Here is a 72,089-nt window from a genome sequence, read left to right as displayed (position 1 = left end):
AAACATGACATTGGTGAGGTCTACCAGATGGCCAAGAGAGTTATATTCTAATTTATTTCTTACAGTAGCCCTGAGATTACAGTCACAAAAACAGAGACCCAGAGAAGCAAAGTAACTTCCTCAAAGTCATGCAAGTGACACAAATCTAATTGTATTATTATAATTATTAATTATAATAATTATTATAATTTATAATATATTTCAATATATTTATAGTAATAAATATATAACATTTATAATATACTTTTTAAATATTTATTATAATAAATATATAATATTTATTATATTATAATAATATTATTATATTGCTGAATTATATTATTCAGCAATAATAATACTTATTACTCTCTCGGAATAATCTGTTTATTTTCAGCTCTGACTTGAGTAGAACATGAAAAATTGGAAAGAAAACAATGAAAATTATACAATAAAAAGATTATAAATCTAGATATAATTCTAAAGATTAAAGAAGCAGTACAATGTAGGCATATATATGTATACATATATACAATTGAAAGATAGAGATAGAAAGATAAAAAGGTAGGGATAGATGAAAGAATGCAAATACATGATTTGCTGCTGTTTTGAAAAATATTTGGGTTTATTTTTCAGGCCACAGTGAGCAGTTCTCCTCCACATTTAATAACAGAAACAAGCTACCTGGAAGTCATGGAATCTCTTTGCCGGTAAGCTCCTGAAGACTTACTTTGACAGCACACTATTTAGAAGAGGTTATGTGACATGTGTCTAGATATAAAAAATAACTTTATATTTAAAAATGTTTATTTGATATTTATATATATTGCAAAATGATCACCACAATAAGTCTAGCTAACATCCGTCACCACACATAGTTACAAAAAAATGTCTTTTCTTCAGATGAGGACTTTTAAGATTTTAGCAATTTTCAAATATGCAGTTCAATATTATTAACTATAGTGATCCTGCTGTACATTACATCCCCAGGACTTATGTATTTTATAGCTGGAAGTTTGTACCTTTTGATCCCCTTCACCCATTTTGCCCACCTCCCAACCCCTTACCTCTGGCAACCACCAGTCTGTTCTCTGTATCTATGAACTGGGTTTTTGTTTTGTTTTTTTAAAATAATAACTTTAAATGGTTCCTTCCACCTCAGTGTTTCCATGATTTGTGAAAAACAACACATTTTAACGACTACAACAAATGTTTTATTCCCACGAAAGACATGGGACCACTGTATTTTTAATTTTATGCCTCGGAACGTCTCTGATGTTTTCTGTGAGCTGAATTTTTATTAAATTAGCAACAGTAAATTTTGTATGAAAACAGAACATCAAATTATGATAAAAGCCAAACATTGATATTGAAAGAATATGTCCTCATTTCCTCAGAAGTCAGAGGAAGTATTTATATTCTTTCATAATCAAGAGAAGATTGCAAAGAAGTTTCTTAATTATAAAGCAATACAGAATCAGGTAATCTTGGATTTATTTAAATGACATAATGGTACGGTTTCAACTCCTGCAAGGAGGCATTGTTACTAAGCCAAAAATGAGTATTTAAACACAAAATGTGAGATTAACTTAGTCATGGCTTCCCATGTCCTACTGACTAGTATTGATAATAAGATTGTATGGTCCTAACTAGGAGGAGAAACATAGACACACACACACACACACACACACACACACACACACACATATGCACACATATGCATACATATTTGCCTCCAGTAACTATGTAGCTTGGTATAGCTGAAGCAGTGTCTTTCCATCATCCAACCCATGGACCAGACACTAATGCTCAGTGGTACTGCAGAAACAAAGTTTCTATACATACATATATATATATATATGTATATATATATACACACAATACAAGGAGTCTACTCTGTAGATGTATGATTAAAAAGAAAAGAATCACATAAATTTTCCACCTAAATTTCTTTAGGTAGGACACAATGAAGAGGCCTTGCTTGACCAAACTCTTAATTATTCTCATCCAGGGCTGACACCCACAACTTTTGATTAGTAAAAACATGTGAAATAAGAAATGGAGCTATTAGTCAAAGGTACAAAGTTTCGGTTGTAACTGATGAATAAGTCCTAGAGACTAATGTACAGCATAGAGCCTATACTTAAAAATACTGTATTGTATACTTAAAATTTTGCTAAGAGGGTAAGTCTTATGTCAAGTGTTCTTGTCACACACACAAAATCACAGTAACAAACAAAAGGGTAGGAGGAAACTTTTAAAGGTGATAAATAGGTTTATGGTATAGATTGTGGTAATGGTTTCATAGGTTTATACTTATCTCCAAACTCTTCAAGTTGCATACATTAATTATGTACAACTTTTTGTATGTCAAAAAAATTTTAATGTTTAATAAACCCTTAGTCTAATAAGTTTTGACAATATTTTTCTTCATCTTCCCTTTTCCTCTCAACTGTTATAAACTGCTATGGATTCTTCTTCAGAAGATATTTTATGGCTGCTAATGTTTGAAATCTAAGTTGATTTTCTAACTAGCCACTCTTTCTATACACATTTTCTTGAACCCTGGAACTGTCCTCTTTGTGCTGGTCTTTGAATATTCGTTTGAATTGCAAACCAACAACAAAGGCATATGCTGTCAGGATGATCCAAGACCTTCTCTATGCAACACTCTCCCAGGGCCTCCAGAGCAAGCCAATGCATGCTATTGCCACCTTTGCCAGCTCTAGCTAGGGAAGGATATCTCCACTGAAAGAACAAGTCAGGAGGTGTTATTGAATATTTTGATAGGAAACTGTGAGCTGTGAGGCAAAGAAAACCTGCTAGTTTGCATAAAATGAAAACTTACTACTGGAGGACCTAAGAGAAAATTTTTAAATTTCATTCCATCTGTTAGTCAATCAAAAATAATTGTATATTATATTTTAATGACTAACAAAAGATAAACTTGAAATTTTTGTTTTGTTTTGTTTTTCAATTGTGTGTTTTAAGTTAATGGTTAAGAGTTCAGGCTTTAGAGACAAAGTACTTGAGTTCAAATCCCAGCTTCACTACTTACTAGTTGTGTGTCTTTGGCAAGTTACTTCACCTCTTTGCACCTTTCTGGACTATTGTTATAGAGATAATAACATTCCCTACCTCATGAGGTTTCTGTAAAGAAGTTACAAGAATGCACTTGGGACACAGCACTCATAAAGATTTGAAATAAAAATAATTATTACTATTTTTTCAATCTTTAAAATGAACTCAAAAAGTTGAGTGGTGACATACAAAACTACTGAAACCATACAAACTCAAAACATCTATATTATCTGATCCTAAGTCCTGTTTTACGGATGCTCAAACAGGCTGAAAAGTAATCTGTCCAGGGCTTCCCTGGTGGCGCAGTGGTTAGGAATCCGCCTGCCAATGCAGGGGACACAGGTTCGAGCCCTGGTCCGGGAAGATCCCACATGCCACGGAGCAACTAAGCCCGTGGGCGACAACTACTGAAGCCCGCGCGCCCTAGAGCCCGTGCTCCGCAACAGGAGAAGCCACCACAATGAGAAGCCCGTGCACCGCAACGAAGAGTAGCCCCCGCTTGCCGCAACTAGAGAAAGCCCGCGTGCAGCAACAAAGACCCAATGCAGCCAAAAATAAATGAATAAATAAATAAAATTTGAAAAGAAAAGTAACTTGTCCATCAAAGGTAGAGTTAGGAATTAACTAGGCCAATTCTCTTCTTGTGATTCCAAACTGCCACTGTAATATTTCTTTTTCACTAATCTTTTGCCTTAACCACAGAGCTTGTCCTGTCTACTCTACTCTGCACTGGAAATTCCTCTGAATACACAAGCAAATAGAGATGAATTCATTCAAATCAAACTGTGACTTGTAGCCAAACGAATGAGAATTTGACCAGGTGGCTGCAATATTTCAGTTGAGCTCCCTTGGAAAAGGACAGAATGGGAGGCTTTTTTACCCTAAGAGTTCTAACTATGTCATTTCCACCAAGTAAAATAGGGCAGCTAGGTGGCTTTGGGCAAAAAAAATCGTTACTTCCAAATTAGCATAAAAGGAATGGTGCTACTGACCCAACCTCCAGTAGGATACGCATGTTAGGGAATGCTGGTAGAACAGTAATTACTGTGCAAAGAAAACGACCACACTTTACATCCAGTTTCTATAGGATTTATGGTGCCAGGTGAAAAGAAGTTTTATTTACAAAAGCTAGTTGACCCAACATAAAATAGAAGGAAGTTCAATTGTCTTTACCTTTGCATATTTTATTACCTTATTTCTAGAATAGGATATGTTTAATGTTTTCATAATCACTACTTCCTACTTCCTTTAAAAATCTGACCATAACTAGTTGATAAGTTTTTTGTTTGATAAATTAATTCACAGCAAAGTATAAATCACAGAAAATGATTTATTCTCCTCCTTGGAGTATATACCTTTAATACTTAAATATCTGCAGACTCAAAAAACAAAGCGAAACTTCATTATCATTAGGTCATAGGTCAGGAGGTGGAGTGTTTAGTGCACAGACACTTTCCTGTCAAATCACATATGTGGCACCTATCTGTCCATATAGGACCACGGAGCATACCCGAGATTCAGGTTTCACATTCTGACCAATTGACCTAATGCATCTAGTCTCTAAGAAATAAAAGTAAATAAAATGTTCCATAGAAATTCCATCATCTTTTTATTCCTGAAGCCTCGAATAAAAATTGTCCTCTGATTAAAAAAATTTTTTTTTGGTTTTAGATGGCTTATTCATACTTCTAAAGTGAAAATCCGAGTTATAAAGAACAATAAACGATACTCTATGGACTTGAGATTCCAATTACTGAAAATTCCAAGGTCCAAACAATGGAAACTCACAATGGCACTTTTATGAACCATAAAACAATTCTTCCATATGACCCTTCACATGGATTTTTCTTTGTTCAACAGGTTTTCCCTGTAATACTGCTCTGCTTAACTTGTTGAGTTGTCATAAATTTACTGATTACTTCAGATGAATGTCCTAATCCTAAAGTTAAGCAAGAAGTATAAGGATACACTCTCTTCTTCTTTCATACCCACAGGAGAGTTAGTCACAAGAAGTCTTTGTTGGCTGACTTGCCTTTATTGTAGCTGATTCTGCATGAAATGGGTGTGACTCTCTCCAAAGGTATGAATCATTCAGACATTGTTTCAGTAGAAGTTAAGAGAGGTCCGCCTAAAAAAATGTTATAGCAAATTAGCAGACAATTCCCTTGTAAAATAAGAGGTCTGCTTTCAAGGCATATAGTAATGTTCATAATAAACACTATGATTTTTAAAAAATCTTTAACCACAAATGTCCTCAGACCAGCTGGTAAGTGTTACTGTGATCGTTAAAACTAAAATATCAGGAGCAATTTTTTTCCCACTGCCTTTTTTGTATCAAAGTTTTGCTTAACTGGTTTGATAATGTTTGAACATATTTCTGTCTAATAAAATCTCTGAATGGGAACTAGAGGAGGTGATGAAACTCAAACTAGGTCCACCGCAAAAAAAAAAAAAAAAAAAAGTACAGTTCAAGCAAAACGGGTTTAAGAACACTTTCCTGAAATGCTCACATACCAGGGACATTTTGATTTTCTTTCTTATGATATCTGAAAGACTGCTTCAACTCTCCAATTTCCTGAGTGTGTACAGATGTAACTGAGTTAATTAAATTATTATATATCATATTAAAAGATTTTCAATTGCTTATGCTATAAAAGCAAAGTTACATAGAAATAATTTGCATTCGTAATATCAAATTTGGGATTCAAGAATAACAATATCATAACTTTTGCTCAGCAGGGTAGTAGTTCCCAATATTTCATCTGTGTAACATGTGTGACAAATGACATTCACAAGCTCACACCCTCCCATGGACAAGTTCACCCTCAGGCTCCATTTGCCTCCCCCGCTGGAATCAACCCTTTCTCCACCCAAGGGGGATGTCAAAAATGCAAGTAAGTAACATCATTACTGAATAACTTTAAATGTGCTCTAATGATTTTAACAAGGAAATGAATCACAAATTTCAGAACTTGATAATTAATAAGTTACTGCATCGACTTGCATGGTACAAAAGTTTTTTAAAAACCACCAACAACGTTAGTTTTGAAAGTAAATTAAAATCAGTTAATTTCTTTGAATCCTTGTTTTTTCTTTAACATGGAAATTGTTATTTATTTTTGAAATTTTGCTTCTCTCTACTACAGTATTTATAATTATCAATCAGATCATTTTGAAAAGGTCTTTAAAGCCAGTATTTTACTTCCACCTTTGCTCTCCAAAGCCATTGCATCGCTTCTATTTCACTTTTTCTTGATATGCAAGAATGTCACTTGTCTACGTGCAAATGAATGAAGTAACTGCCGAGAAACCAGTATTCTTTTCTGTCTTCTGAGGGGTTTTTTGGTGGATCTCCCTAGGCTCATTAGTCACATTTGGGTCAGCATGATGGTTTCTGTCTGACACTCTCAGTAAACACTCTTGTGCTGCCCTGTCACAAGTCCTGTCACACAGTCCAGGACTGCTATTAGCAACCAAACTCTCCTCCTCTCTTCCCCAGCCACTGCTACTTCCCTTATCTTTCCAAGAATTCCTATAAACAAACCCTAGGGTGAAATCAAAGCTAGAGATTTATTCTGAAATTTTTTTCAGAAAACGTAGGTGGAGAGATAAAATCAACATTGTCAAGTGGCACACTCTTGTAATGAATGCTAACTTTGTTCACCTCCAGAGGGAAAAGGGATTTTCCATATTGTTTATGGTTTCTGGTTTCGCACTTTGTTCCCCCTATAAGGAAGGGAGTCTTGAAAAAGAGGACGAACACAGAAATGTTCTCCAATGGCCTCTAAACTCCTCAAACTTTACAGTGTTCGGGAAGCCTTAGCAGGCCCATCTGCGATAAAACTGTGAGGTAGGGGGATTTTGTCCGCAGTGAAGCAGTCCTCCCAGCACACCCACACCTCAGTTTGGGGAAATTTACTCATGTCTTTCCAGGAATATAATGCTCTCTTCTCTTTTCCCCTTTACCCTCATTTTACACACACACACACACACACACACACACACACACACACTTATCCTCCAAAATAACCTTGAAAATATTGGGTTGGCCAAAAGGTTTGCTCGGTTTTTTCTGTAAGATGGCTCTAGTAGCACTTAGTTGTCTTTAACTTCATTGAAACAATTTTGTTAGATTGTATGTGACAGCTGTCATGTCAGCGTGCATTTAAAAAAACACTTGTGCTCGCTTTGGCAGCACATATACTAAAATTGGAACGATACAAGAAGATTAGCATGGCCCCTGCGCAAGGATGACACTCAAATTCGTGAAGCGTTCCATATTTTTTGATTCACTTTGTTATACGGCAGAAACTAACACACCATTGTAAAGCAATTATACTCCAATAAAGACGTTAAAAAAATAAAAAATAAAAGACTTATCAAAGTTGGTGAATTTTTGTGTAGCCATTTTATTATTGAAGGTGGAAGAAAAAAAGCAACAATTTTGGCATATTATGCTTTATTATTTCAAGAAAGATAAAAACGCAATCAAAACGCAAAAAAAAAGATTTGTGCAGTATATGGAGAAGGTGCTGTGACTGATCGAATGTGTCAAAAGTGGTTTGCGAAGTTTTGAGCTGGAGATTTCTCACTGGACGATGCTCTACCATTGGGTAGACCAGTTGAAGTTGATAGCGATCAAATCAAGACATTGAGAAAATCAACGTTATACCACGCGGGAGATAGCCAACATACTCAAAATATCCGAATCAAGCACTGAAAATCATTTGCACCAGCTTGGTTATGTTCATCGCTTTGATGTTTGGGTTCCACGTAAGTTAAGCGAAAAAACCTTCTCGACCATATTTCCACATGTGATTCTCTACGGAAAAGTGGATACTGTACAATAATGTGGAACAGAAGAGATCGTGGGGCAAGTGAAATAAACCACCACCAACCACACCAAAGGCCGGTCTTCATCCAAAGAAGGTGATGTTGTGTGTACGGTGGGATTGGAAAGAAGTCCTCTATTATGAGCTCCTTCCGGAAAACCAAAAGATTAGTTCCAACAAGTACTGCTCCCAGTTACACCAACTGAAAGCAGCACTCATTGAAAAGCGTCTAGAATTAGTCAACAGAAAACGCATAATCTTCCATCAGGGTAACTCAAGACCACATGCTTCTTTGATGACCGGCAAAAACTGTTACAACTTGGCCGGGAAGTTCTGATTCATCCGCCATATTCACCAGATTTCACCTTCGGATTTCCATTTATTTCAGTCTTTACAAACTTCTCTTATTGGAAAAAATTTCAATTCCCTAGAAGGCTGTAAAAAGCACCTGGAACAGTTCTTTGCTCAAAAAGATAAAAAGTTTTGGGAAGATGGAATTATGAAGTTGCCTGAAAAATGGCAGAAGGGTGAATACGTTGTTCAATAAAGTTCTTGGTGAAAATGAAAAACGTGTTTTATTTTTACTTAAAAACCAAAGGCACTTTTTGGCCAGCCCAATATATTCACTATTCTTTCAGTCACATGTTCCACTAGTATATACTGAAGACCTACAATGGATCAGGCACTGTTTAGGTGCTGAATACATAGCAGTTCATAGAGAAAAACCCCAGCCCTCATGAAGTTTACATTCTAATGAATGGTGACAGATAATAAATAAGTAAATATACAGTCTTTTAAATTTTGATGTGCCAAGAAGAAAAATGAAGTGGGAAAGGGCGATGGGGAGCCCTGGGGGTGGGAGCAATTATAATTTTTATATGGGTGGTCAGAGAAGATCTCACTGATAAGGTAATATTTGAGGGGAAAAAAGTGAAGAGTAAGTAAACCTTGTACATGTCTGGAGCAGAACCTTCTCAGGAAAAGGAACAGAGAGTACAAGGGCCCTGAGGTGGAGCATGCTTGGTGTATCTGTGGCGTCATGTTATGATGTAAATAACTGATAAGAGATTAGCATGCCACCCTCCCAGGAACATGCATGTATCAGCCAAGAGAACCTTCAGCTAAAGGCTTTCAGACCTTAGTCAGTAGGAGGGAGAGGCAGTCTGATGGGCCATGAAGACCTTGCTGAGGTTTTCTAGACGATCGTTGCTTTGTACACACCTCAGTGCAGCATTATTATAGTCTCATCACCTTGTAAAACTAGTGCATGATTTATTTCGAAAAAAAAATCTCTGACGATGTTGGTTCAGCACTCTACTTAGACCCAAGGATAGACAATTTTGTTTTCTTTGCTGAGCCAAATCTCATTTTGCAACTGTAGTGTCTTCCTCTAATTCTCTGGCCTGTGAACACTGTGGACAATTTCCTTAAGTCACTTTGGTTCGGCACTTTGCATCTGAGGAGTCAGTCCTCATCTACTGACTCACGAGGAGGAGCCTCTGGGCAACAGCTCAGCTAGAGCCTGTGACTCACCGCGCGCGGCTCTCTTATCAGGCAGGGTGCTGGCGGTGACTGTTCACCAAGGATGAGCTGGTTTCTTTGCGCTAGACCACGGGGCTGGCAGTCTACTGGGCTTGATTATTACTCTGCAAGTTCTAGCTCAGAAAGGCAGCAAAGCTTTTCCCACCCTGCTGTTAGAGGCCCCACCCCCCAAATCAGCCAGTGCTCCTCTCTTACTGCCTAAAGCAGAGGCAGCTCTTGGTCCAGCTAACTGGAGAATCCATGAAAATTTCAACATCCTGACACCTAGAGTCTGTGATGTCCCTCTTGCCTTGGCCTCTGTGGAAAAAGACCATGACTCCTTCTCCAGGGCAAAGGGGAAGGACGATCCTCTCCCATTTCTCCACCCCTAGTGTAATACACTCTCTTCTCAACCTGACCCTGAACTCCTCCAGCTTTGCCTTGTCCATGTCCTTCCTGCCACACTCAACTCCGGAGATACTATATCCCAGATACTTTGACCTCTTAATTATCAGCCAGGCCACTGTGAAACTCTGACTCACACCCACCATCCGCTACTCCTCTCCAGCTCCTGGGCTGCAGTATCGATGGGGGAAACAAACACCCACCAACACACGTGCATGTGTGTATGTGCACATGTATGCATGTGCATCTCACACACACACACACACACGCACACACACACAATCCCAGACCAACATTTTCTGACCAGATCCACTATTAATCCATCCAGAGTGGATATTTCAAACACCTTCCCCCTATAACTCCCCTTTTCCACTTGTAATTAGTTCCTTCCATGTGGGCTTGGTTCAACAAATCTTTTTTTTTTTTTTTTTTCCCTTAAGGTAAAGTAGTTTTATCTTTTTTTTAAATTTAATTTAATCAATTTATTTTTTATACAGCAGGTTCTTATTAGTTATCTATTTTATACATATTAGTGTATATATGTCAATCCCAATCTCCCAATTCATCATACCACCACCCCATCTCACCCCACTTTCCCCCCTTGGTGTCCGTACGTTTGTTCTCTGCATGTATCTAACAAATCTTTATTGATCATCTAATATGTACTGGACACGAGGGCCTGGGCCCACTATGAATATGATATGGCCTCTGCTCTTAAAGAAGTAACAATCTTGAGAAAGGAAAACAATCGAAGCAGCAGACAGGAATGAACTAACCATAAACCACAGTGACTGCTGCTATGCAGGTTGTGTGAGTCACTTTGAACACAGCCACAGAGAATGAAAGGAAAGTTAAGTACAGGAATTGGAGAGAATGCAAAAAGGAGAACTGAGGATGACTGTCAGGTTCCTGGCTTGGGTGGCCAAGTTGACAAGGCATATGAGGAAGTAGCAAGCTTGAGCTGGAGAGGTACAGAGGGATAGGGAAATCTTTTTTGTCAGTATGCTGAATTTGATATCCCTACAAAATTATTATGGTAGTTTGATGTCCCTATGAAATGTCCAAATGGTAATGTCCCATGTTCGAAGCTCAGAAGAGAAAGTTGTGATGGATCTGCACAATGGGAGTGGCTGCAGAGTCATGCTAGGTACCAAGTAAGAAGAAAAGATAGAAAGGAAAGAACTCAAAAGGCATAAACACTTAAACAGGTTGGCAGAGAATAAGAAATGTATTGAGAAAGAATAGTTGAAAAGAAAGAAAATTAGGTGACTCTTTCTGCCTCCTAAATCTACCTGCAAATGTGTTCTCATTTCAAACTACTTGCTAGACTTTTCTCATTGGATATTGCTCTAATATCTCAAATTCAATTTTCACACACACAAAAAAGCCTTTACTTCTCACTTTCCTGTTTGTGTCAACAGTATGAAAAAAAAAATGCTTTTTTCTCAGATAAATCTGAAACCCCTGACTCTTCACCAACAGCCTTTATGCTTTGAGTTACTCTGTCCTGACAGGTTCAATGTCTCCTTCACAATTATTCATCCTTTAAGAATCAGCTCACCACACCACTCCACCCCAACCTCATGGTCCAAAGCATGAGTTAGGTACTCTCTTCCCTATGTTCGCTTTATACCATGCAAATAGTTCTACCACTGCACTTATAACAGTTTATATGTTAGGTATAGCTCTACTATTTCATAAGCATCTATTTTTGTTTCTTGGACTACTTATCTTTGTATTGACAATAAAATGCAAATTATATGTTTGGTGAACAGAGACAAACTAAATGTTGAATAAATGAACAAATGAGTGGAACTAAACCAGAAAATAAACTCCTCCTCTTTTCGCCCTTCTCCCTTTACCTAGATATATGTCATAGTTTTTCCTGTATCCACATACCCTTTATTTTTTTCATTTTTTAAATTGAGATGTAGTTTATGTACAATATTTTACAAGTTACAGGTGTGCCATGTAGTGATTCCCAATTTTAAAGGTTATTCTCCATTTATAGTTCTTATAAAATATTGGCTATATTCCCTGTTCCACATACCCTTTATTAATCAACATTCTATGAGAAAGCCTCTTGACCATCATAACCAGTTTTTGTTGGTCTTTGTGAAACCTTTTCTTTTTACATTTTTGTTTTAGATAATACTAAGAGACGATTCTAATAAGCTAATCACCTGTGTGTACATGTGAAACAAAGTATGCTGGGAAACAAAACCCAGATAGATATTTTGAATGTATCTAGATGCTAAAGCTAATTATTTGCACCAAGTACGTTTTTTAACTGATGCATTATAAGTACGTGTCTTAAAAGTACATTTACCATAATGTTCAACTAATTTAGGCGGAAAAAACCTGCAAGCTAAACCTTTCACATCTTGTTAACACTTCAATTTATTTTAAAGCAATCAGCACGTCATTGGGAATGGCATTTGTTCTTGTGCAAAGAGATTTATGAAATAGATTGACTCTCATGCCAGCAGAAAAAAGTCAGGACCTAGAGAACTAGCTGTGTATGATCTGACTTCCAACAAGTCCCTTCAACTCACTGAGTCATAAGTTTCAGAATTTTTAAAGAGGAACTCATTCAAGAATGACATACTATGGCATTGGATTGTACACGTATTGACATCTTCTCTCAAAGTCTTACAATAAATGTCTTATAGAGGAATACTTTCCTGAAACTACCTTTGACAGCCTCCAGGAGAGAGTAAATAATCCAACAGAAATAAAATTTGCATTAGCTTTTCTCATTCTGGAAGCTACAATTATCTTCATTACTAAACAGAGATCAAACGCTAGATAAGGAAGCATAAATACTTGCCTATAGGAGTCAGTTGCAAGAGCACTAATTTTAGGTAGGACTTATGTATAGTTTCCAGGGATGATCTGTGAGTGTTTTGGTAAAGCCTGCCTTGTTTAATTAGTAACTTTCCCAGCAGTGATGGGGAATGAGAATTATCACCAAGGGTGCTACCACCCTCACCTAACTCAAGAGAAAGGAGTGGAAACTAGAAGACATTCTTCCCTCCTGACTCAGCTACGTAACCAACGTTTATTGAGAGTCCATGATGGTACTCAGCACTGTTCTAGTCACTGGAAACAGTGGGAAACTAAGCAGACACTCCTCCTAGATACTTAGTCCTCAGTTTAGCCACTGATACTTAAGGAACACTATGAGAAAAGTCACTCTGCATTTACTCCCTAAAGAGAGGAAGATGTGGTTCTCAACTCAAAGAGGGAGTGGTCCCTGGCAGCTTAGGAAGAAAGGGACTAAGGCAGAGATGGCCATTGTACTGGAACTGGAAAAGGGGCAAGATTAGAACTGGGGAAAGAAGGGTAGGAGATACTGGGGGAGGGAGAGGAAGGCACTTTTAACCACAAAAGGAACTCCGCTATTTTGGCCAACTCTGATGCCAAATGTCTCGTTCTAGTAGCAAATCAACCCTTTATACTTTTATAGGCTCTTCCAATACTTCATTGTCAATAATTAGCCTTTCTTAGAAGTTTCCTAATCTGTTGCTGATTCTAGAGTTTCTGTTTTTACAAGAAGAATCCAACTTAATATTTACACTTGCAAAAATAATTGCAACACCACTGTTTGTTGAACCCGGATGTGCTAGACACTACAGAACGCATCATATAGACTTTCTGATTTAATCTTCACAACAGTCCTATTTGTTGGATGCCATTAATCCCATTTGACAGATCTGGAAACTGAGGCACAGAGAGGTTGTCCAGGTCACAAAGCTAAGTAACTATTGCAGAGAGGATTCTGACCTCTAGTGACGCTTTGTGTAAGAGATTCTGTAAATCATATCGAAGCGTATATGTTTCCCTGAACCCCTCTAGAGTTTTCTCCCAGTCGAGGCTAGTTAACAAGGGGTCGAAGAACTGTCCGTTTGGATCATGTGTGATTCTTCTAATAACCGCTTCTCCCTGAGCCAGACAAGCGGCAAACCTGTGGGAAGCGCTGAAGGGGCCAGGGGAAGAGGTGAGAAGCCTTCGCGGAGATAACCACCTGAAATCCTGCTCCAGAACCTTCGCTCCCGGACAGCGGGCCCCACGCACCCGGCCGCGGTGAGGACGCGGGTCCGAGCGTCACTCGTCTTTCTCCTCCGCGCCACCTGGGCCTCGCGCACAGTTACAAAGCGCTGGACCTTCCGGCGGCCTCGGGCTGCAGGGCCGGCTCACTGGCCGCCGCGGGCCTCGGCTGCAGAGCCGGGCCACCCTCCGGCGACGAGCGGGGCGGGGAGGGGAGGACGGAGGGGCGGGGCCTGCCACTCCAAGTCCCCAAGCCGGGGACGTCACGGCTCCAGGTGCGTGTGCGGCGGGGGGCGGGAGTCCACCGTGCGCCTCCCTCCTCCACGCAGGTCCCACCTCAGCGCGAGCAGCTCGGCCGGCCTCCGGGCTCCCGGCTCCGGGCTCCATTTTCTCGCGGAGGCCACACCTGGAACCGCGCCTTTGGGCAGGGCCGCGCGGCCGCCGCGGGGGAGGGGACCCTCGGGGCGGGGGCGCCGGGGAGGAGCGGGCGCGCGCGCGCGCGCGCGGGGACGCGGGGAGCCGGCGGCGCCGAGGGGTGCTGGCGGCCCGAGACGGAGGCTGCGACGCGATGGCGCTGGGCGCGGGGGGCGCGCTGCTGCTTCTCCTGGTAAGTGCGGGGAGCAGGGGCGCGGAGCCTCGGGCGGGCCTGGGCAGCTGCGGGCGCCCGGCCCGCGCCCCGACCTGCCCGCTTCCGCCGGGCAGGGATCGGCCCGCCCGGCGCTCCCTCTTTGTGCCCCGAGGTGGGAAAGGGCCGAGCAGGCGGCGGCGAACGCTGACCCTGCGGCTCCACTGGGAAGGAGCGGGCGTGGGAAGCTGGCTGAAGTTCCGTTTTTCTTGCCGCCACGCACAAGCCCTGGCGCGTTTCTGTATCTGCGATCCGCGGGTGTAGTGAGCCCTGGAGCCGGGGACACCTTTCCTGGAGGTCGAGGGCTTTGTCCGGAGTCTCCTCAGACGGCAACATGGAGGCGGCGGGGGCAGCGGCCGCGCCTCCTTCCCGGGGCTCCCGCCACCTGGGCGCGGCAGTGACCTGGGGCAACACCTGTATTCCTAGACTGCAGGAAAGGGCCCCAAATAGTTTCTTTAATGTATTTTACAAAGTGTAATTTTTTGGTTAAAGCCACGTTACTCTTGAAATCACCCACATATAGTCTGAACTTAAAGTTCTCAAAGTTGGTGTTTTAAAACAGTCGCCTAGTACTAAAGGTAATGAACATATGTAATAGTTTTAAGATTTTTTTCATTTTAAAAGATTACAGAAAATCGATAGGCAGCGCCACGGTCAAACGGGATTTTCAGAGGTTCTTAAAGGAACTGGCAAACAGTGTTCCGTCTCTCGATCTGCATTTCTTATGCCTGGCTTCTGCATTCAGATGGGTTTTTAAATATGTTTGTTTTGTTTGTTAAAGGAATTGTGCATAATTAAGAAATGTATCTACTTTGTAAGGGTTTGCTAGATGGGTTTTGATAAAGTGACAGTTATCCTATTCATATAGGTGTGCATTCACCTTCCAGAGACTTAACAAATGTATGTTCAGAGAGATTAGGTACAAAATCATACTGCTTTCTTATATAATGGTGAAAATAAAAACTACAAGTACATTCTCTGTATTGAAGCCGCTAACTTCCAAAAGATTGCCTTCTCTCTATCCCAGAATTACAATGAAAGAGGGAAAATATTTTTTTTCCTGTATATATATATATATATATATCTCACACAGGAAGAAACATGACTAATGAAATCTAGGGATTTCAGTGAACTCTCACTTGCGTGCTGTTTAGGACCTGCGGACCTTTGGCACACCAGTTAATTTTCATGCTTTTTATCCATTTCATTTTGCCTAAGTCATTGAGGTAATTTTCAATTCAAGTTTATTTTGTTAATAAAACTTTTCAAAGATAATTTGTGGTTTCCTTTTTGGCCTCCAGAGTAGCAAAGCAACTAGTTCCCTCATCATGGTACTTCCTGACTAAGGAGATTACAAAACTAGCATAGCACCTAGCTTAGTTTGGGGGTTAAATATTAAATCCTAGAAAAGAAATTGCCTTTGTTCTCAAATGATATAACAAGCAGGCCAATTCAAGTACATTTACAGAGAAATAGGTATATAATTTAGGCATATTTTTTACTTTAGCAATTCAGTATTTTTACTTTATTGAGCAGTGATTGCTCCTTTAAAAAGTGATTATAACTAACTGAATAAGCAAAATTCTTGGACACTTCTTTGTATTTTCTGCAATACTTTGCATGATATAAATTTGAGTATGTTTATTTTTGGTCAAAGAACAGTGGGCAGCTCAGCATTTTGCCCCTCATGTGTTTGAAGTTGGAAGTATAGATTTTAGTGAAGAATATTTGAAAGCAGCTATGCTGACAGAAGTACTTCTCCAGGACACAGCTCATTTATAGAAGGTAATAGAAATTGTAGTGCGTATGGGTCAGAGTTCAGTTGTAGGTCACAGAATTCACTCTAGCTAGTTAAAGCAGGAAGATATTTATTTCAGGGCATTGTGTTGATTGCATCCGTGTGGCAAGGACTGGAAACACTCCATTTTGAGCTGTCAGTAATGACTTCAAAGCCATCCAGCAGAGCCTAAGCACTTAGGGAGCTGCTGCCTCTCCTGTGATCAGGAACCAACACCGCCACCCGGCAGTGTGGAAACGGCCATGATCCGGGTGCTACTTTTGCTGCCAGCTCCAGAACCATGCCACGTTTGCTAGGATGCATACCAACGAAATGTGCCAGGACTCTGCGTCTTGGTACCCATGAATCTCGTATGGAATCTACTAGATGAACACCAGAGCCCAGAGTAAGATAGCTGCAAAAACCCAGCTCCATCCACATCTATGCTGGCCAGCAAGAACAGCAGACACATAGCTTCTGCTTCACTTCCTTCTTTCACATCTCATGTAGATGCTGGTTGTTGAACCTAAATCACATTCAGAACCTTAGCTGCTGGGAGTCTATGATACGTGGTCTCTAGGTTTCCTCTGAAGTTCAGGGAGATAAACCAGAAGCGAGATGTTGAGTGGCACCCACATAGCTATCACACAGATAGAGCCCAACTCTATCAAAATGGGAAATAGAGGTAATATTGTAAATAAAGTCAGAGAACCTTTCCTCACCAAGAGTTCTTTACCTGGGATTTACCGACTCCCAAATGGTCCATAGATAGAATTCAGAAGGTCCTTAGACATGGCTGGGAATAAATTACGTACCTGTTCTCACTAATGTTTAACTGAAATTTAACATTTCTTTAAATTATGTGTAGGAAAGACACTGCAATAGCATAGCAGTACTTGTGACTTTAGACAATAGAAATCACAAATATTTTCACATAATACTATAGGTATCTTAAAATACCATTTTTCTCATCATTAATAGACTTTCTACTATATTTTATTACTTAATGTGTTGATAATGAAGTACATGATATGACTGCATCACAAATTGGTGTTTTTTAAAGAATTCTGCTAACTTTCAATATAATTGAGTTCATTCATAATTCGATGCTTTTTATTTTATAAATTTAAAAACATTATTCTGAGAAGAGGTCCACAGGCTTCAACACCCTGCTAAAGAGGGCACTTGGGGGAGAGATTTTCTGGTGGTTGCCTCAATTTTGCCTTTGACTAATTAAGCTTGTCCTTCAAAATCAAACTACATTTTAAAGATTCAGTGGGAGCAAATTATACTGTGAACGGTTGTGTCTACTAATACGTTAGTTTGTTAGGGCTGCTATAACAAAGTACCAAAAACTGGGTGGCTTAAAACAGAAATTTATTTTCTCACAGTTCTAGATGCCAGAAGTCTGAAATTAAGGTGTGGGCTGAAACCTACAGGTTTCCTTCCTTGCCTCTTTCTGGGGTTGGGCGGTTGACCAGCAATCTCTAGGATTCCTTGCCTTGTCGGTGCACACTCCAGTCCTCTGTCTTCACGTGGCATTCTTCCTATGTCTCTTCATATCGACTTCGTCTGTGCATGTCTGAGTCTGTGTCCAGATTTCCCTTTTTTATAAAAACACTGGTCCTGTTGGATCAGGGCTCACACTAATGACATCAACTTGGTTAAATCTGCAAAGACCCTGTTTCCAAATAAGGTCACATTCGGAGGTACTGGGGGTTAGGACTTCAATATATCTTCTTTTGAGAGACACAGTTCAACCCATAACAAGTAGGTTCAGCTATCTATAAATTATCAACAACTTTGGAGTTATACTTAAGGTTCTAATATGCAAGTGGATAACAGATTTTAGAATAAACTCAAGTATAAGTGAGATGGTAAATATTGACGCTTATAAGAATAATCAGTTATATTCAGGGATTTTAGAAATGTATGATTTCACATTTGTTTTTGTTTCTAAAAAATTAATAGGTAATGGGGAAATGGCAACTCTTAACAGAAGTTTCTTTAATTTTAAACTTAGGGGGAAGTACTTTACAAAAAGACATGAGCATTAATTTCATTTACATTCTCCCTGATCATTAGAAATACCTGATGAGCAAAATTAAAATCTCCAAGGTTAAAGTCCAGAAATGTATATCGCTAGAAACTTCCCAGTTAATCTAATAATTAGACAGGTGTGAGAGAATTACCAATCTAAATTTTGCAAAATAGTTTATTCATGAATGAAGCATACAAATATTTATATGGAAAAGAAATTACACATTGAATAGGGGTTCATATTTTTAAAACCGCCAGATTGCAGTAAAAGTCAGAAAGCTTAACTGAAATTGTAAATGAGCTTTAGATCAATTTTAGCATTTCTCAATCACAGCTTTTTTTCTGTCTTTCATTGTGCCACAGATTTTAACAGCTGATAACACTTTTCAAACATACAGTCCACATATGATGAAAGATTGTTTTCTCAGTTAAGTTTATCTTAAAGTTTCAGATGTATACCACATACGACATTGCACTCTTTTTGTTTACTTCAAATTATTTTAAAATTTATTGAGATTTTTATCATATGCGAAGCTTGATGGTTAGGGTGAAGGAAGCTGGAACGCCAGGATTTGTACCATAGTCTAATGGTAAGATGAATGATGCCCACAAGAAAATAAACTAGGTAGGAACTAACCCCATATGACCACTACTTAGTGATTCCCTGCTCAATTCTAGACCGTGTGCTAGACATTGGGAGACCAGTAAAAAGTCAGATGGGTTCTACCCTCATGGTGCTTACAGTCTAGTAAACAAGTAAATGGCTGAATTCCAAATGGGTGATGGTAAGAAGGGTAATGATAAAAGAACACACGGTGTCATGGAGCCTACAGAAGGAGCCCCTGCATTGAGCATCCCAGCTAAGACCTGAGAATAATTATAAACTGGTGAGATGATATGAAGAGAAAGAGGGGGAAGAATGTTCTAGGTAGAGAGAAGAGCATATGCAAAGGCCTGAAGACAAGGATGCATGGTTCCTTGAAAAAACAGAAAGAGTCCATGTAGCTGGAACACAGTATGCAGAGCAGAACGACATGCTGAAAGATGTCTGCAGCCTTCTTGATACCAAGGGAAGCCACAGAAGGCTTAATTGACAAGTGAGTGTTTTTAGGGAGGTGTTCAAATCATAAAGAAAATGAAAAGATGAATGTTAGCTGAGTTGGTCCGGAAGGGGTGGAGAAAGAAGAGATGGTAGTCAACTGGGTACAATTTTGCCACATTATTTAAAAAAAAAAAAAAACAAAACCTTCCAGAATTTAGGATGCTGTGACCAAAGACGGCAGAAAAGCCCAGACAGTCCTGTGGAGGGAGGGTGCAGCCTGGCTGGAGGGTTGGTTTGGGAACAAGGGTTCTCAAGAAAATGTCAGGGTCGGGGTGTGGTGGGAAGGGTGTGAAAGGGGCGTTTTGATTGTCACAAGGTGCAGGATGCTGCTGGCATTTAGTACTCCAAATGCAGGGTGGCTAAACCTCCAGCAACGAACAGAACCTTCAAGAAAAAACTGGCCACTCAGGAAGACTTTTCCTATCAGAAATGCCAATAGCTCCCCCGCTGAGAAATGGTGATCGGCAAATAGTGAGAGATTCTAATCAGGGATTCATCTTACTTACCTGTCTTTTTAAAATGCAAATATCCTCTCAGTTGATTAAGCCTTGATACATTCATTTATTCAACAAATATTATTGAGCACCTACTCTGTGCCAAACACTTTTCTAGGTCTTACCTCAAAATCGCACCTTCATGGGAATTCCTTTCATCAGTCTAGCAGGTGCCGCCTGGCTGATGGAATGAGAAGGCAGATTTGGGCGGAGACGAGAAGAGAGAGGTCCCATTTCCCCTATTCTAAAATACCTCCATCCCACTACTCTTTCAAGTTCCCTACGATACAAACTAAAAATACACAAATAAGTGGCCCATAAACTCCCTCATGTTGGAGATCCACCCTCCTTACACCCCAAAAGTGCTAACTGGGAAATGGGGCAGGGGGCCTAGCTCAATCGTCATCTTGTTCTAACACTGTCGATCGGCTCTTCTTTCAAATATCTCCTTCCTTTGCTTCCATAGTACTCTGCTGGGGGTCCTTTCACCTCCGGGAGGCTGCGGTGGTTTTCCCACCCGGCACCGGAGGATATGCTGTACTCACATCACCAGGAGGCACAGCAGGTACGTGGGGGAGGCAGAGCGTGGCCGGTAGCAGCGGTGGCTGAGGGGCGCGCCCCTGGGACCGCGCGGTAAGCCCTGCCCCTTGAGCCGCAGCGCCCTGCTCTCGAGCCTGCTGCTTCCTCCTTACGCAGAGCATTTCCCCAGGATTCTAGCTGCGCATTTCTACAGGCTGTGCTCTGAGAAGCGCATCCTTCTAGCTACTCAGACTTAAAATTTTGATACCCTCTGATCCCTTCCCCTATCCTCCACACGCAGGGCACTGCCAAGCACTAACGTCGTCCCCATAAAGACTGTTGCCTCCACCCACCCATCCCGGTGCCATTACCCTATTACGGGTCCTCATCACATCTGCTCTGGCTTATTTAACCTTCAAACTGTCTCCTGCCTCTCGTCGTGGAGCACTGCCAAAAAAATCTCTCCGAAGCTCTGGGGGCATAGTATCCCTCATCAGAAGCTGACCCTTATAGGATCAGTGAAGATCCTTAGCACAACTTTTTGTCCTCATTTTCTTACTCACTACCGACACAAGGTCTAGGTGTCAAATTGCACGCCTTCCTGTTCTTTGCCCTCCCTCTGCAAGTTCTGGCCGGTGCGGTCTTTAAAGCAGATCATTTCCTTCCGCCTCCCGTCTGCTCCCGCACCTAAACCTCTCCGGATTTCTCTAGAAGGAGGTCATTTCTGCCTTTTCTGAGCTCCCCAGAACTGCTTTTGCAGCTGCCCTTCATACAATGAATTTTTTCTACCTCTGTTACAGTAATTTATGTACACTTTATCTCTCCTGCTAAACTTCTTTAGAACAGGATCTACGTACCATTTATCTATACTAGCTCAATGCCTTGGACACAGAAGAATCCTTTAAAAACCTAAAAGCTAATGTATCTTTCTATGTTTGGAAAAAGGTGGAATAATAATCTGAATTTCATTTGTTTAGAAGAAACATTTAACGCTCAGCTAGTGTGGGTGGTTAAGTCTTTGTTTGACCTTTAACACATTCGGCAATTACTAGGTGTGCTTTCGCTATATGCCAAACAGCCTTCTAGATGCTTGTGAGCTGTCCCACTATCATGAAGCCTACAGTGGGGGAAAGGAGAATGTAGGGAAACTAATTTGACATTTTTTGAGCACCCACTGTGTGCCAGTAACTGGATTTACTGAATGTTATTAATGGATGAATCTGGGTAGAATCCAAGTCCCCCGACACCAAATGCCTCTCTGTCAATCCAAAGGCATCACTGTGACCTCCTTTACAAGCAGTTTTCAATAGTTAGTCATATGTAAAGCCTGAACTTCTGGAACTAGATAATTGGTTCAGTTTCATTACAAGATAGAATCATTCTAGAAAGGAAAAAAAGAAGAAATGTAAATTGAAATTTGCCTAATTGCACAGTCCTGCAGAAGTATTCTAAACAACTTTCTAAAACCATTGATTTTTCACTGTTCAATTTTGCCAGTCCACTTATTTGAAGCCAATTGAAAATGCCTGTTTTTCACTTTGGACCTTGGAGTCAATTGTTGGTCAGTTTCTGGTAGTTCCTGCAGTTTGACTTACTGACAGGACAGTGCCATCTAGTGATGAAAAAGGACAATTTGAAGTTCTTGGTTTTCTTAAGCTTCTGTGGGGGGAAGAAATCTGGTTTTCTTCATTCTATTTTTTAGTGTAATTTTCAGGAATATATTGCAGCAAAAGGGTGGAGACAGCCCATTATTTTTGTTTAAGAAATTATGTATTATGTAGATGTATCTGAAAAGATATATTTTACAGATTGACTTGTATTTTGCCTGATTCCAAAAGCATTTGTAGCAATTATAGAAAACACCAATAAAATGGTAAAATATTTCAAAAATGATAAATGCTCAGGATCAGTAAATCTTCAGCTAGAAGAAGAGGTATGAACCAGGAGGAAACACTGTTTAAAGCAGTTTTATTGTAGTTGATTACTACTTGTAAAGTGGAAAATCTTGTGATGGGAATAACTCAGTTGCTGAATTTCCTTATTTGGAATATATTGTTTCACACATCTCTGTAATTAAGGGTTAATTCTCCAGTCTATGAATTATGCAGGCTCTCCTTCCCTTTCCTTTGCTACTCTGTGATTTTACACAATTGTTTTCAAAAGTGGGGTCTCTGGACCAGCAGCATGAGCATTACCCGGAAACTTGTTAGAAATACAGATTTTTATACCCCACCCCAGCCCTACTGAATCAGAAACTCAGAAGTCTTGTGTTTCAACAAGATGATTCACGTGCCACTCAAGTTTGAGAACCACTGTTTATTAACATCCCTATTAGAAAATAATTGGGAATGGAAAAAGAAGATTAAATATGAAAAAGCCCACTTTTAGCTATTTATTAGCAACTCTGATTTTTTTTTTTTAATGTTTTAGGGGCCAAGGAAATTGACTAAATAAAATAATGTTGACTTTTTTGGGTCTTCTGTTTATTTGTCTATGCCAAGTTAAAAATAGGAGCTGTCCATGATTACACAAAAGGCAACTTGAAAGGACAGTTCACAACATGCTCTAACAACTCAAGTGTAGCACAGCATTGCTAACTCTGTATTTTAAAATTCTTGGCACCAGTAAATGTTTCCAAGGAAAATATCTCCCCCTTTAAAGTTAACTTCAATATGACTCACCCCAAATCATATTTATTACATTAAGATTAGCCCAAACATCTGAAGAGCAGGCAAAAGATGATGATCAATTTATAGAATTTATGATCAGTTATAGAATTTATGTCAGACAAAGTATATAATTTTACTATCTAAAATTCAAATTCAGAGTTGAAAAATTAAAGTTCAGAATATTGCTTTTCTTGGTTGTTGAGTTTTTTTAAACAGCAGCCATGAAAACAAATGTATGTTTAAACTAGCTGAGTGAGGCTGCCCTAGGAATTGTACTTATGTATGGGTCATTTATAAGTTGGATTTTTAAGTTGGGAATTTCTAAATATGGTATAATGTTTAGCCATAAAATAAGAAATTTTATAGACCACCTCTCCTCCTTCAAAAAAAAAAGACCAGAGGAAAATAGTATGATAGGTGAAATTCTAACATAAGTCTAACATCAGGTTTATCAGACCTTCTTGTGGATACAGGGTCTACTGAGGACCAGTTCTGTCTATACAATTAGAAAATTCAGGATATGTAATCAGAGGAAATAAACAAGTGGCATCCATGACCTTTATTTTATCTCATTTTGTTTCCTTTAAATTATTTTAGCCAAAGCTGGAAACACTTTAAGAATGGGTTGGGTGTAAGCCAGGGACCTTAAGAGCAATTTCTTATTCTGCCTTCTGTACAATGAAAGGGAGAAACAGAATTTTAAAACATTCTGCGTGGTTGGAAGGGTGGGTAGGAAAGGGAAGTAACAGGTTTTTCTGTGATTGTCAGGGGTGGGCATGAAGTTGACGAGCAACAGCGGGCATGTGTTAGGTCACCTCTATTTGGGTACTGAAGATCATCCGTTGACCACCCTGCTAAAGTAGGCTAAAGTTCTTTCTGGCTGAATGGAAACAATAAGCCATTATAATGCCTCAAAGTTAAAACAATATATATATTTTTTAAATGAACAGCATTTTTTTTTTTAAATTTATTTATTGGGCTGTGTTGGGTCTTCGTTTCTGTGCGAGGGCTTCCTCTAGCTGCGGCAAGCGGGGGCCACTCTTCATCGCGGTGTGCGGGCCTCTCACTATCGTGGCCTCTCTTGTTGTGGAGCACAGGCTCCAGACACGCAAGCTCAGCAGTTGTGGCTCACGGGCCTAGCTGCTCTGCGGCATGTGGGATCTTCCCAGACCAGGGCTCGAACCCATGTCCCTTGCATTAGCAGGCAGATTCTCAACCACTGCGCCACCAGGGAAGCCCCTACAACAATATTTTAAACTACTTTGTACCCCTCTACATCTCATCTTCAGTAAGTTATCTATTGGTCTGAGATATTAAAGTTTAAGGGGTCACCTAACCTTGGACTCATAGAATCACAAAAGAAAGCTTCAAAAGCCTCTACTTCAGGCCGACAGCCTATTAGCCAGGAAGAACTGTCATCAATGACTGTAAGTCCTCCAGGATTCTGTTTGTTAAACTCATCAAGGTGACTTCAGAGCAGGAAGTCTTTTCTAAAGGTGCCGACCTTGGGAACAAAGAGTCATTGATTGATTGTATTTTTTCAGTGATATTTGACCTTCCCTCATGGCTCTGCCAAAAAAAAAAAAAAAAGAAAATTATTTTCTTTCCAGTTACCAAGAAGGCCATTTTTGACAGGATGCATGGGATCTAACGGTAGAAATTTTTTTAAAAATTTTTTCTAAACTTCAGTAAATTGGGAAAGCTTTTGAAGGATTTTTCTGGTTCATCTAAAAACACCACTTCTTTGACTACAGAGACTAGAAGCTTACTTTTCATCTTCAGTCTTAAAGGCATGTCACACATGACATTTTTCTATCACCAAGTTCCTTGTGAGAAAAAAGAATGACAGATTTCATAGTTGGGAGAAACCATAATGGTCACCTTGTCCAGACGTCCTTCCAATGCTTGAAATCCTTTTACAACATCCCCACGGGATGTCACTCAAACTTACAGAACTGAAAATGTTCAAAGGGAAGTGGGAAGGAGTGGGAATGGAGGACAGAAGACAGAGTGTGTCAATTACTCCATTTATATTGTCTGCAATATGCTACCAGTTTGGAAATTTGCATAAATCCATGGTCCTCCAGAACTTGCATGACCTTCTTGACCCTAGCTATTACAGTAACTTGCAATCAGAGAAACATGGTCTAAGTTAGGGTTTCTCAACCTTGGCACTTTGCATTTAGAGCCAGATAATGCTTTGTTGGGGGAGGGGCTGTCCTGTGCATTGTAGGATGTTGAGCAGCTTCTCTGGTCTCTACCCAATACATGCCAGTAGCACTTACTTTCTCCCCCGCCCCCGACACACGCACTCTGGTTTCATAAGCAAAAATGTCTCCACACTTTACCAAATATCCCAGGTGACCACAGGATGTCACAGGAAAGGGGTGGGGGAATTTGTGTGCACAAAATCTCCCCCAACTGAGAACTACTGTCCTAAATTAAGAATGTGTGCTGTGAGATACACATTCCTAAGGAAACATCCAGATCGTTTACTTTAGGAAGGAGTAGTTAAGACCTCAACTATTTCCTTAGTCAAATAAACAAACAGTTCCACAACTGACAAAATGTTGGTACAACTCTCTTGGGTTGTTTGTACCATGAGTGTGGAGCAAATATTTCAGTCTATCATGTCTTTATTAAGTGTCTGTGAAAACAGGCTATTGCAATAGATGCTCTAAAATGCAAACAGCAGAACTATTAGGTAGATTCCAAAAACCCTCAGCTTTAAGGTTCATATCAATTTTGGTAACTTTTTAGTGAAGTGTACTGAATTACTGAATTTTCACAAACCGAACATACCATGTAACCAGCAACGAGATCAAGAAACATAACCGGCACCCTGACACCGTCTTCACTGAATCCCTCCCCTCTACCACCACCACCTTGACCATAGTGCTTTCATTCCCACCTCCTGGTCTGGCTATTCCTTTTGCAGGGCTCCACCTGACTTGCTCCCTCACCCCATTTCGGTCTCTATGCAGATATAACCGCTTCTCAGAGCCTCCCCACAGTCTTAAATCTCTCTACCACCTTGGCCCTGCTTTAATTTTCTTTACAACTTTTATCACACCCTACTTTCGTCTGTCTCCCCAACATGTAAGAATCCAAGAGGACAGGAACATTGCAGGAGCTTGGGAAATTGAAGGCATGGATAAATCCAGATTTCAGAAATTTTAAGATGAGGAAAATGCAAGTCTTAGAAATGAGGAAATACCGTCGTAATGAGTGCCTGCTATGTGCCAGTCATTGCAATAAATACATTTATGTATTATTTCTTTTAATTTGTATAATAACTCTGAAAAATGGTACACGTTAGGCTGCTTTCAAATGTAAGCACCAAAACCCAACCAAAAGGTGAATTAAAAAGAATGTTTAATATCGCATAACAAATGGTCAGGAGATGGGGTGGCTCCAGATTTGACCAATTTCGTAACTCAAAGATGTTATGGTTTCAGTTTGTCTTCTCTGCCATTTTATTAGCTTTCTACTCATGGTCACAGATGGCCATTGCGATTCCAAATGTCACATCCTTGCTCAGCAGTCTCCAGAAGCAGGTAAAAAGAGAGGCTATGCATATGTTTTTCTTCTTATCAGAGAGAAGAATCTTTTTCCAGACTCTCCTGATATCTCATTGGCCAAATTCTCTTACACGTTGTTATAGACTGAATGTTTGTGTCCCCCCAAAATTCATATGGGATAGTGTTTGAAGATGGGACCTTTGGGAGTTAATTAAGTTTAGATGAACCTTTTGCTACTGAAAAATAATTAAAGCACAGCCTCTGGTAACAACAAAGTTAAAAAGCAAAGCTCTATCTTTATTCCCTCCCCTTTAAAGTGGCTGAGGAGACTGGAAACAATTTTATAATGTGTGTGCTACACCTACACACCCAGATCTTGGCTTCTAAATACCATTCAGTATTAGAAATCAGGGCTCCTCGATGAAATGGTTGATTCTAAAGCTAGGACAGGGAAAATACAAGATGAGCCTGGAGCATCTTGTAATACTAGACAGTAAGAAAGAGCTCAAAAAACAAAACATGGGGACATGTCAAAGGGACACAGAATCTAACCATAAAGATCTCTCAACGGCCAAAGCTGGAACTATTTAAACAATAAAATAAATTAAATAGTTTTGGATTATAACCCGCAGAATAAAATCAATATGCATGAGTCCAAGCTGATAAAAATGATTGAATTAATAACCAAATAAATGAGGGAAGAACAGACTTCTTTCTTACTAAAGAACTACTGAGCCCGCGTGCTACAACTACTGAAGCCCGCGTGCCTAGAGCCTGTGCTCTGCAGCAAGAGAAGTCACCACAATGAGAAGCCTGCGTACCACAACGAAGAGTAGACCCCACTTGCCCCACTTGCCACGACTAGAGAAAGCCTGCGCGCAGCAATGAAGACCCAACGCAGCCATAAATAAATTCATTAATTAATTAAAAATTTTTTTTAATAAATAAAAATAAAATGTTAGCTTTGGTGGGAAATGAGTAAAGGCACTCTTGGTACCCTCTTTACAATATTTGTGTAAATCTAAAAATATCCCTGAATTAAAAATTTATTTAAAAAGAAATGTGTGCTGAAACAAATATTGTATGTCAAATGTACTTCAATTTTTTTAAAAAAACATTTAGGGAAATTCTCAAAAATCAAATGCTGCTATAACTAAAGCATTAACAATAGTAAAGTGTAAATGGGATAAAACCCCTTCAGAAGCAATGGGGCAAAGAAAAAGAAAAGTGTGTGCTAGGCAGTTGTTGAAACTGGGTGCTGGCCATGTGGATGCTCATTGTACTGTCTACTCTGCTTTTGTATATACAGTCACCTCTCCGTAACCGCAGGGGGTTGATTACAGGATTCCCCCCCACCCCCACCCAGAAACCAAAATACGTGGATTCTCAAGTTCCTTATGTAAAATGGTGAGGCGCGTCTTACTCCGTATCTGTGGGTTCTGCATCCGCGGGTTCCGCGTTTGCAATATGGAGGGCTGACTATAACTGCAATTTAAAAGTTTTTAAAGGTTAAAAATAAGTAAATTCATGAAATAAAAGATTCTCTGCTTTCAAGATATTAGCAATCAAGAGTGACAAAGTTTCTTGTGTTGAGTACTGAGATAATAATGAATAGGTGGACTTCGTTGTCTGTATCCCTCAACAAACGAATGATATTGCCTATCACAGTTCTACAACTTTGCTACTTAAAGTGTGGTTCAAGAACCTGCAGCCTTGGCATCGTCTGAGAGCCAGTTAGAAATACAGAGTATAAAGCTGAACTCCAGGCATACTGAATTGAAATCTTCATTTTATCATTAACAAGATCCCCAGTGAACAAAATACACATTAAAACTTAAGAAGCACTGTTTAAAGTCATGTAGTTTTCTTAAGAAGTCACATCTAAAAAAGTACGTTCCAAAAAAAAATGAAGATACTCTTATAAAGAGTTTATGTTTGACTAGAAGACTATAAATTGGCCCCTTTTGCTTGCATCCTGGCACACATGGTATTTGGTCAGAATGATAACATTTACTTAAAATAACACATATTTAATATCACACCTTTGCTAGGCCCAATAAGATTCTAGGGAAGAATAAAAGTGGTAAATATTTTATCCAGCCAACTCCTCAGTGTGGCCCGTACAGAGAAAAGAAACCAGTAGTTAGGAGGCTGGGCAAGAAATATATCACTTTTTAAGAATGTCCCCTGATGATGTGACAATGAGGAATCCTGGATCTAGTCCCTAGTCTTTCCCTTCAAAAATACCCACCAGAGAAACATGCAGAGAGGAGTGATCCATTCAGCATTGCTTTCACTTGTTTTTTTATACCATGCCACCTTTGAAAGTACATAAATTTGGGGAGCACGACTTTGGTTGGAGATATCTCTGGCCATTGCTAGCTGGTAAACTACTAATAGAGAGGATGAGGAAGAAATAATATATCTGACCATAAAATAGAAAATTAGCCATGGTGTTTCATCTGCCCCAGAGAAACTCATATTAGAGGCTGAACATCCACTATCCTTAAGTATCTCTTTGCAAGGGTGGAAACAAGAACACGTGCTACAAGGTAGAGGAAAGAAAGGAAGGTGAAAGGTCCATGTGTAGAACAGACCCTGCAAGAAGCCTTCAAAGGGATGTGAGTAAGCAAAAGAGACTGAAAAATTTTAGAGAAAGCCCTGCTTTCCATGATTTACCAACCAAGGCTTCATGGATCTGTGTGACCTGAGATGCACATGAAAAAAGGCAGACAAGACTGAGAAAAATCCAAATTTAAGACAGATTACAAAGAATTAATACATAAATAGCAGGTGAGGAAGTAAAGGCAATAAATATAGACAACTATTTCAGGTTGGAATTATAGTAGAAGAAGGATATGGAGCAGTAGATTAAATGTTAACAGAAACAAGGAAGAGGTTTGTTTGTTTGTGTGTTTTTAAGATGGGGAAGATCTAACTTTGTTTGACCAACCAACGGGAAGGAAATAAACATGTTTGATTGAGCCAGCAGCAAATGAAGATAAAAGATTGGTGAAAGGAACAAGTTTCTTGAGAAGATAAATGTGGGAGAATAAGTGGAAAAGATGAAAATAAAGCACACAGATGGTGGTTAACCTTGGAAAGGCATCAGGACACCTCTTCCTTGGAGAAAGAAGTGGAAGGAGAGGGTGATGGAAGATACAATCTCAGTCAAATAAAATGTGGGATCATCTAAGAGTGGGTTCAGAAGTGTGGTCAATGTGATTGGGGTATTGCCTGGAAGTTTGGGATGGTATGATAGGGATGCAATACAAGAAGCAAAGATAGAAGCAAAGATAAGGCCGTTGTATAATTTATGGTCTGAATGAGCACACTTTGGAGAATGAAAGGGGTGCTAACAGATGGGATGCCTGCACAACAGGACTTGCCTGGGCAAACATAAACATACATAGTCACCCTAGAAACAAACATCACCCCTGTGGAGGGAGCATGGATGTGTGACGGGTCTGTTCAATCTCTCTGGCCCTCTCTAGCAATGTCAGTACAGGGTCAAAAAGAATCATAGTTAGGCTTACAGGGTTAGGGGAAAAAGTGAGGCAGGAATATTAGAAGATCAAGAGATTGAGGATCCCTGAGTCATTGGCAATATCTTTGGAATGGCTGGCAATGGTGGAAGTGTTCTTAAGCCACTTGCCTCTTGCGGCAATTGAGCAAATTTATCAATTTCAAATAATTTAAGTGTAAATAGCCACATGTGGCTGCCCTGTTAGAAGTGCTGGTTCAGATTAAACCAAGAGAAGAGGGAAGCCAAGAGGAGATTAATGGACTATAAACAAAGTGCCGCAAAAGTCAAAAGGCAGGATGGGGGTTTGTTGTGCAGATTTAGAGTAAACATAACTGTATTTAGTTCTGTATAATGATGTGTAATATAAGTCCAGAGTGCTTGATAAGAACCAAAGAAAAGAGTTGGTAGGACCGAGGAAGCTGAGGAATGAAGTCTGAATATGGGCTGTCATGTGTGACCCGACTATGGGGCATGATGGGAGTTAGCGGGGGAGGGGGGGAGGGCATCTCACCCTAAAGGCCTTGAGGAAAGGTATGTGGGTCCCTGAGAACATGAGGTGAAAACCACAGGGTAAGGAGGGAAGGACCAGAGAGTGGCTAAGATTTCAAAAGGAGAGTTTGTGTCTTTGTTTTTCAGATATGAGTTGTGTTCTGAGCTTCCTGGGGGAGGGAGTATGCATATAAAAGAATATGGGTTCCTCTCTCTGGCCCTGGTCATGGTGGGAAGCAAAGGGGAAAATTAAAATTTGTTTCCTTTTGACAAAGATGGATAGTAGTGGTTAAACACCCCCCCCCCCTTTTTAATGTCTATAATATCCTAGGTACTATGTTATTCATTAACAAAGTATTTAAGCTGAATTGAGTGATAAATTGTATTAAACAACAAATAATTTTATTTTCCAGATCTGCTTTAACTTTGGAGATGGACTCCATTTAGAGGTAAGGAACCGAGGGGATTATTCCTGTCTTTTGGACTCAAGGGCTTAATTTCATGGAAGACAGTTGTGCCTTTCCCAGATTGAAAACACACACTCCTGCTGAAACTGCTAGGTGGCGTTTCGGGGGGGCTCCAGGGAGCTCCGGTCCTTTATGTCTCAGTGCAGAAAGAATTCAGCGAGAGGCAAAGTGATAAATAAGAAGTGATTTATTAGAGACTAGGACACTTGTGAGGCTTACAAGGGAGCAGGCAAGCATTGCACTGCTCCGAGTACTTAGTGGGCTACATTTTTATAATCAGAGGAAGAGGAGGGAGGGGGAGAAGACCACCTTCTTTTTCATTCTGTGAGTCTTCAATCATTAACTCCTCCTACATGCTGGGCGGGGGAGTTTTTGACCCTAGATGGTGCATCCAGGACCGTCATGGCTCTATGGAAAAATTATTTCAGGTCTCAGTACAATGAGGGTCTTTCACTTTGAAATGTCACCTTTCCATAAATTACTGTTTTCTTGTGTGCAGAGAGCATGTCCTAGGGGTCATTAACTTGTTGACATCACTGGGCAGGTTGTAGGCCTTATTTTCCACTAGTGTTTGATTGTTTTGGGGCATGTCTCATGCTTCTGTTTTGCATGGTTTTATTGCTAAGCAAGCCGATCTGGCTTTGATGCTAAGTGACTTGCTCTGCTTTATGAGTCAAGCAAGCTTGTTTCAGGATTTTTCCATTGCTTTCCTGAATGATCATTAACTTACTGGGGTCTCCCAAAGTCCCCTAAAGTTCTCTCTCTATCTACAATCCCCTAGTGAGATTTCTGAGCTAACTGCTTGATTATCCTACTCTATCCCTATAACCTCAGACTCAGCCATTCCCACTCAAACACATGCACAGGAACATCTATCCAGGGATGTCTGTGCAGCATATTTTGACAATCTAAATGTCCATCAATGAGAGAATGGTAAAACAATTTATGGTACATGGAAGAATGTCCATGATGAGGTACTGAATGAAAAATCAAGGGGCAGGACTTCCCTGGTGGTGCAGTGGTTAAGAATCCACCTGCCAGTGCAGGGGACACGGGTTCGAGACCTGGTCTGGGAAGATCCCACATGCTGCGGAACAACTAAGCCCGTGTGCCACAACTACTGAGCCTGCGCTCTAGAGCCTGTGAGCCACAGCTCCTGAGCCCACGTGCCACAACTACTGAAGCCCACGCGCCTAGAGCCCGTGCTCCACAACAAGAGAAGCCACCACAATGAGAAGCCTGTGCACTGCAACCAAGAGTAGCCCCCGCTCGCCACAACTAGAGAAAGCCCACATGCAGCAACGAAGACCCAACGCAGCCAAAAATAAAATTAAATAAATAAATAATGAATCACCCTTAAAAAAAAAAATCAAGGGGCACAATGAGATGTACAGTATAATTGCATTTTTATAAAAAAAGAGACCTTTTTACATGTGCAGATGTAAGGTCATAAGAAAAGATCATAAAAGATATTTATCAAGCTGTTAACAGTGAATGCTCCAAAGTATGAGTGGAAAAAGTAGGAGGATGTTTTACATTTTTACATTATAAACTTTAATGTTATTTTAATGTTTTGATACATAATTTAATTTTTTTTAATTATAGAAGAATTTTTCCACTAAAAACAAAGAAAAAAATCAGTGACCTAGTGATAACCAGTGTAAATATTTTGAAATAAAATACTTGTTATATACAGCAACAAAATGAGTAAAACTGTAAACCTAGTGTAAAAATCATTTCTGATCTTAAAATACTAGGTCAGCTGTATTAAAATTTTCCTTGGATAAAATATATATTCATCTATTAAAGCACAACTGAAAATTTATAGAATAGTTTTCTACCTAAAGTTTTTGATAAACCAAAGATGGGTGATTTAATCCTTTAACATTCTTAAAACAATAAATTCATTAACTGACACTTGCACTAGTTTTAGTTAAATTGATATCTTATCAACAGGTTGCTGACATTTAGTCTTAAAACATTAGTAATTCATTTTTAAATTATAAGCCACCACAGAAAAATAAAACTTCATTTTCAGTCAGTAAGAAAAAAATTCTTGACTTGGTATGTTAATTTTAATTTGCCCATTTGTAAGATCACTCAATTACTCTACCTTTTTAACTCTTCACTCTGGGAGATCTCTTCTAACTGATAAAAAACTGCTTTACTGCTTTACTGGTTTGGAAACAAGCTCTTCTGGTATATAGTGTTTGCTAGAGTGTATATATTTCCTCTTTGACAATGAAGCCTGTTAAAAAATTATGAAATTTATACCTTTAAATTTGCACAGCCCCTTTTCAACTTTTAGTAAATTGCAGGATGCCATACTAATGTCTTAGGGCACTTAATCATTTGGGGGCATTATTTTGTTGTTTTAGGCCTTACACTCAAGAAATGAAAATAAGCTGCTTCCTAAACATACTCACTCAGTGAGGCAAAAGCGCTCTTGGCTCACTGCCCCTGTGGCTCTTCGGGAAGGAGAGGATCTGTCCAGGAAGAATCCGATTGCCAAGGTACCTTCTGAAGAGGAACAGGAAATGCATGCGTATTGCTAAAGTGTGGTCTGAGGACTTTCATGTTCACTTTAAAATTTTAGGAAAATTATATGATGTACTTACTGAGGTTTTAATATTCCAGATACCACCTGGAAGAGCCTCTTTCCCATTCTGGAAGATGCAGCATTATTGGTGAACATATATATATAATGTAGGGCTTTGATTCAACTAAGAGTTGAATCTGGCACTAGTTGAATCTTTGTTTAACAGAGTGTTACTATGCTCAAAAGGAGATAGTATCATGTGTTGGGGGCGGGGCAGTGTTCTTTTTCCTACCACCCTCCTAGTTTCTCTGGCTGGAGCCCTGGAAGTTGGACTGACAAAAAAACAGATTAACAAGAGAAAAACAAACAAGCTTAGTAACATGTCTATCACGCATGTAGCACATGGGAGTACCCAGAGGTGAGTAACTCAAAGGTTTGTTTAGGATTTGGGTTTATATAGCTACTTAGCAAAAGAACAATAAATTTTTAGAGAAGTGACAAGACGAAAAGGACCTTGAATCTCCAGGAGCAGCAAACTGTGGGAAGGCAACTATATGGGCAACTAATAAGAGAAAAAGCTAGTTAGTCAGGTTTGTTTTGTGGATTCCTCTGGTCCTGTCTCCAGGCTGATAAGGATCTAACTCCTGTGATTAACTTTTGTCCTTCCTCATAGAGAAGGGTGGAGAGGCACCTTTACAAATTTATGTCCTGCTCTTAGGCAAATAGGGGGAGGGCAGAGAGCTTTCTTGTATCTGCTTCTTCTCAATTGCTTTCGGCTTGAAATAATTCTTATACCAGAGTTGCATATTCTGCCACCCATGAAGGTAGTTTTCAAAATGAAAAGAACTGATATCTAATAGGTGGTAGGGTGACCACACATCCTGCCTGAAACAGTCTGAGTTTGTAGCCATTGTCCTAGCCTAATCATTAATAACTCCCCTTTCACTCTCAAAATGCCCATTGTTTTGGATAAATTATATGGTAATTCTATTAATATGTATCTCAGACTTAGCATGTGCAAAGTCTGAACCCTTGATTTTTCCCAAAAGCTGTTGTCCGTAAGTTCTACCCATTTCAGTAAACGGCACTATAATTCTACCCAGTATTTCAAAAATGTAGCAAGTACTGTCAGTTCTATGCCAAAAATGTATTCCAGGTCTGTCCACTTCTCCCCACTGCCACCCTCCTTGTCCGAGTCATTGTCAGCTCTGACCTGTGTTACCAAAAGCGCCCCAACTTCACCTCCCTGCCTTCACTCTTGCCTCCGCCTCCCCCCACCACAGTCCATTCTCCAGAAAGCGGCCAGAGTGATCTTTTGGGGGGTTTTTTGTTTTGGTTTGGTTTTTTTTATAAATTTGTTTATTTTATTTATTTATTTTTGGCTGCGTTGGGTCTTCGTTGCTGCATGCGGGCTTTCTCTAGTTGCGGCGAGCGGGGGCTAGTCTTCGTTGCGGTGCGTGGGCTTCTCATTGCGGTGGCTTCGCTTGTTGCGGAGCACGGGCTCTAGGCACGAGGGTTTCAGTAGTTGTGGCGTGCGGGCTCTAGACGCAGGCTCAGTAGCTGTGGCTCGCAGGCTCAGTAGTTGCGGCTCACTGGCTCTAGAGTACAGGCTCAGTAGTTGTGGCGCACGGGCTTAGTTGCTCCATGACATGTGGGATCTTCCCGGACCAGGGCTCGAAGCCAGGTCCCCTGCATTGGCAGGTTGATTCCTAACCACTGCGCCACCAGGGAAGCCCCAGAGTGATCTTTTGAAAAGACAAATCAAAGCATCCCCTTAGTGAGACACTTTCAACAGCTGCCCACTGCAGTGGAAGAAGTAAACTCCTCACTGCGGCCTACAAGAGCTCTTGGGATTCATTGGCCTTGACCTCCTCTCTGACCTTAGCTCCTATCAGCCCCCAGCCCCCACTCTGCCACCTCCCTAAGCTGACACAAGCCATTCCAGCCTCCCACCCTTAGCACTTGCTGTTGCCTCTGCCTAGAACCCCCTCCCCACAGATATTTGCAGTATCTCACAGCATCAAGCCTCTAGCCAAGAGTTACCTCCTGAAAGAATTCCCTTCCCGGCCTCACCCCATCTCGGTCCCCTCACTCGTTCTGCTCAGTTTATAGCTCATTCGCCTCCAGGACATTATGTCATAAATTGCTTGCTTGTTGTCTGGTTCCCTCAGTAGAGTGTAAGCTCCCCCAGGGCAGGGGCTTAGACCTTAGGGCTCATAGCTCATGCCCTGTGCCCTGAGCAGTGCCAACATCCAGTAGGTGTTCAGTAAACATTTGTGTGAATGAATGATTGTTCATATGCAAGTTGTACCTTCATCTTTCCCATCTTATAAACATTATATTTGATGAGCTCCTTAAAAGAAAGAGCAGCTACAGAAGACAACACTTTCCTTTTTCCAGCAGCATGTTGTTTTCATAGAAGCCTTCTAAAATCTAAATGTTTAATTACGGTTTTACATAATAGTATGTATATAAGGAGTTAAGCTTTTCGGTTTGCTTTGGTTTGGTTTGGTTTGATGAGATATCTGAGTCATTCACACATTCTTTCACACATTCTTTCCCTAAAATGCATTGATTCTTTGGGGTTTGATAAGTGTTAGCTATTCTTCTTACTAATTTTAATTATAAAAGTTGTTCATCTTATTGTGGTAAATATTTCACAATACATATGTGTATCAAACGATCACATTGTACACTTTAAACCTACACAATGTTATGTCAATTATATTTCAATAAAGCTGGAAAAAAGTGAAGTAAAAAGTTGTTCAGAGTAAAATGTACATAAAAAGCAAAAGATCTTGTATTTCCCCAACTTTCCAAATTCTCTGTCTAGGAGTAATACTGTCAACAGTTTAGTATCTTCCAGATCTTGTGAAATACATAAGTATGTATATACTTACATACACTTACATGCATACATATATATACAAACCAACTGTTATGTCCACACACAGTTTGGTTTTATTTTTAACGTAAGTGAAATTATATAATACATATAACTAGCACATAGAGATCTAGAATATTCTCTATAAATACTGAAGTATATATGTATATGCACATACACATGTGTTGTGTGTATATGCATGTACTTGGCAAAAAAAGAGAGACAGGCAAACAGAAACACAGAGAACAAGAAAGACAGAGAAGCTCGGTGAAAAGTGATCATGGGCTGCCCCAGGATCACCATTCCACTCTTGGAGCAGAGCAGCTGTAGCAGGAGATTGGAGCTGCATTGATCATTCTCAGCAGCAACCTCCAGCCCCAGTGCATGTTGAGAATCCTCTGGGAAGAATGTGTAGCTAATCCTGAGATTTCAGGACAAAGAATTGGCCAGGCAGGTGGGTGGTGATGGCTTCAACGATGTCTGAAGAAAAGAAATTGAGGATCCAGTAGGAGGCCACAGAGACACACTTACTAATGAAGAATGAGAGATCCAGAAATGGCAAACAAACAAACGAATTAGAGATACAAATAAAGCTGTTTATAGAGGGCGAAAGTGTTAACTACAGAAGACCCAGCAGGTTAGAAACCCTGATTTGCTGAAGCATTCCAAGCAGGCAAACACTTGACTATTTTAACCCTTCTATGGAAGGATGCCTTATTCATACTGTCCTGATGATCGAACGGAGTTATGAAGGTGATTTTGACTCTGCAATTTTTACCTTATGTGCTAAATTTAAAATCCACCCCCACCAAGATGTACCCCCCCCAATGATACCTTAGTTTCATAACAACACTGAGAGGTAGGCAGTAGTGTCTCTTCAGGTTACAGATGAGAGCACTGAGACACAGGAGGGTAGGTAACTGCCTCAGCATCACTACCTGGTGAGTGGCTGAGACAGGACCAGAACCAGGTCCTCTGACACCAGCACCTCTGCTCTGGAGCACCTGTGCACCGCCCACCCTCGACCCATCAACATCTGACAGCTTCAGAGCGAAATTTTCCATTGAAAACAATTACCTATAAGTTATAGAGAGTTTAACTTGAGGCATTCCTTTCTTATTTTTATGTTAGATACATTCTGATCTTGCAGAAGAAAAAAACCTAAAAATTACATACAAATACACTGGAAAAGGGATCACAGAGCCACCTCTTGGTGTGTTTGTCTTTAATAAAGACACCGGAGAATTGAACGTTACCACCATTCTAGATCGAGAAGAAACACCATTTTTTCTGGTAAGAAGAACAATTTTACATTTATTAGTTTGCAGTTCTTCTTGGGTAATAATTATGATATGTTTTATTATTGTTTTGAAACTATGGTACTTGAATGACCTCAGCTTAAATCTAATCCCTTCTATTATTTATGTCGTGATTTCAGCTAATTGGTCATGGTTTGGATGAGAAAGGAAACAACTTAGAGAAACCAATAGAACTCCGAATTAAAGTTCTTGACATCAATGACAATGAGCCAGTGTTCACACAGGACGTCTTTGTTGGGTCTGTTGAAGAGCTGAGTGCAGCAAGTAAGAGGTTATTTTTCTTACGAATGAATATCCAAGGCCAATTTATCCCCATTGTGTAACTGAACACTGAAACCTCTGTCTTAGTGGAGGCTGAGTATTACCCACAGGACAAATAATAATAAACGTATTGCTCTAGGTTTGGAACTGCTTTTTTGTTATAAATTTTTTTTTTTTTTTAATTTTTTTTTTTTTTTTATAGCTACTTTATTTATTTCTTTCTTTATTTTTGGCTGTGTTGGGTCTTCAGTTCGTGCGAGGGCTTTCTCTAGTTACGGCAAGTGGGGGCCACTCTTCATCGCGGTGCAGGGACTGCTCTTCATCGCGGTGCGCGGGCCTCTCACTATCGCGGCCCCTCCCATTGCGGGGCACAGGCTCCAGACGCGCAGGCTCAGTAGTTGTGGCTCACGGGCCCAGCTGCCCCGTGGCATGTGGGATCTTCCCAGACCAGGGCTCGAACCCGTGTCCCCTGCATTAGCAGGCAGATTCTCAACCACTGCGCCACCAGGGAAGCCCTGTTATAAATTTTTTACCCTCAAACAGATGTGGTAGATTGATGTGATAGGTTAGGTCTCTATAGCAACCATTCAATTTTAGTCTGTATCAGGAAAGCAGCCATAGATAACATGTAAACAAATAGGCATGGTTGTGTTCCAATAAAATTTTATTCACCAAAGCTGGTGGCTGGCTGGCTTTGGCTCGCTGGCAGTAGTTTGCTGGCCTTTGACATATTGTTTCAGCTGTCAGACTTCAATGCACGTGTTAAACGCTGGAGAGATTTCTCTTTGATCAGAATGTAAAGAATAGCTATGCTTCTCCTGAATTGCTTATATTTTAATAAGCATGTGTTTGTATCTTTTCATTCTTCTTTCTTTGTATGGGTTATTAGATCTATTATAAACAAATTTGTGACCCTCTTATAGCAAGTGTTCAGGACTTCATCCTAAGAATTGTATGTACTAACCTCAGCCTCACCCTCACCTTATTTTTCCTTTCCTACCTCCATTCACACTTATTTCCTCAAACAATTAAATGTTTTGATCTTGGTAAACTGATTTTGATAAATACCTGGAATCCTTTTTGGAACAAGTTGATATTATAAGTAAAATAATAACATACATTAAGTGTGCTAAAGGTTGAGTTTCATCTTGGACACCTTTGTTTCTGATGCCAGATACACTCGTGATGAAAATCACCGCAACAGATGCAGATGAGCCCAACACTCTGAATTCTAAAATTTCCTATAGACTCGTATCTCAGAAGCCTGCTAATTCTCCATTGTTTTACCTAAATAAAGATACAGGAGAGGTTTATACAACCAGTATTACCTTGGACAGAGAGGTAAATTAATATTTTTTGTTATTCATCTTTTCAGCTCTCCTCTGTCTTTCCAGGTTATTCTCTATTTCTTTACTAATTTTCTGACTTTGGTCTATGTTACTTACTCATAGGATAACTCGGAATGATCCTTCTCTAGGGATGTGCTGTCTAATATGGTAGCCATCAGCCATATGTGGCCATTGACCACTCGAAATGTGACTAGTCCAAATTGAGATGTGCTGTAAGTGGAAAATATACACCAGATTGGGAAGACTTAGTATGAAAAAAAAGAATGTGTAAAATATCACCCTAATAATTTTTTTGTTGATCACTTGTTGAATTGATTATATTTTGGATACCATGGGTTAAATGAAATATATTTGTTTAAAATTAGTATTACCTGTTTCTTTTTACTTTTTTTTACATTTATTTATTTATTTATTTGGCCACTCCACTCGGCTTGCGGAATCTTAGTTCCCCGACCAGGGATTGAACATGGGCCCCGGCAGTGAAGCACCAAGTCCTAATCACTGGACTGCCAGGGAATTCCCTCTTCTTACTTTTTTAAATGTGGCTGCTAAAAAATTCAAAATTACATAAGCACTGTCCTAGGGCCTCTCCAGTCACGATCTGTTTGCTAGTGAGTTCCAAAGCAATGTTCCTTAATTTGTGGCTCTATAATGAAACGTCAGGAATCTTTCGTACTACTAATACATATACAGAGGGAGGAAAAAAGTTTGAAATAGGAGTCCTATTTAGCGTAATAGAAGTATTTGTAAAGGAAAGAGTTACTGTAAATCCCAAATTGGAGGAAAATTTGAGTCAGTTTCCTAAAAAGGGTGCTTTCTCAAACATTTCACTTTTTGTTTCTAAGTCAAAGGGAACATTTTAGTTGAAAAAGGGAGAGAGAATTTTTTTAAATGCTACATACATAAAGGTCTTAACAGCATGCATAGTAAAATGTTGATGATCCTAAGAACAATGTATTATCGTCAAATATAAATCATCATCCAGGCACAGTCAGCGTGTTTTGTATTACTTGGAAAAATGATTTGACTCTGGCCAGAGACGGAGAGGATAGTGCTCAACATTCCTATCAGGGTCTTCGTAAAATTAAAACATATTATTACTCCTAAAATTCTACTCTACCTTTTTGCATAAAATGAGAATGGAAAAGTACTATTTTGAATTAGTGTGATTTTTTTAATGAGCTTCTGTCTCTGGAAAGTTTAACCAGAAAATACTGGCTGTCACTTATTGGGCACTCACCACATGCCTGGTGCTATTCCAAGCCTTTTACGTGGATTAACTCAAATTAACTTCACCTGTAAACCCTGTGAAGCGGATACAATTACCCCCACTTTACATAGTAGGAAACCAAGGACCAAAGGGATAATGTGTGTCCAACACAGCTAGTAAGTCAGAATTGGAACCCAGCCAGCTGGTTCCAAAGCCTCTGCTGTCCTGCCTCTCACTGAGCACAGGGTCCCCAGGCACTGGCACTGGCTGCCCGGCTCCAGTTTGCCCTGCACAGGGTCCCCAGGTATTGGCACTGGCTGCCCGGCTCCTTAAACAACACCCACACTGAATGGAGCCATCGGAAGGGGACCACATGGAAGAGAGGCTTCCCTTTGGAGTAATATCTGAGACGTTATTCTCTAGGACACGTTCTCCAAGAATCTAATCTCCCGGGATGTATGGACAAAGTTCACCAAGTTTTGCCTTCACTGGTCAAGTGTTCTTGGGGGATTAAGTTTTCCTGGCTTAACTTTTAGCTGAAAATGATGTGTGGGATAGAAAAAGCCAAGTCCTAGGGTCCCATCACTTCCAGTGTAGCGCAAACTACATTTTGAACGCACTCTTTTGTGCTCAGACTATTATAAGGAGAGACTCATCTCCTGATAAATATCACCAATGACATAATTAAGAATTCAATATCAACAACTGCATTGGGCTTTTCTGCACTTTTAGAAAAGCTCTGATGGCAAATAAACAGCATCTTCACAGGATTAACAGTAGATCATGAAACTTATTTATGAATAAAATGTACTGTGGTTCATTCCCTTGATACAGTGAACTAAAACCAGAAAGACAGAGCCATTCATTTTCACCCCAGCTGGGTATTTTTTATTGCCCTGTAGGAACACAGCAGCTATACTTTGACGGTAGAAGCAAGAGATGGCAATGGACAAGTAACAGATAAACCAGGAAAACAAGCTCAAGTTCAGATTCGTATTTTGGACGTCAATGACAATATACCTGTAGTCGAAAATAAAGTGGTAACTATTATTTTTATAACAAACATGCCTATGTATATTTTAGTCATAAGCTAAAAATATATCACCTAGGTTTGTGTTACATCAGAATAAAAATTGCCTGTTTATGTTTTGCAGTATGAAGGAACAGTTGAAGAAAACAAAGCCAATGTAGAAGTTTTACGCATAAAAGTGTTCGATGCAGATGAAGTAGGCTCCGATAATTGGTTAGCCAATTTTACTTTTGCATCAGGAAATGAAGGGGGTTATTTCCACATAGAAACTGATACTCAAACTAATGAAGGAATCGTGACCCTTATTAAGGTAAGTACTTAGTGTTCAAAACTGGAATGGGAGAATTTGGTCCAGAGGAGGGGACTGATATATTTTGAGCTCCACATATTTACAAGTACTTTTCATAATCAGTTAACTGGCACCACAGTTGTAGAGATAAGAGCCATCCCTACTTGCCCAATTTCTGTGGTTAGTAAGTGGTTACACTTTTTGTGTTTCTAATGTCAGTAGTAGGAGGGTCACATTTTGAAACACAGTGTTATAAGTGTGCTTAATTGAATCAATGAACAAAAATTTAATAGTGTTATTAAGCATATGGGTCTTAAACAATTAAAACCCTTACTCCCACAGAATTTCTTAAACAAAATTTAAAGGATGGATCTTCATCTAACAGAATAAGTAAAGAAGAATATCAGTGTATGTTTAAATGGTTTATGATAGAATTACCTTATCAGATTTTAAAATAAAAAGCAAAGCTACAGCTTTCCAAATACTGTTTCATTAAGTCACAGACAAAAATTGATTCCAGAGGTTTCCACATTTTTACAAAACTTAATATATGGCATAGTAGGTAAACCCTAATAGCAGGAAGAGGAATGATGATAATGTATAACCGAATAGAGAAAAATTAACTTGAGGTTTCATAGTAATAATTATTGATACCATTTATCAATAGGCTACTGTATGCATTTAGATTACTTTTTGAAAAGCAAAGGAAAATAGAAAAAGATTAGCTCATGTTTGAAGGGAAGACACATTTTATGATTACTGAATACATGGATAATGGCATCAGACACGAAATAGATTTACCTGCTTATACAGAACTAAGCATACTTTTTAGTCATAGATTATAGGTGCAACCATGCTAGATGCCTGAGATAAAAAGCCAGTAATACACATAAGGAGAAACAATCACTTAGTGATGAATAATAGAAATATCCTCAATGCACCATGGTAGCACAAAAAGGGGTTATCAAAGGGGGCATGAAAAAAAATAGTAAATTTAGTATTAAAATGACAGCAACAGATGAAGAAAATTACAAATTTACTTTTGCAATTGTATAAAGAATCACTTCCAAATTATAAAGGCGGTAATCAGATTTCATTCAAATGAATGGACAAGGAAGTTAGATAAAGAAGATATACAAATAGCAAATGTGTGCATAAAGGATACTCAACATCATTAGTCATTAGGGAAGATGCAAATTAAGACTACGTGAGCTACCACTGCACACCTGCTAGAATGAGCTACAGTCAAAGAAAGACTGACAACACCAAGTATCAGCAAGAATATAGAACTGGAACTCCTATATATTGCCAGTGGAAACATTAAATGCTACAGCCAGTTTGGCAGTTTTATAAAAAGTTAAACATAGAGTAGTTATCCAGTGACCTAATGATTTAGTCCTAGGTATCCACCCAAGAAAAATAAAAACATACATCTACAAAAAAAAAAAAACTTGCATGCAAGTGTTCATAGTGGCTTGTATTCATAATAATGAAAAACTGGTAACAGTCCAAATGTCCACCAACTGGTGAGCAGATAAAATGTGGTCTATTGGGCTTCCCTGGTGGCGCAGTGGTTGAGAATCTGCCTGCTAATGCAGGGGACACGGGTTCGAGCCCTGGTCTGGGAAGATCCCACATGCCACGGAGCAGCTGGGCCCGTGAGCCACAATTGCTGAGCCTGCGCGTCTGGAGCCTGTGCCCCGCAACGGGAGGGGCCGCGATAGAGAAAGGCCCGCGCACCGCGATGAAGAGCGGTCCCCGCACCGCGATGAAGAGTGGCCCCCGCTTGCCGCAACTGGAGAAAGCCCTCGCACGAACCGAAGACCCAACACTGCCAAAAATAAAAAATAAATAAATAAAAGAGAGCCTGTATCGGTCATATCCACTTAGTGAAAAACATTCAAAAAAAAAAAAAATGTGGTCTATTGATACAATGGAATACTCTTGAGCAATAAAAAGAAATGAAGTACTGATACATGCTACAATGTGGATGAACCTCAAAAACATACTTTATACAGACACAATACTATATACTGTATGATTCTATTTGTGTGAAATTTCTAGAAAAGGCAAAAAGCGCTTATAAAGAAAACAGATCAGTGGTTGCTTGGGGTGGGTTGTGAGTTGGCTACAAATAGGCAAAAAGGAACTTTTGGGGAGTGATGGAAGTGTTCTAAAACCAACAGTCTTGATATTTGCAAAACCATATAGGTTTATGAAACATTCTCATGTTTTACACTTAAAATGGGTAAATTTCATTGTAGGTAAATCATACCTCAATAAAGCAGTCTAAAAAAGATACAGGAGAAGAATAGATACTTTAAACTGTAGAAACAGAGATAGTGAATCATCACATGAGAAAAAGCCTCAGCTGTGTTAACAAATAAGTTTAGTATCTTTAATGCTATTGAAGATAGCAAAAATGGGAGTGATAAAATTTGCTAACAGTTGTAAAAATAGAGGTATATGCCCTCATACATTGCTCTTGATGCTGAAAATTTTTCCATTCCCTTTGGAGCACAATGGCTATTTATTTATTTAAATTAATTAATTAATTTATTTATTTTTGGCTATGCTGGGTCTTCGCTTCTGTGGGAGGGCCCTCCCCAGTTGTGGCAAGCGGGGGCCACTCTTCATCGCGGCGTGCGGGCCCCCCCTGTTGCGGAGCACAGGCTCCAGATGCGCAGGCTCAGTAGTTGTGGCTCACGGGCCTAGTTGCTCCGCGGCATGTGGGATCCTCCCAGACCAGGGCTCGAACCTGTGTCCCCTGCATTAGCAGGCAGACTCTCAACCACTGCGCCACCAGGGAAGCCCCACGCTGGCTATTTATAACAAACACTATGAAACAGTTTTTATGTCGCTAGTACCTAGCTCATTTTTTTTTTTTACCACTGTCTTGTTCTTCCATGGTCTTTGAATACTAATGACATATGGCTGAAAGATTTTATTTCTCATCCGGCATACTTCATACCATCAAAATAAGTGTGTGAAGCGCAAGAGCAACTTAAAAAGACAATAACTTTCACAAGGATTCTACAGTCACAAAGAGTGTATTTTTCTGTAGTCAATTTGTGTTGTGTCCCAACACCACAGTGACCCATATAATAAAGGGGGCAGAAGTTATATATCCGGAACTCTATAGAGAGGAAAACGGATTTCGTAATAAATCATCCAAAAACAAAAGTGAACGTTGCAGTAATTCATGTAAACACATGTAATATATTTAATGATATACTGAAGAAACAGCAAAAATGGTCAGTCAGTACATCTAAATGGTCAGGACCACTAGAAATAAAAAGCAACAGGACCTACATAAACTTTGACTGGGTACTTCTTCCCTCTGTAGCTCAACAGGGGAAAAATAATTTGTATAAAAACGTTCAGAGCCGTATTAACTGCAAATAGTCGAAATGCCTAATAACAGAATGGCTAAGTAAATTAAGTGTATCTAAACAGTAGAATACTATAGAAATGTTTTAAAAAAGGAAATGGACAAATTGGAACATAAAATATGCATAGAGTGATAAACTGATTATATCAAATGTACTTAATAAATACCACAATTCACAAAGATCAAAGTATTTAGAGGAGGATTAATCTTTTATGGCATTAATAGCAAACCAGATATTAATAGACATTATGCTAAAAAGGAGGGGGTTAGATTCTCTGTTTAAACAAATTTGAAAATCCCTGGGCTTAACAAAGCTAAATAGTTGTTTTTTCTACAGGAGATCTCGGTTTTATGATATGCCATGGGATAGAGCTGGCAGTGCTGCAGCTACTTATGTAGCCCTTTTCATCAGAACAAACCCCTGGAACACATTTTAAGGAATATTAACTTATATTGGATGTCCATTAACTTTTTTTTATTAAGGAAAAAAAATCACTTCAGATTGCTAAAAATAAAAATGTATACATTTTAAATGATTTTGACCTTAAATAAATTGGGGATGCTTCCTAAACATCCTTAACATTTATGAACATCAAAATTGACAGACTTTTTAATGACATGGTACCAATATAAGAGTTGGACTACTCAGTACTGCTGTATTTTTCATGTTTTAAAGTACTATAATCTGACACTAAAACCACACATGTGTGTTCTAGTTGTTTTCCCTTTTAAAAGCATTCCCTTTGATTTTGCCTTTCTAGGAAGTAGATTATGAAGAAATGAAGAATCTTGACTTCAGCATTTTTGTCACTAACAAAGCAGCTTTTCACAAATCAGTTAAGAATAAATATAAGCCTACATCCATTCCGATCAAAGTCAAAGTGAAAAATGTGAAAGAAGGCATTTATTTTAAAAGCAGCATAATCCGATTTCCCACTAGTGAGAGCGTGGAAAAATCAAGCCAAAGCCAAATAATGGGAAAATTTCAAGCTTTTGACGGCGACACTGGACAAGTAGCCCGTGTAAAGTAAGAGATAGTTATGAATATTGTTTCCTCATTTTAAATGACTTTGAATGCCTATTTTCAAAAATCGTAATGAAATTTTAACACTTCACTCCTTCGAGGCCCGCCATTATAATCCCCCAAAGGTCTATAGATTAAATTTCCTAGAGTTGTACATGTCACTGAGAGGCGAAGAGGAGTTTTCCCAGGATCCCCTTCCCTCCACCACCCGAGTATGAGGCAGAGCCTGGGTTGCTCACCTCAAAACAATTCTGGGTAGAGAAGGCTAAAAAGAGAAAGAGAATTTACATCTTAGATCTCAGAGCCATGCCATCAAAAGATGACTCTCTACAGAGCTGCTATTTATGAAGTTCTACCTAGCTGTAGTTATTTGGTTGAATTTAAGAATCCCCACCTGCCACCCGAGACACAACAGCTTCTATGTTTTCCTGCTGTCGGTGCCAGAGTTGTCGGTTGCTTTACTCTCCTTAAGCCTATGTCCCTGGATGCCAGCACTCATGAAACACTGTATTTAGATGCGTGGCCAACCATAGCACGAATGGGAATATGGAGGAAGCTCTTCAACAATCTCTTTCCTTTTAGTGAATCTCCTTTTCATGGAATTCATCAGCCAATAGTAGCAAGTGACCTTTTTCCAAAATAATGTTAACAAACAGCTTCCATTGTGTTTTCTGCAATGTCTTGGTGACCCCTTTTTGCCCACCTTAATTAACTTCAGGGACCAGTCCAGCTTCTCTCGAGTTTTATAGTCTAGTTTTTATTTCCATGGCTCTAAACTTAAGAAGGCAGTCCCCACCTAAATCCCCGGAATTGAGAATGAGTGTTCCTTATGATTCCTCACGCTGTCCCCTGAGAGGCTTAGATGGTCTAATTAATTATCCTCCAATAATATTGTGACTCTCTATTGAAACTTCTATTTCCATCTAACTATTTAATTTTGGTTGCTGTTTTTAGTAAGAGTTATGACTGTATCAAAAGATCATATGTTCTTCCTTGAAAAATAATGAACCATGTTTCTTTACTCCTCAAAAGTATTTTATTTTTAGCATACACTTACAGAACTTTAGAATAAGAATGATCTTAAAGATTAATTTAAACCTACTATTTTACAGATAAGGAATGAGAGGCACAGCTAAGTGAAATAATTTTCCAGTATTTGCCTAATTTAGAAATGTTGATAAGGACAGCAGAAGGATCACTCTCTTGACTTTGTCATAACTTACTTACTCTTTTATTGATTATTCATATGCATCAGTTGTTATGGATATTTGACATGACATGTGAGCTGCTATCCTACTTTGAATGGTGTCTAGTTTTCACAATAGAAAACAGAAAATCCCTTAAATGAGACCACACAAAACATTCCATTGTGCAATGTGATTCTTATTACTTTAACTTTGTCTTTGTTATAAGCATTATGTGGGAAAACATTGACAGCAGCTAAGTTCAAGCTTTAAAATTCCAGCCATGAAATTCAGAAATATTTGTGAAAATCCAAATGTATCATCATTTACTGGTATAAATATTAAAAGACAGGAAAATTTAGTTCGAGTGTATAATTGAAATTTTTTAAAATAGGCACTATAAACAAATATTGCCATATATTAGCCACTCATTTTTGTATGCCTAAACAGCCACTTAATAGAAAATAAATCATTAATATGATTGGTTGAATCAAATTCTCATATATTTGGTTTATATTTGTATTTGGATACATTTTAAACTCGATGGTATTAAATTACATATATTTCTGAAAATGTACTATGAATGTTCTCCTTGCCTTCCCAAAGCTGTCTCTTTTTGCACTAATTCTCCTTTGCTTTGAAGGAATAAACCCAGAAATCACCTTATCAGCATTGTTTTCACTTTTAACCATTTCTAACTGAAAGAAGCCTATTGCTCTGAACAATCAACAATATCCCAAAATTTAAAGTACTTCCATTTAAGGCAGTCATTGATTTTTTAAATTGATATTTTTAAATATTGATGATATGCTAATAAATAATAGACTGTAAAACTGCTTTTCTCCACGAGTTCTTGTTGGGTGACTAAGTTATCCTCCAAGGTTAACTCCAAATTTAAGGAAAACTAGATTGAAAGCTGTAAGACAGACTGAAGAACAACTCGTAAACCTCCCGGGTGAGTAGGCAAGGGCGTCGCCCTTGCACGTATGTGTTGGGTATGTTACAGAAATAAGGAAGGGTTCAAAGTAGGTGTGATACACAGTAAACAGAGGGGCTTTTAGGATAGTTTCAAGAAATTTAAAAACATTCCAAACTAATGCCTGGGATAAGAACATATATAATAAAGCAGAAATTAAGCTTAAAAGAGTTGTAGATATTAGTTGTAGATAGTCTCATTTTATCCAGAACTCAAAATTAATTTTGTCTGCTTTCTAACAGATATGCCAAATTTGAAGATATAGACAATTGGATCTCTGTGAATTCTGCCACCTCTGAAATTAGACTTGTAAAAATTCCTGATTATGAATCCAGATATGTCCAAAATGGTACATACACTGCAAAGATTTTGGCTATGACAGAAGGTAAGTTATTAAATAGATATTTTTTCTTGGTTATATGCATTTAGATTTTATTTTCCAGCATCAGAGACCTTTGTTTTGATCTTGTAGGAAGGCCAAATGGGTAAACCGTCACATTTCTACTTATTTAGTGGATTAAAAGATATTACTTGATCTGAATATGAAAACATATCTAAGATAGAAAGCATCCTAATTTGGTTACTACCTTCTTACCAAATTGGCAAGAGAATTCAAACTATGTCCATTTGAGCAGTATAACCAGAATATACATTATCTTTTTCTTATTTTTAAGAATATCCTAGAAAAACCATCACTGGCACTATTATTATCATGGTTGAAGACATCAATGACAATTGTCCCACACTGGTCGACCCTGTGCAGATGGTCTGTGATGACGTGCAATATGTGAACGTGACCGCAGAGGACCTGGACGGACCCCAAAACAGCTGGCCTTTCAGTTTCTCTGTCATTGACAAACCAGCTGGAATGGCAGAAAGGTGGAAAATAGTAAGCCGAGAAAGTAAGCAAAATCACTGGACTGTATGTTTAAACATGAGAGAAATCTAAAATCCTTATAATACAGGCTTTTTTCTTTGCATGAATTATATTTCCAATACAATTGAGTTTATAAAATGAGGATCTGAACCTCAGGCATAATGTCTTTGATCTGCCTAATAATAAATACCCTATTTGGAGAGAGTGAAGGCGAATAGATATCTAATATCTTTAAGGTAACTGGGTATTCTCCAAATCGCTCTTGAAGTAGTTGTCTCATAAGCTGAGGAATACCTTGCCTTTCTAAGCACAGCAATCAGAGTAGGTGCCTTCTAAAACTCTTGATGTACGGTAACGATGATTCCATTAAAAATAACTCTTACCGAACATATACCACGTGCCAGGCACTCTGCTATCCCTTCATATGCATTATCTTGTTTACTTCTTACCCCATAACATTATTCCCTGATTACAGCTGAGGAAGCTTTGGCTTAACTAGAGTTAGATAGCTTGTTTGAAGTCACAAAGCTGGTAAGTGATGGACAAAACATGGAAAGGAGTCTGTCTGTCCCCTTGGCCCCCATGCCAAGAGGACGTGTGCATAGATCCGTATCTTGGGACATACCCCCTTATTGACGTGCTCTATTGGCTTCCTTCAAGGTGGTTTCAAATGTAGAAAAATCTATCCAGAAGACTCTTTTTGTCTTAAACAGGTAGTGCTCATTTCAGAAAAGTTTTAAATGTAATACCCCAATTTTTCTTAACTTTTAAGTTTATTGTTTTCTTAGGCTTAGCAAATTTTACAGTCATTTTAAGAGGCTTTGAATCATGTTTGGTCCAATTTACAAATTAAACACCTTTAACATTTCAATATATTTATAAATTTAGTATATTTGGCATCCTTTTTATGTATTTCAATGATCTGAATGAACAAATAAAACTTTCTTGTGATTCCTATACTCTAAAGTTCCAGTAAATTTAACTTATAAATACATCAAACCTGAAATCCTCTTCAATGGTCCAATACTGAACAAACCAGTGATATTTCAACCTAAAACCATAAATCTAAATTAGTAACATAATTACACATTTTAAATTGGAGTTACAAAGCTGTCACGTTAATAGGGCTAATTGTCCTTAAAATATTACAAGTGTATAAATATAATAGCAAATGCAAATAATTTCTTTACAATGCAAAAATATTAAAACTAAGTCTTTAGTTTGTTTAAATATTCCTATACTTAATTCTGAATCTTCTTAGGGTTTATGTACTCACTTGCAAAAGATAGTTATATTGTTGGTTAACGCAAGTGGTCTCCCCAGTAAGGGTGACAATCACCATCTTGATTAATTGAGGTTACTTAAGATCAAGTTTTCAACTAGCATGAGCCCTGGGATGCAGACATCCAGATGATTCTTCTTATGGTAATTAAGTCACAGGCCTCAAGACTCATGACAGGGTTGGTCCCCTGGCTCACATTATCTCATTTTGTACTCACAGCAGTCTGGGACTCCCACCTAGGCTGACTGCTTGATTGGAGTTTGCCTTTCTTTGACTAAGATAGTAAATGTGTTTTGCATTGAACTTGCTGAGATTCCAAGACTTAACTTATTTTTATCTAAGAAACGTGATGTTTAGGAAATGCCAGGCATCGGTCTAAGCACTTTACTAATATTAACAACCCTAGAAGTTTGGCATTACCGTCATCAACATTTTACAGATGAGGAAACAAAGGTGCAGAAAGTTTAACTAACATTCTCAAAGTTACAGCTAGTTGAAGAGCTGGAATTAGTATTTGAACCCAAGCACTCTAGCTGTGGAGTCTCTACTCACTACCTTTATGCTCTGTTGCCTTTCCAGGTACACAATGGATTTTCTGTCTAAAGATAAAGATGTTTGAATTTGATGGGCTCTTGAATTTTTTCCTAGCCTTAGAAACATAAAACTCCTTAGGATACACATACATGTTAGAGTGTTATAACAAGAAGTCACTGAGCTTATACTGTATATATCTGGACAATTGAGAGAGATAGGGTTCTGTAACCCAGGCTTTTTCCTCCTTGGCTGTATAATGAGATGATCGACCAACTATCATGATAATAAATAGCTCCTAACTGTTTTATTTATTTGGGAAATGTTTTAAGTACAGAAAATTACAGAGACTTAATAAGGCAGATACCTTTGTACCTCCCACCTAGAATTAAAAGAATATTAACAATTTGTCGCATTTGAGTCAGGCCTTTTTTTTTAACGATCACTGACAAAGTAGAAGTCCCCTTTGTGCCCTTCCTCCCCTTTCCATCTTTCCCCTCAGAGCCAATCATGAATTTAGTTATATTCTTCCAGGCCATGTTTTCCTATACTTCTTTTAATAAGCTCATATTCCTTAAATGAATGACTAGATGCTTTCCTCAGTTCTCCAGAGCTTTGGGGATGATTTAATAAGTATAGTTCTAGCTTTGGAGATCAAATTCCATAAAATATGGACCTTAAAATAAGAAGAGGATGTCTCTTACTTCCAAAAATAAGTAAATAAAACAAAAAAACCTCCCAAACACCTCATTTGTTATCTTTGTATTCATCCATCTTTGCCTTGCAAGTAAATTATTTTTTAATAAATGTTATACATATATTAGAAAAAGTTTTAAGCTATTCTAACTGATCGTTATTTTTACTCATGGGAAAACTGGTCATTATTTTTATTCATGTTGAAAGAAAATTTCTTAAATAACCACCAGTCACATTTTTTAAAAAATAAGATAAAAGGTCATTTGAACAACACTTTCTGTGTAATATTCTTGCCAAAAATGTGTAGCCTGAATCCAATCATGAGGAAACAGTCAGACAAATTCAAACTGTGGAAAATCCTTTAAAATAAGTGGACTTCAAAAAGGTCAAAGTCTTGAAAGGCCAAAAGGAAGTTAGGACTGTTATAGATTATTAATAGAGACTAAGGTGACAGCTAAATGCAGGGCATAATCTTTGATTGGATCCAGGATCATAAAAAAACAAAAAACAAAAGCCAGAGAGAGTAAGAGCGAGAACTGTAAAGGGCATTTTTACAACAGTTGAAAAGTTTGAATATGGGTTATATATTAAATATATTATTATATCAAGAATGAATTTCTTGAGAGGGTTAATATCCTTTGGTCTTAGAAGATTTATGCTGAAGAACGTCATGAGATCTGCAACTTACCTTGAAATAGTTCAGGGGGAAAAAAGTGTGCATGTAGAAAGTATTGTTGTAAAATGTAAACAATTTATGAAGGGTTTATCAATATTCATTGTAATAGTCTTTCAGGTTTTCATATATACAGTGAAATTTGAAAAATTTCAAATATACAATGTTGGGAACAAAAAGGATGGGACTGGATGAAACAAGATTGGCCCATTGTTGAAAATTATTAAAGCTGGTGATGGGTACCATGGGAGTTAATTATGCTCTTTCCTGGATTACATCTGTTTGAAAATTGCCTTAATAAAGTTCTTTTAAGAAATAGTAAAATATGGGGACTTCCCTGTTGGCCCAGTGAGTAAGACTCCGCACTCCCAATGCAGGGGGCCAGGGTTCAATCCCTAGCCCGGGAACTAGATCCCACATGCCGCAACTAAGAGCCCTCATGCCGCAACGAAAATCCTGGTGCTGCAACTAAGACCCAGCACAGCTAAAATAAATAAATAAATACATATTAAAAAAAAGAAATAGTAAAATAAGGGTCATTCGATGGAAATGTCATTTAACTTTCCACTTGTTTGTCACTGTATCCCAGTAATGGAAGAGTTCCTAGCATCTGGTAATCCACACAAATTTGTTAACATTAGTCATCATAAAAGGAAGGTATGTCCAGATCTGATCCTTTGCTATTCACCTGCATATGTGGACTAGTTTCATCAAGCACACAGTGTAAATTCAATAGAGAAGTTATGAAATAATAAAGCTTCTAACTGGAGCTAACAATGATTAGCTATTAAAGAATGTTTCTGTAGACTCACAGATGTAGAGAACAAACTAGTGGTTACCACTGGGGAGAAGGAAGTGGGGAGGAACAAGATAGGGGTAGGGGATTAAGAGGTACAATAAATAAGCTACAAGGATATATTGTACACCACAGGGAATATAGCCAATATTTTATAATAACTATAAATGGAGTATAACCTTTAAAACTTGTGAATCACTGTGTTGTACACCTAAAACTTATATAATATAATCAACTATACCTCAATAAATTTTTTTTTAAATTAATTAATTAATTTATTTTTGGCTGTGTGGGGTCTTTGTTGCTGCGCAAGGGCTTTCTCTAGTTGCGGTGAGTGGGTCTACTCTTCGTTGCGGTGCGTGGGCTTCTCATTGCGGTGGCTTCTCTTGTTTCGGAGCACAGGCTCTAGCCATGCGGGCTTCAGTAGTGGTGGCAAGAGGGCTCATTAGTTACGGCTCATGGACTCTAGAGCGCAGGCTCAGTAGTTGCGGCGCATGGGCTTAGTTGATCCGTGGCATGTGGGATCTTCCCAGACCAGGGCTCAAACCCATGTCCCCTGCACTGGCAGGCAGACTACAATGAGGTGTCACCTCACACCAGTTAGAATGGGCATCATCAGAAAATCTACAAACAACAAATGCTGGAGAGGGTGTGGAGAAAAGGGAACCCTCCTGCACTGTTGGTGGGAAAATAAATTGATACAGCCACTATGGAGAACACTATGGAGGTTCCTTAAAAACTGCGCCACCAGGGAAGTCCCTATATCTCAATAAATTTTAAAAAAGAATGTTTCTGTAATTTAATCTTGCCCTTCCTTGGTAATCACTCATTTTTATTTCCTTTTTTACATTGTCCTTGCAGGTACCAGCGTGCTACTGCAACAAAAGGAACCAACGCTTGGGAGGAGTGACATTCGCTTGCTGATTGCAGATAGTAAAGGCTTCAGCTGCCCTGAAAAGCAGATCCTTAAACTCACAGTCTGCAAGTGTGTGGAAGGCGGTAGCTGTGTAGAAATGTGGTATGACTCCTCCGTTGGCCTCGGGCCTGCAGCAATCGCGCTTATAATGTTTGCCCTTCTGCTCTTGCTGCGTAAGTATTTCAAAAGCTACACTTCAGCTCTTTTAGTAATGTTAGTATTTTAAAAGCTACACTTTAGCTCTTTTAGTAACGTTAGTGCCTTTTTAGGGTTTTTTTTTTTTTTTAGTATTTTGTTACTATGGTAGTCATTGATTTCTTTTGTTTTTCTATAATCACACTAGAATGCTATTGAGGGTGAGTAGGGAAGCAAGGATTGATCATTGATAAATTCACCAAAAGTTATTGAAGTGCTCTTCAGAATTTTGTTTTATAAGAATGTATCATCTCCTGATTTAAATAACCAAGGTTATTGTACATGCTCTTCAACAACCTTTTAACCTAAACCTTTTTGGTGTCTCCATTTTGATAAGCTCTGAGTGAGAGTGATGTCGTCTGTTCTTCCATACCCAGTGCCACGAACAGCACCTTGTGCATAGAAAGCTGTCAGAAAAGATTTGTTGCGTGCATTTAGATTATGGTTACAAGGTTATTTTACAAACTCATCTTTTTCCCATCCATCCTTGCTTTTCACATTCATCTTGTCAGAGCTCCACCTCCCCAGACCCTCTGCTTGGCTTGCCCCTTCACCTGCACCAACAGGAGCCAGACCCTCTGAGCTCTTGTATGTTTCCCAACAGTGACAACCAGCCCTGCCCTCCCTGCATGCCCTCCAACGACCTTGGGTTTCCTTTCACTGAAGAACAGAAGACTGCAGCCTGGGGTCGTGTGGAACGAGTCCACTTGACCACTGCTCATGGGCAGAGAACCGCCTCCAAGGCAGCCTCAGTTATTACAGTGTCAGAAGATGAGCTTGTCAAAGCCATTAGTAGATGTTCAATTGAATGCACAGCACTCAACAGTTTATAGTGCACTTTTATACCATCATCTCCATTTAATGGGTAAAAATACAGACATGGTGGTAAATGACTTGTCTCAGCTTGCCAAGTTTATAGGTGGGCAGGACTACATCTTTTACCTGGAGATTCCTTGCATTGCCTTCTCACCTCAGATTTCCCAGCACCTAACATGGTGCCTCGCACATGGCAGACACTTGATAAACATTTGTTGAATTACCCCTGGCTGATTTCAGTCTTTTCATTACGCATAGTAACTATCGTGACTATTACATAAAAAGGATCCTAGGGAGTAGTCAGCTCTTCCTTGGAAGCTGCCACATGGGAGCGTCAATAAAAGCCAATTTGGGGTGGGCTGCTTGCAGATGTGGTTAATTCTTTACTCTGTTGATCAAGGGGCCAGCATTGGCCTTTACTTCCTCCTGGAGGTAGAATAAAATTGAAGGAGGGAGCTCTTAAATTTTATTAACTTCTAGATGAAATGTTATATATATTCTAAGGGTTTTTAATGTGGAATCATTTTAGAAAATAGTACTTAGGTAATTCAGAGGTTAACTGGAACCTCAGTGAGTCATGCCTTCTGCCAAATTCTACTCTAGGGTAAAGTGGTGCAGTATTATAGAAGTTCTAATGTTCTAGAATATTTGAATATACTAAAGCTTTTCTACCCTTAGGGACTTCTGATTTCTTTTTTAACACATATATATATTTTAGATGGTGAATTTTCTCATATTAAAAATTAAAGTGGTTTAAAAAAAAACCAAAAATTTAAGCCTTTGAGTTGGTTTTGATGATTTGGATAGTATCAAATCCAGTCTCGGTGTTCCACTTGTTGACCACAGTCTTTGTGATGGCCGAGAACCCTGAATCCGTAAGACTCCCTCATCCTGCCTTTAGGCTTAGGTATAACTCACCCGAAACAGGCTTGGTGACGTTAGATCAGGTGAAGACAAGAAAAACAGAAAAATAGGGCTGTAAATAAGTGAAGACTGAACTCAGGAAGAGATACGCAAATTCCAAAATTATGCAACATAAATTTGAAAATCTGTCGAGACTCACCCTCTCTGTGCTCAATTTTGTTTCTGTCCAGTTGTACCACTTCTACTACTGATGTGCCACTGTGGGAAGGGTGCCAAACACTTTACCCCCATCCCTGGTACCATAGAGATGCTGCATCCTTGGAACAACGAAGGGGCACCACCGGAAGACAAGGTCAGATAATCAGATGTCAACAGAACAGGTCTTCTTTTCTGCTTTAAAGGGGCCTTGGGAAGTGTTTCTAACACCTTAGGTCATGAGAGAGTAAAGTGATTACTACAGATTTCATTCACACGCCTTCGTTAAACACAGGGCTCGAATGACAACTTACTTTGTATTTGTTGCCAGGACAGAGTTGAGGTGGTTTTGCTCTACCCCGACAGGTCCTAAGTTACAGAGAATGTAGAAGAAGCATCGGGTAGTGACACCGAGAATGTAGAAAAAAGGTTAAAGAGAGGAAGAGTGTGTAGGGATTTAGGTAGAAATGTTTGTCCCGATATTAAATGGTTGTCTTCCACAGCCAGGTGCTTCTCCATTTCCATTCCACGCGATGCATAGGGCCGGCAGAGGGGCACCCACAACCCCCATGACAGTTGTAAAATGTTGCAAAATCCCCTCCCCTACCTACTTAATAGCCATCTCCCATCATCTCTCTATTGCATCTTCACCCGGGGGTCTCTTCATCATCATCTGCCATAAGCATCCTGCCTAATAAGATATGATTTAGTATCAAGTGTCAGAGAACTCAGAATAACAGAGGCTTAAATATAAACATGGGCCGTCTGGGACCAATGTGATGATTCCTCCATGGCATGGCCCCAGGCTCCTCCTCTCTCCTGTTCCTCCATGGAGGAGTTCACTCTCCTGCTGGCCCCACCCTCCAGACACCAGCTACCATCCCACATTCCAGCCTGCAGATGGAAGAAAAATGAGGAACCACTTTTTAAGAACACGTCCCAGAAGTTGCATGCACCATTTCCACTTGAAATCCCATTAGCCGGAACTTAGTCTAGCAGCAACGGAGGCTGGGAAAGGTAATCTTTATTTGGGGCAGCCATGTGTCCAGAATATAAAACAAAATAAGTGTTGTAGAACCGTAGAAGAAGGCATCAAACTCTAGAGGAAAGTGGAAATGCCACTGGTGCCAGTAGAGTGAATGGGCTGAGACCATACTTTAAAGTTTTTTGTTTTCTCCTTGGATTAAAATCAGCTAACAAAACCAGAAGGTAGAGCGGAGATCTTCAGAAGACTCAAACAGCAGTCATTCAAGCAAAGTTTTCCTAATTGGCCTCTGCGGAAATATCTTATTCCCTGCATACGCTCACTTAGCTCAGGTCCTTCTACCAAGCGTACTGACCGTCCGGGACTCGGCTGTGTTTGCTCTCACAGGCAGTGGTGCCTCTTCTAGGGGCAGACCACAGAGACAGTGCAGCTGTAGGCGGTGGGACAGGAGCTGTGACAACCAAGGATGCTACCGTGAAAGGAAGCAGCTCCGCTCCCTTTATCAAAGGGCAGCATGAGATGTCCGAGGTGGACGGCCGATGGGAAGAATACAGAAGCCTCGTCTCAGGGGGGGCCACCCAGGTCACAGGGACAACAGGAGCCTTGATGACCACGGAAACCCTTAGGACCACGAGAGCCGCAGCGGCTTCTAGAGAAGTGGCCGGAGCTCGAGCAGCTGCGGTGGCAGTGAACGAGGAATTCTTAAGAAGTTATTTCACTGAAGTAAGTGTTGGGTTTTATGTATTGGCGGGGAAAAGGGGGGGACATTTCTATGTGAACGTGATGTTATTAGGGTAATCATTTTCTTGGATCTAAATGGGACATTGTTCCTTTCGTTAAGAGAAGGCTTACAGGCAATGAGAAAGGAGAGGTGTGACCCACTGGGTCAGTCAGTCAGCTCAGTTATGTGGTGACAACAAATGACCCCACGATCTTGCTTCTCGCCAGGGCATATTTCCCACATTCATGCTTTTGCCCCTCGATGCAGCTCTGCTCTGCTCCATGTGGTCCGCATTCCAAGATGTATGCTGAGAGCACAGCTTGTGCCCAGGAAGCTGGCATCCTTGGGGCGCAGGGAACAGAGCAATGCCAAACCTGGCAATGACCCCCAAAGCCACTGCCTTTTCCCACTCACATTTCATTGGCCAAAGCGAGTCACATGACCAGGCTGATGTCAGTGGGTCAGAAAGTGCTGCCCCTTTGCAGGAGCGGACTTGATAGAGATGCGCCGGGTAGGGTGGGAGGGGAGAGACTATATGACCTAAAAAACACCATCTGTTATGTCCGTTTAAGTGTTTTCTTTTGAAGGCAAGTACTTGGTTCACTATTGAGGTGGTTCATAAAAAATTAGAAGGAAAGTTGCAGGAAAGATGATGGGATGCAGTCAGAAAGCTCATGTCTGGGATTAGGAATTAGAAGCTTCTCTTGAGAACCAGGTCATGCCTGGGAATGGGATGGGCAGAGTCAGATTGCTAGGGGTCTGAAGGACCCTTGAGAGGAGTGAAGGGATGGGCTTCCATAGAGGCCAGTTTATTTCTGTCCCCTCCCTTCTGCATGGCTGCAAATTACCTGAGTGCTTTCCCACTTTCTGTTCCCTCCCATCCTCCCTTCTTTCATACCATCTGCCTGCCCCCAGGTAGACGGGGAAATGGTGATTTGGTCAGTGTCAAGGAAGAGCACTTCTCGTCCATTTCCTATCTCACTGCCAGGCTCCACTCTGGTGCCCTGTTTTATTTCAGTATCTTTTTCCCTCTCTGCTCTAATCATGCATGAACCAGTCTTGATTATGTATGTGTGCTCAGCTTTTAATTTGGAAATCATTTCAAACTCATCAGAAAATTTGCAAGAATAATAGAAAGTTTGAACTCCTATATACTCTTTACCTGGATTACCCAAATATTAACATTTTGCCACATTTGCTTTTTGCCTTTTCTCCCTCCCTCCCTCGTCCTTCTGTCACTCTCCTCTCTCTCTCTCTCACAGACACACCCACACACCCACATACACGTCCTCTTACATTACCACAGTACAGAGATTGAACAGTGACACATTGCGTATTTCAGTTTAGCCAGTTATCCCAATAATGTCTTTTATAGCTGCTGTTTTTCCCGTCTAGGGCCCTGCTTTCCATTTAGTTGTCATGACACTTCTGTCTCCTTTAACCTGAAACAGTGCCCTCTGCCTTTCTCATCTTTCATGATATATTTTTTTAAGAATACAGGCCAGTCCTGTTGTAGGATGTCCTTCAATTTGTGTTTCTCTGGTGTTTCTTGTCTAACTACAAGACCGAGGTTAAACATTTTGAGCAGGAATCTAGAGTCTTGTTCTTAAAGGAAGTGCGTCACTCATTATATGCCTGTTTTTCTTTCCGTTTTAGAAAGCTGCCTCTTATACCGAGGAAGATGACATTCACGCAGCCAAAGATTGCCTTCTGGTTTACTCTCAGGAAGAAACTGACTCTCTCCAGGGTTCCATTGGCTGTTGCAGTTTTATTGAAGGAGAGCTAGATGACAGCTTCTTAGATGACTTAGGATTGAAATTCAAGACACTCGCTGAAGTTTGCTTGGGTCAAAATATAGAGATGGATATGGAAATCGAGCAGAGGCCAAAACCTGTGAGAGAAACAGACATGAAGGCAGCTTCACATTCATTCTATGAGCAAACCAGGGTTAATTCCGAGAATACTTATCCCTCTGGTAGCAGCTTTCAAGTTCCAAAACCTTTGCGTGAAGCAAACACAGAGAAAGTCACTCAGGAAATAGTCACTGAAAAATCCGTGTCTTCTAGGCAGGCTCAAAAGGTAGCTGCACCACTTTCAGATCCATTGGCTTCTGGTAACGTGATAGTGACAGAAACTTCCTATGCCACGGGCTCCACGGTGCCACTGAGCAGTGTGGTCCTGGACCCCAGACGGTCCGAAGGCCTGATGGTGACGGAGCGGGTCTATGCCCCAGCGGCCCCCTTGGGAGAGCAGCAGTATGCTAGTGAGGGTAGCATCGTGGTTACTGAGAGAGTCATCCAGCCTCACGGGGGCTCACCCGGCCCCCTGGAGGGCACCCCGCACTTGCCCGATGCGCACTATGTTATGGTGCGGGAAAGAGAGCGCTTCCTCGCCCCCAGCTCCAGTGTGCAGCCCCCTCTGGCCGCGCACAGTGTAGCCGTAGGACAGAACGTGACAGTGACGGAAAGAGTGCTGACACCAGCTTCCACTCTGCAATCTAATTACCAGATTCCTGCTGAAACCTCTGTAATGGCCAAAAAGACTGTGGTTTCTGGAGCTGGAGTCCCGGGCCCTCTGCCAGACTCGGGCTTCGAGGAGTCTAGTCATTCTAATTATACGATAACCACATCTTCCACCAGGGTCTCCAAGCCTAGCACAGTCCAGCAGTCCTTCTCCTAACCACACACTGCCCCAGAGTTTAGCTAGCAGTGACTCATTTCATGTTTTCAAAGGACCTGGCTTTTCATGAGCCTTACAGATGTAAGAGGCACATATACCTTGGGCTGCAAATTTTTCTCAGTCACTAATATGCAGAGAGCCTCACTGTCTTAGCTTCTAGGAGTGCGATTCAGAAATGCCCCAGGGCTTACTGAGGGGGCACGATGATGATGCTGTGACTTAGGTGCCTTTGAGTGACTTACGGCCGAACAATACTCACAGTACTCACAGTACTCACAGTACTCACAAAGCAAGTTAAGTAGAGAGTAAATCTGGTTTCTAAGAATTTTATCAAATTAACAAAATGTCCAGTTCATGAGCCATCCGATAGAGCCCCCCGTGAAACTGAGTGGGCCTCTTTGCCTACCACGTTAACATTTAACATTGCTGTTCTGTATTCCATACGTTCCTGCACCTAGAAGATTATCAACAACTTACTTATCCAAAGATACATGCACAGTTTGAGTGACCCGTTTGGCTTGTTTGATTTCCTTAAAACTAGAGGCCCTTCAATCCACGTAAGGTTAATTGAATTTTGGAACACTGACACGGTAAGAACACACATTGTGTGTTTCTGTGCACGTAACTGTGTGTGTGTGTGTGTGTGTGTGCATTGGACTCTGAGTATGTGTGTGTGCGTGTGTTGTATGACCTCAAAAATAGCATTATACCTTCCCTTTGTCACTCAATAATCATGAAAATATTAAATACTTCAAATTCAGTAGAATAATTCAGGGCGAAATTCATAAATATAAAATCACTTTATTTTTTATAGGAATAATATTAAAAAACTCAGGATACATTATCTTCTAATTTAGTACATCTAAATTAACTATATACACGGTGGTAAGAACCCTTTTCACTGCTATAAATCCTCAGTGCCTACCATGGGTGCCAAATCAATATTTGTAGAATTAAACTGAATTTTAGAAGCTACTCTCTTTTATCTATACTTGCAAAAAATACTGAAAGACCCTATAATTTCTATAATTATGAGTTTGAAATTATGATTTATTCCATATCTCAAAGTCATTGACTAGCTGGTCATGACTTACTACATGGAATATTAAATATTGTATAGCTGACCTGAATTTGTACATCATGCCTTTCTTTCTGAAAAGTGATTTGGGTGTTTTGGCCAAATAAATAGAGTATTTTTATTGCTCCCTGAAGAAATGATCCACTTCAGGTTTCAAAGTATAAGTGCATATCAGTAATCAATTATATAAATATCCTCCACAACAAAATAATTTCCATAAATTTTAAAGGCTGTGATTTCATGAATTTTTAATATATTTACTAGGAAAATGAATCTCTAAAAATTCATTTTGTGGCACACTTCTAAAAATGTGTTATGCAAAAGGTTTATACTTTTTTACTCCCACTGATGTGTATGAATAAAAGGCAAATATTTTTAGACACCATAAGCCTGTGGCCAAAATGAAGGTCACTGTTCCATGCTATAAATTTTTTATTCTCTACGTACTAATTGTTTTTGCTTTTTTTTTTCATTATAGACTTAGTAGTTATTTTTTGCCAAGTCTGCAACAAGAATATCACTACTATGTGAAAATGTGAATGTGATCTATGTACTCCAAACAAAACTTGGTCTTAAATTTCCTCCTCAGACAGGCTTAAAAAACCTAACATGTCTCCTATATATAAAGTCACCACATTTTCTAAATGATTTTCTTTGTTCCTGAAAGGGTGATTTGTATCAGTTTTTACATTTGTCCTCCAGGAGAAATGTTGTATTTGTATGTGTATCATCAAAATATTTAAATAAAAAGGCGACCTTCTCTGCAGCCCTTGGCCCATATCTTCTTATTGCCCCCATCTTCTTACTGCCCCTATCTTCCTTTTTTTTTTTTTCTTGTTAAATAAGGTCTATTTTTTTTTGAATTTTTGAATTTTATTTTATTTATTATTTTATACAGCAGGTTCTTATTAGTCATCCATTTTATACACATCAGTGTATACATGTCAATCCCAATCTCCCAGTTCATCCCACCACTACCACCACCCCCCTGCTGCTTTCCCCCCTCAGTGTCCATACTTTTGTTCTCTACATCTGTGTCTCAATTTCTGCCCTGCAAACCGGTTCATCTGTACCATTTTTCCAGGTTCCACATATATGTGTTAACATACGATATTTGTTTTTCTCTTTCTGACTTACTGCACTCTGTATGACAGTCTCTAGATCCATCCATGTCTCTACAAATGACCCAATTTCGTTCCTTTTTATGGCTGAGTAATAGTCCATTGTATATATGTACCACATCTTGTTTCTCCATTTGTCTGTCGATGGGCATTTAGGTTGCTTCCGTGACCTGGCTATTGTAGTGCTGCAATGAACATTGGGGTGCATGTGTCTTTTTGAATTATGGTTTTCTCTGGGTATATGCCCAGTAGTGGGATTGCTGGATCATATGGTAATTCTAGTTTTAGTTTTTAAAGGAACCTCCATACTGTTCTCCATAGTGGTTGTATCAATTTACATTCCCACCAGCAGTGCAAGAGGGTTCCCTTTTCTCCACACCCTCTGCAGCATTTGTTGTTTGTAGATTTTCTGATGATGCCCATTCTAACTAGGGTAAGGTGACACCTCATTGTAGTTTTGACTTGCATTTCTCTAGTAATTAGTGATATTGAGCAGCTTTTCATATGCTTCTTGGCCATCTGTATGTCTTTGGAGAAATATCTATTTAGGTCTTCTTCCCATTTTTTGATTGGGTTGTTTCTTTTTTTAATGTTGAGCTGCATGAGCTGTTTATATATTTTGGAGATTAATTCTTTGTCCGTTGATTCGTTTGCAAACATTTTCTCCCATTCTGAGGGTTGTCTTTTCATCTTGTTTATGGTTTCCTATTCTGTGCAAAAGCTTTTAAGTTTCATTAGGTCCCATTTGTTTATTTTTGTTTTTATTTCCATTACTCTAGGAGGCGAATCAGAAAAGATCTTGCTGTGATTTATGTCAAAGAGTGTTCTGCCTATGTTTTCCTCTAAGAGTTTTATAGTGTCCGGTCTTACATTTAGGTCTCTAATCCATTTTGGGTTTATTTTTGTGTATGGTGTTAGGGAGTGTTCTAATTTCATTCTTTTACATGTAGCTGTCCAGTTTTCCCAGCACCATTAATTGAAGAGACTGTCTTTTCTCTATTGTATATCCTTGCCTCCTTTGTCATAGATTAGTTGACCATAGGTGCATGGGTTTATCTCTGGGTTTTCTATCTTTTTCCATTGATCTATATTTCTGTTTTTGTGCCAGTACCATATTATCTTGATTACTGTAGCTTTGTAGTATAGTCTGAAGTCAGGGAGTCTGATTCCTCCAGCTCCGTTTTTTTCCCTCAAGACTGCTTTGGCTATTCGGGGTCTTTTGTGTCTCCATACAAATTTTAAGATTTTTTGCTCTAGTTCTGTAAAAAATGCCATTGGTAATTTGGTAGGGATTGCATTGAATCTGTAGGTTGCTTTGGGTAGTATAGTCATTTTCACAATATTGATTCTTCCAATCCAAGAACATGGTATATCTCTCAATCTGTTGGTATCATCTTTAATTTCTTTCATCAGTGTCTTATAGTTTTCTGCATACAGGTCTTTTGTCTCCACAGGTAAGTTTATTCCTAGGTATTTTATTCTTTTTGTTACAATGGTAAATGGGAGTGTTTCCTTAATTTCTCTTTCAGATTTTTCATCATTAGTATATAGGAATGCAAGAGATTTCTGGGCATTAATTTTGTATCCTGCAACTTTACGAAATTTATTGATTAGCTCTAGTAGTTTTCTGGTGGCATCTTTAGGATTCTCTATGTATAGTATCATGTGATCTGCAGACAGTGACAGTTTTACTTCTTCTTTTCCAATTTGGATTCCTTTTATTTCTTTTTCTTCTCTGGTTGCTGTGGCTAAAACGTCCAAAACTATGTTGAATAATAGTGGTGAGAGTGGGCAACCTTGTCTTGTTCCTGATCTTAGAGGAAATGCTTTCAGTTTTTCACCATTGAGAATGATGTTTACTGTGGGTTTGTCATATATGGCCTTTATTATGTTGAGGTAGGTTCCCTCTATGCCCACTTTCTGGAGAGTTTTTATCATAAATGGGTGTTGAATTTTGTCAAAAGTTTTTTCTGCATCTATTGAGATGATCGTATGGTTTTAATTCTTCAATTATTTAATATGGTGTATCACATTGATTGATTTGCATATATTGAAGAATCCTTGCATCTCTGGGATAAATCCCACTTGTCATGGTGTATGATCCTTTTAACGTGTTGTTGGATTCTGTTTGCTAGTATTTTGTTGAGGATTTTGACATCTATATTCATCAGTGATATTGGTCTGTAATTTTCTTTTTTTGTAGTATCTTTGTCTGGTTTTGGTATCAGGGTGATGGTGGCCTAAAAGAATGAGTTTGGGAGTGTTCCTTCCTCTGCAATTTTTTGGAAGAGTTTGAGAAGAATGAGTGTTAACTCTTCTCTAAATGTTTGATAGAATTCACCTGTGAAGCCATCTGGTCCTGGACTTTTGTTTGTTGGAAGATTTTTAATCACAGTTTCAATTTCATTACTTGTAATTGCTCTGTTCATATTTTCTATTTCTTCCTGGTTCAGTCTTGGAAGGTTATACCTTTCTAAGAACTTGTCCATTTCTTCCAGGTTGTCCATTTTATTGGCATAGAGTTGATTGTAGTAGTCTCTTAGGATGCTTTGTATTTCTGCGGTGTCTGTTGTAAATTCTTTTTCATTTCTAATTTTATTGATTTGAGTCCTCTCCCTCTTTTTCTTGATGAGTCTGGCTAATGATTTATCAATTTTGTTTATCTTCTCAAAGAACCAGCTATTAGTTTTATTGATCTTTGCTATTGTTTTCTTTGTTTCTATTTCATTTATTTCTGATCTGATCTTTATGATTTCTTTCCTTCTGCTGTTTGGGTTTTGTTTGTTCTTTCTCTAGTTCCTTTAGGTGTAAGGTTAGATTGTTTATTTGAGATTTTTCTTGCTTCTTGAGGTAGGCTTGTATAGCTATAAACTTCCCTCTTAGAACTGCTTTTGCTGCATCCCATAGGTTTTGGATCATCGTGTTTTCATTGTCATTTGTATCCAGGTATTTTTTGATTTCCTCTTTGATTTCTTCAGTGATCTCTTGGTTATTTAGTAATGTATTGTTTAGCCTCCATGTGTTTGTGTTTTTTAAGTTTTTTTCCCTGTAATTGATTTCTAATCTCATAGCGCTGCGGTCAGAAAAGAAGCTTGATATGATTTCAATTACCTTCAATTTACTGAGGCTTGATTTGTGGCCCGTGATGTGATCTATCCTGGAGAATGTTCCATGCGCACTTGAGAAGAAAGTGTAATCTGCTGTTTTGGGATGGAATATCCTATAAATATCAATTAAATCTATCTGGTCTATTGTGTCATTTAAAGCTTGTGTTTCCTTATTAATTTTCTGTTTGGAAGATCTGTCCATTGGTGTAAGTGAGGTGTTAAAGTCCCCCACTATTATTGTGTTACTGTCGATTTCCTCTTTTATAGCTGTTAGCATTTGCCTTATGTATTGAGGTGCTCCTATGCTGGGTGCATATATATTGGTAATTGTTATATCTTCTTCTTGGATTGACCCCTTGATCATTATGTAGTGTCCTTCCTTGTCTCTTGTAACATTCTTTATTTTAAAGTCCATTTTATCTGATGTGAGTATTGCTACTCCAGCTTTCTTTTGATTTCCATTTGCATGGAATATCTTTTTCCATCCCCTTACTTAAGCCTGTATCTTTTGGTTGGACCATTGAATCCGTTCACGTTTAAGGTAATTATCGATATGTATGTTCCTATGACCATTTTCTTAATTGTTTTGGGTTTGTTTTTGTAGGTCCTTTTCTTCTCTTGTGTTTCCCACTTAGAGAATTTCCTTTAGCATTTGTTGTACAGCTGGTTTGGTGGTGCTGAATTCTCTTAGCTTTTGCTTGTCAGTAAAGCTTTTGATTTCTCCATCGAATCTGAATGAGATCCTTGCCAGGTAGAGTCATCTTGGTTGTAGGTTCTTCCCTTTCATCACTTTAAGTATATCATGCCACTCCCTTCTGGCTTGTAGAGTTTCTGCTGAGAAATCAGCTGTTAATCTTATGGGAGTTCCCTTGTATGTTATTTGTCATTTTTCCCTTGCTGCTTTCAACAATTTTTCTTTGTCTTTAATTTTTGCCAGTTTGATTACTATGTGTCTCAGCGTGTTTCTCCTTGGGCTTATCCTGTATGGGACTCTCTGTGCTTCCTGGACTTGGGTGGCTATTTCCTTTCCCATGTTAGGGACGTTTTTGACTATAATCTCTTCAAATATTTTCTCTGGTCCTTTCTCTCTCTCTTCTCTTTCTGGGACCCCTATAATGCCAATGTTGTTGCATTTAATGTTGTCCCAGAGGTCTCTTAGGCTGTCTTCATTTCTTTTCCTTCTTTTTTCTTTATTCTGTTCTGCAGCAGTGAATTCTACCATTCTGCCTTCCAGGTCACTTATCCGTTCTTCTGCCTCAGTTATTCTGCTATTGATTCCTTCTAGTGTAGTTTTCATTTCAGTTATTGTATTGTTCATCTCTGTTTGTTTGTTCTTTAATTCTTCTAGGTCTTTGTTAAACATTTCTTGCATCTTCTCAATCTTTGCCTCCATTCTTTTTCTGAGGTCCTGGATCATCTTCACTATCATTATTCTGAATTCTTTTTTTGGAAGGTTGTCTATGTCCACTTCATTTCATTGTTTTTCTGGGGTTTTATCTTGTTCCTTCATCTGGTACATAGCCCTCTGCCTTTTCATCTTATCTGTCTTTCTGTGAATGTGGTTTTGTTCCACAGGCTGCAGGACTGTAGTTCTTCTTGCTTGTGCTGTCTGCCCTCTGGTGGATTGCCCATATCTTCTTATTGCCCCCATCTTCTTATTGCCTATATCTTCTTATTGCCCCCATCTTCTTACTGCCTATATCTTATTGCCCCCATCTTCCTACTGTCCATATCTTCTTATTGCCCTCATATTCTTATTGCCCCCATCATAGTTTACAAGGAATATAGCTGGTCGCCAGGGAGGAGACAGCACTCTGAAGGCAGGTGTTTATGGGCCTTGGCATCTTAATTCGAACTGCTTACATCCTGCTCAGCCAGCCTCCTTGCAAGAATATACTTCCCTTCCTAAGTAGGGTAGAAAACAGAAGGCCCAGTTAAATTTGAGTTTCAAACCAATAATGAATAGTTTTTTAGTGTAAGTTATGTCCCATAGTAAAAAATTATCTATTTTCTGAAATACAGGTTTAACTGGGAGTTCTGTATTTCTATTTGCCCTGTCTAGTAACCTTGTTCTAAGGGACCGAGTTTTGCTGTCTGCCCAGAAATTAACATTGGAGGAACCTGTGGATTTGGCTGAAGAAGGCTTGCACATCTGACCCCAAGAGATGAAATCATTCAACCAGTGTGGAGAGGCTGTTATAGTTTCTTATTATAGTTTAACAGAGAAAAGATCAGAGTTTCTGCCTATACTATATTGTCACATTAATAAGTAAGTATTTCACAACACAGGTGCATCAAGACATCCTAAAGCGTGAAGACTGTTCTGTGACCCCAGGGTTCCCACCCCAAGTGGTCCATGGGAGCAACTGTTGATTGATTTCCTGAATTGCTACAGACATATTCCAGTCACCACTACATCAAAATTTATACAGTAAGATGTTGCTTATCAAGTATCATCTAGAAATGAGGTGTTTCACATAACAGCTGTCAGATAATTAAATCTTACTTCTTTAACATACAGAAATCTCTTGGTTTCATTATATTAGTGTAGTTCAAATCCTCTATATCACTATTGATTTTTTTGTCTACTTTTTCCATTAATTGCTGAGAGAGGAGAGCTACAATCTCCAATTGATTGTGGTTTTGTCTGTTTCTTCTTTAACTCTTCCTCTATTTACTTCTTGTACCTTGAAAATTGTTATACCTGTGTTATTAGATACAAATACATTTAGAATTATTGTGTCTTTCCAAAGAAATGACTCATCATAGAATGTCTTTATCTCTGGTTATATTTTTTGTCTTGAAATCTGCTTTGCCTAACATTGTCACCACTCCAGCTTTCTTAGGCTTACAGTCTGCATGGTATACCTTTTTTGACTCTTTTATTCTCAACCTGTCTATGCCTTTATATTTCCAATGTGTATTTCTTGTAATTATCGTATGTATAGGTCTTGCTTTCTTATGGAAAGTTTTAATTTACTTACAGCAGTTATTCACATGGATGAGTTTAAACCTACCATCTTGGTGTTTGTTTTTTCTTGGTCCCATCTGTTCTTTCATTTCTCTGCTCCTTATTTTCTGCCTTTCTTTGTGTGTGTGTGTTCTAGAATTCCACTGTAGCTCTTCTACTGACCTTTTAACTATACCTCCTCATGTTTATTTTTTTAACTGGTTGCTCTTGTGGAAATCTAATTAAAAACAAAATCTCCTGCCAACCCAGAAAAACCCTCACAAAGGTAGAAGAGAAAGAAAACAGATTTATTATTGAATAAGCATTAAGCCAGAATGTGATGTGCATCATAGGCAACCCATAAAGAAATTGCAAAGACAGAAGGAAATCTCTTTACCAGGCGCACAACTGATTACATGCTTGTTCACAAGATGAAAAACGATAACTAGTTCTCAAGCAAGATGCGCCAGAACCATTTTCATACATAGCTCATCTTAAATTCTCCTGGTAATTGAGGTGGCCATTGTGTTTGTTGACTTCCCTTATCCAAAGAAATAAAACTTGTAATATCTATGACAGGTAGCTAGTTATGATTTGGAGCCAGGAACCCATGGAGAAGGAGAGATGGGGTGCTTTCTTCCTTGATGTTCAAAGAGATGGCTCCCAAGTCCTTGAGAAAGACATTCCTGCCTGTAAAGCTGGCAAAAGGCTTATTTAGTTTTTAAAAGATTGCTATACCATCTGAAAGGGCAGAGAAAGAATTATCAATTACCAGTTTTCTAAAGTAAAGAGGGGGTGGGGGGTGGAAATTTCTTTCCCTTTTCCCATTAGGAAAAACTCCGTTTTTTCTTTTTTAAGATTTCTACTTGCCCTTAGATTCTTGGGCTACACTGTATGTGGTAAGTGGCTACCAACTGAACAGCACAAATATAGACCATTTCTATCATTATGGAAAGGTTTTTGGCACCATAGTTCTAGAAATTACAGTGTGCATCTTTAATTTATGTAGTCTGCCTTCAAATATTCTACTGCCTCACAATGTACATAAACCTTGAATTTACACATTGTGGATCTTGCTATGTCACTAGTTCTCCGACCTTCTTCACACCCATACTGTCATCAAGAGGCCCTCAAACATGGCCTCCTGTTCCTCCCACACCTTCCTTGATACACCCCATTGACTATAATGCGTTATTGGCATGAGTATTCTGAAGAATTCTGATAGAATATTCTCTATCAAGTCCATTTATGAGTGGAAATGGACTCAAAGTTCCACAGATTAGAGAAGCTCCACCAACCCATGAGCCAAGTGGGAAAAATGAGATGAGGTATGTGTACCTCTAAAATCCACATATGCCTGGAGCTGTAGATTCCCCATGTGCCCCTTCATGTCACGCTCTGCCCCTTCTCACCTGCTTTAACCCATGGATGCTTCACCAAACATCCTTGCCCTCTGGCTTCTAGATGGGTTTGGCCAGTGGGAGGCATTGGCTGGAGATTGGTGAGAAAGAGAACAATAAGGTCAGGGCATTTCTTCCCCATCTCCTACTGCCAGCACCTGCCAGGCATCTCTCTCTACAAAGCAACTGCCTTTCTGAGTTCCAGGACCCACTCCCTCTCTCTGCACCTGGAGGCTTGCTGGTGATGACTGCCCCCTCCTCAAGTGTTGCCAGGCTCAGGATCTTGGACCGTCCCATGAGGTTTCCCCCCACCTGCCACACCTTTTGTATTTGATCCATTAAACTCTCCTCAATTCTCTCTGCTTCCTGGGGCGGCGGGGACGGCCGGGGTGGCATGGGGGAGTTCACTCACTGACTCAGGTATTCAGCTGCTAAACAATGATTCATTTGTAAAGTTGTAAGACCTGCTCCCCTTTAAAAATCCTGTTATGTTAGTCTTCTCGGGCTGCTATGACACAGCACCTCAGACTGGGGGCTTAAACAACAGGCGTTTATTTTCTCACACATCTAAAGTCTAGAAGTCTAATATCAAGGTGTCAGCAGGGTTGGTTTCTTCTGAGGCCTCTTTCCTTGGCTGTAGACGGCCGTCTTCTCCCTGTATCTTCGCATGGTCTTTCCTCTGTACGTGTCTATGTCCAAATTTCCACCTTTTATAAGGACACTGGTCATATTGAATTAGGGCCCATCCTGATGACCTTGTTTTAACTTTACTTCTGTAAAGACCTTAGCTCCAAACACAGTCACATTCCGAGGTACTAGGGATTAGGATTTCAACAGTTGAATTTTGAGGGAACAGGACTCAGCCCATAACACCTAGTAAACAAACAGACTTAGCTTGAAGAGCTGTACTATTTTTTCACATGAAAGCCATGAGTTTCTTCATTCAACTATTTGGTTAATAATTAATACACATTGCTTGAAACAGTAATAAAATTTAAACCTGAGTTGAAAGTAGCCTGAACGAAGACACTGCAGAGTATCTACTGAACCTTTAGAGAAAACCTCAAAGGCAATCAAAGCAAAGCACACCTGGTTGTACAGATTCCAAACCCGGGGACCTAAGATCGTTGACAGCACCAAATACCCCAGCTCAGCACCTTAGGACGCGGGCTTCATATAGCTTTTCTGCTTCCCCAGAGGTTTCTGCAATCCATGCACCACAAATGACTCTTCAGCTAAGCGAGGGGAAGCATAATGATCCTCTCCCGTGGAACTCATTCCAAGGATTAATTTTTTTTTCTTACTTGCTTCTGAGCCTTCTCTACCTAGCTCAGTGGCCTTTCCTGGTTTTCTTTTGTATTCTAAATTTAGGTCAGTACAAATTATTCTCCCCTTATCTTCCCTTCTAGTTTTAAAAAATGTTGATACAGAGACCTTAAAATATGTTGATCTTCTTCTTCATCATGACTTCTGTTATAATATCTATGAGATAATTCACTTCATTTTCACTTCAGTGTAAGGTGTGTGATAAAAGTATACAACTTAGTTCTAATTTATTTCCAAGGTGTGCTTAGTGTTTGAAGGATTCTAATCAGAAATTGACACTCCGGGGGTGGTTACTTAGCCCTTCAAATATCATTATCAAAATCCACATCGG

General features: G+C 39.4%; 1 protein-coding gene and 1 non-coding gene across 2 annotated transcripts; both read left to right on the top strand.

The window, feature by feature from the left end:
• The first annotated feature begins 7,236 nt into the window (after positions 1 to 7,236).
• Positions 7,237 to 7,342, top strand: LOC114235733 (U6 spliceosomal RNA). The gene has a single exon (XR_003621841.2). It is a non-coding gene; the product is annotated as a U6 spliceosomal RNA (small nuclear RNA).
• Positions 7,343 to 14,332: 6,990 nt separating this feature from the next.
• DSG2 (desmoglein 2) lies at positions 14,333 to 62,620 on the top strand. The gene is made up of 15 exons (XM_057527284.1): positions 14,333 to 14,472; positions 31,041 to 31,076; positions 33,473 to 33,607; positions 37,649 to 37,810; positions 37,956 to 38,100; positions 39,272 to 39,438; positions 41,559 to 41,696; positions 41,811 to 41,996; positions 46,128 to 46,393; positions 48,793 to 48,935; positions 49,225 to 49,452; positions 54,267 to 54,494; positions 56,427 to 56,548; positions 57,764 to 58,099; positions 59,754 to 62,620. Exons 1-15 carry the CDS (start codon positions 14,434 to 14,436, stop codon positions 60,774 to 60,776), a joined length of 3,354 nt encoding a protein of 1,117 aa, XP_057383267.1. The 5' UTR covers positions 14,333 to 14,433; the 3' UTR covers positions 60,777 to 62,620.
• Positions 62,621 to 72,089: the final 9,469 nt, after the last annotated feature.

This window comes from Balaenoptera acutorostrata, chromosome 13, assembly GCF_949987535.1.
Source record: "Balaenoptera acutorostrata chromosome 13, mBalAcu1.1, whole genome shotgun sequence".
In the NCBI taxonomy this organism is placed as follows: domain Eukaryota; kingdom Metazoa; phylum Chordata; class Mammalia; order Artiodactyla; family Balaenopteridae; genus Balaenoptera; species Balaenoptera acutorostrata.
The sequence above is the reverse complement of the archived record's forward strand: the minus strand, read 5'-3'. Positions and strand labels throughout refer to the sequence as shown.

Coding starts and splice junctions, on each gene's coding strand:
- DSG2 (XM_057527284.1), top strand. CDS start 14,434: ATGGCGCTGGGCGCGGGGGGCGCGCTGCTGCTTCTCCTG. Junction 31,077..33,472: donor GAGATGGACTCCATTTAGAG/GTAAGGAACCGA, acceptor TTGTTGTTTTAG/GCCTTACACTCAAGAAATGA. Junction 46,394..48,792: donor GGACAAGTAGCCCGTGTAAA/GTAAGAGATAGT, acceptor GCTTTCTAACAG/ATATGCCAAATTTGAAGATA.